The sequence below is a fragment of the Rhipicephalus microplus genome, chromosome 3 (genome assembly GCF_043290135.1).
Source record: "Rhipicephalus microplus isolate Deutch F79 chromosome 3, USDA_Rmic, whole genome shotgun sequence".
NCBI lineage: Eukaryota > Metazoa > Arthropoda > Arachnida > Ixodida > Ixodidae > Rhipicephalus > Rhipicephalus microplus.
In genome coordinates this window covers 156,920,055-156,992,143 of record NC_134702.1, presented here as the reverse complement: position 1 = coordinate 156,992,143, position 72,089 = coordinate 156,920,055, and the positions used below count along the sequence as shown (strand labels likewise).

General features: G+C 44.7%; 2 protein-coding genes across 4 annotated transcripts; one reads left to right on the top strand and one right to left on the bottom strand.

The window, feature by feature from the left end:
• Positions 1 to 33,166: 33,166 nt before the first annotated feature.
• On the top strand, positions 33,167 to 45,108 carry LOC142803977 (uncharacterized). Of its 3 annotated transcripts, none has more exons than XM_075890373.1 (4): positions 33,167 to 33,517; positions 38,748 to 38,802; positions 40,972 to 41,198; positions 44,759 to 45,108. In XM_075890373.1, exons 1-4 carry the CDS (start codon positions 33,371 to 33,373, stop codon positions 45,035 to 45,037), a joined length of 708 nt encoding a protein of 235 aa, XP_075746488.1. In that variant the 5' UTR covers positions 33,167 to 33,370; the 3' UTR covers positions 45,038 to 45,108. The 3 variants fall into 3 exon arrangements, 2 of the variants coding, with proteins under 2 accessions (XP_075746488.1, XP_075746489.1); XM_075890374.1 differs by having other exon boundaries at positions 38,740 to 38,802; XR_012894396.1 differs by lacking the exons at positions 33,167 to 33,517; positions 38,748 to 38,802 and having other exon boundaries at positions 39,489 to 44,661; positions 44,759 to 44,883.
• Positions 45,109 to 60,315: 15,207 nt separating this feature from the next.
• Positions 60,316 to 62,427, bottom strand: LOC119159909 (uncharacterized). The gene is made up of 2 exons (XM_037412715.2): positions 62,076 to 62,427; positions 60,316 to 60,654 (listed from the first exon to the last, which is right to left on the bottom strand). Exons 1-2 carry the CDS (start codon positions 62,399 to 62,401, stop codon positions 60,354 to 60,356), a joined length of 627 nt encoding a protein of 208 aa, XP_037268612.2. The 5' UTR covers positions 62,402 to 62,427; the 3' UTR covers positions 60,316 to 60,353.
• Positions 62,428 to 72,089: the final 9,662 nt, after the last annotated feature.

Here is a 72,089-nt window from a genome sequence, read left to right as displayed (position 1 = left end):
CGTTGATGTCCTCAAGTGCGTTCTGGACTGGGCATCGCCCCACCTCACTGCCGGGTTGGTCCGAAGCAATGTTCTTCACGGTCAGCCACTGTTCTTGTCTCGCAGCGAACGTACGACGCCGGCTTCGATGGTTGTCGGGGCTTTCGACCCCATGTGCTGGGCTTTCGCCCCAGTTGAGCGTGGCCTGGACGCCAGCAAGACGTCATGGTGCGGGGCATCGACGTAATCTTGAGTCAGCGAGCTACACGAGGTGTGTTCCCCCGTGCACGCTACCACGACGGACTCAACGTCACGTTGCCCGGTGCTACGGTCACTGTAACGACGGTGCGTGTGAGTGTGGTTTTCTAGACTTGGTGTTGTGGGAGTGAAGCATGCTGACCGTAACAACGTAGACTTTCTTCTCGCGCAAAAGAAACTTTATTGTAGACTTTCTGTTTGTCATTGTGAGATTTCCTCGTGTATGTTCTTGTCCTCGTCCGATATAAAGAACGTCTTCATGTTATCAGGTTGTCTTGAGTGCGTCCGATGAGCTGGGCCCATTGAGTAAACACCCTTACTCACCACACACGTGCACAACATCAGCACTAGGCGTTGCGTCTATCATTTTTATCACGCTCTTCAACTGCATGCTATTGTTGCCTTCAGCACAACCGAAAACGCACTAGACGAACTGAAATATATTGATCATCATGCAAGAGAAGCCGTAGTTAACGTGCGACTTGGTAGCAAAGCAAAATTGGTAAATTCGCAACTCAGATCTCCCATATATAGAGCAATCAAGAGGTTATTTCAGATGCGAAGCAGCTTATGGCGTACTTAACTCCGGTGGGGTGCAGCATGACCACCCTTGCTGCGGACGCGCTAGAGCTAGTCTAAGCACTATCAGAACGGGCTAGCGTATTCCGTCTTGTGCAAGGGACTAATTAAGACGCTGTGGCCTCTCCCCGTTACAATCTCTCGGCAATCACGTGATGGCTTAGGGAAACGGATGTTCTGCAGACGCTATGCACTACCGGGCTCCCGCGATGCCTACTCCAACAAGAGTTTGGGATGATTGACAGCAACAGAAAGTACGGTGAATTAACGGCGCGCTTCACTTGCAAGGACGCTTGAAGAATGCCCGCGATGATCGAACTTTAAGTCGACCAATGCACATCTTTCCATGCTACTTGTAGTTCTTTTTTGTACAGTATGGTGTAATTTTGCCAGGCTATGACGTGAGTAGTCTGCGCAAGTAGTGAACGGCGCAAAAAAGATGAAAAACGTCGAATGATTCACTCATACTTCCACTCATAAGAGGTTGTTTAAAGGGCCACTCACCAGGCCCCATAGCAAATTTCAGTTAGACAGTGGAGGCTGTTGGGTGTCCAATGAGGAACATTTTGTCACAAAAATGTTTTGAATCGGTTCATCATGAGCGGAGAAAAAAAGGTTTTCGAAGCGGCGTGAAACGATGATGAGAGGAGGTGAGCTCGAAACCCTTACCGCTCTTCCGCGCGGCCTTCGCAAGCCAAACCTCTTCCCCACCCTCTCCAGCATCCAACCATGATTTGACGTGCGCATGACGTGCCCAAACAAGTCCAACCCCCGAGCATGTGAGCAGCGTTGCTTTGTTGATTAGCGTTATTTTGTGGTTTTCTGCCTGTTTCTGCGGGATTGTTTGGAAACACTGGCTTAGACGCGGTAGAGTAGACGAGCACAATGAGTGCGCGAACGCGTAGGAGCGTTCCACCGGGGTCGTCTGCTCCATGCGCTGACCGCGGGGACACGAACACATGCAAAACGGCGACACATTAGCCCCGCATCTCGTTGTAATTCCCGGAAAAAAAAGGAAAAAACGCCCGCATTCCTTTATTGCGTCTCATTATTTATCTAGAGTTTTATTGATCTTTTCAAGCAAGAAGTTACACAAACTACGCATGCCGTGTTAAATAATTTTCGCCATATCACGTGCCACTCTGAAACGTCAGAGCAGAGTCGTCTACGTAGAGGACCAACGTCACTGCATTGCCGTCTACGTAGGTCCATTCATACACGCACATCATGCCCTCATTCTCTAGCCGTGTGCCGGCAGAGGGAAGAGGAGCAGCGTTCAACTTGAAATTTGACCCATTTCCATGGCCCGTACCATTGCAAATTTTGGCATACGTGATCATGAACGCCTCGTGTACGCATTGCGCTTAAGGTCAAAATTGTCAAACCTCATGAGTGTCTCTTTAAGGGCCAAAAGTATCACACGCAATCTGCCCTTCTATCAAAACAACTTCTGCAGCTTGCACTTTCCTCGATGTTTACTTCCTCCTAATCTTTATGGGTGACGCTCCTTAACGGCCAACTGCGGCGACTTTTCGACGTCAGTGGATCTCGATGAATTTCGCTGGGTACGTTCATTTGCACGTTTGCGCCACTTACGCCAAATTGCAGGCTTGACAGTTTCGCAGATTCTTGCCTCGAAACACTCACCTCACTTGCCAGAATTACTGGCAACATTGTGTGTGTGACATTGAGTTTGCCTGGCGGAAGTGACGAACTGATGTGCCACTGCAGCATCTGCTGTGTTTCTTTCTTTCTTTATTTTACCTTCAGGGCTTTACGGCATTGTAGAGGGGAGGGGCAAAAAAAATTGCCCGCAGCTTTCCTCGGGGGAACACTGAGGAGGATGCGGAGCATATAATTGGTTAACGGGGTGTTAAAGTGCGACTTACTTGGGTCGATGGCTAAATTGGTTAACGTGGTTGCGAAATGGGGTGTTAAATTGCGACTTACTTGGGTCGATTGCTAAATTGGTTAACGTGGTTGTAGGAGGGGGTGTTAAATGAGTGAACACGTACACACGTATGCGAAAGGACGGCGCTGGTCGAAGGGACGTCGATCATTGTGTTTTTGGATTCGTTGGAATTCATTTCACCGCGACCTTGGACGTCGACGCGCCGTACAAACCAATCGACGAGCGGCAACTGAGTGAGCGAGCGCCGACCTTGAGTATATATACAGCGCGACGGCGCATGCACTGTCAGCTGTTGAATTTACTCGAAGCGCGAAGGCGCATGCGCGTCCACTGGAGAATCAGGAGAATTGTAGATGTCGAACGCGGTGTGTAGAGGAGGAAGGGTGCACAGATGGTGGAGGAGTGAAGCGCGCGCGGTGTGTAGAGGAGGAAGGGATGCACAGATGGTGGAAGAAGGAGGAGGAAGCTTGCGGACGGCGCCGCACTACAAGCCTCGAGTATTAGATGCTCCGCATCTAAAAGCAAAACATACACGCAATAAGTCAGCCAACGCACAAAACTACAAAATATTCAATAATACGAGCAACAGCGAAATGGGCAAAAGCGAAACAGGCAAAAAGCAAAACATACACGTAATAAGCCAGGCAACGCAAAAAAGATGCAAAAGATTCAATAATAAGAAAACGAGAAGAATAAAAAGAGAATGCGGTGTGAAATACAAGTTACGAATACGATGAGGAATTATCGCGTGCGCAACATGAAATTCAATTTACATGTAAGATGTCAAGGCCTGACGGAACGCGTCAAGTTCAGTAATACTGGCGGTTGATGCTGACAGAAGATTCCAGTCGCGACATGCGTTAGGAAGGAAAGATTGGGAAAAGGTGACGGTGTTACTTCGAGGAATATGCACTTTGTGGGGGTGATCTATGTGGGATGATATGAAAGATGCAGGCTGTAATAAGCGCGATTTTAGAGCGTGATTGTGATAGTATATTTTTTGGAACGCGCAAAGGTGAGCGATTTTTCTACGCATGACAAGCGGAGGGAGATTAAGCCTGACCTTCATGGCAGTTACACTAGATGTTCGATTATAGCTGCAAAGAATGAAACGTGACGACCGGTTTTGGATTGCCTCTAGTTTGTTAACGAGTGTTATGTGGCCGGGATCCCATACACATGCGGCGTACTCCAGTAGAGGACGGATGTAGGTGATGTACAGCTGTTTCTTTAAAAAAGTCGGTGCAACAGGAAAGTTTCGTTTTAAGTAACCGAGCATGCGATTAGACTTGAATATGACGTGATTAATGTGGTCGGACCATGATAGCGAGTTAGTAATGTGAACACCAAGATACTTATAAGACCGGACATATTCAAGAGGGGTTGCGTTCAGGCTGTAGGAATAGTTATCGATAGATGTGTGGTTACGTGAAACTCTCATTGCTTTACATTTAGAAATGTTGAGTTCAATTTTCCAAAGGTTACACCAACGTAAAACGTTGTTTAGGTCTGCTTGTAAGGTTTCGTTGTCGTCATGATCAGTAATTGTACGGTAAATGACACAATCGTCAGCGAAGAGGCAAATAGGGGAGAATATGTTATTAGGGAAGTCATCAATATAAATTGAAAATAGTAGTGGGCCTAAAACAGAACCTTGAGGTATGCCTGAACGCATGGGCACTTCAGAGAAATTAAAATCGTTAGTGGAAACAAAGTGTGTGCGGTTAGAAAGAAATTCTTTTATCCAGTCAAGTAATAAAGGGTCTATGCGCAAGCAATGTAATTTTAGTAGGAGCACTTCTTGGTTAACCTTGTCAAAAGCTTTAGCGAAATCTAGGAAAATACAATTAATAGTCGCACCTGAGTCAAGTGCAGCGTGCAGATCATTAGTAAATAGTATTAGTTGTGTTTCGCAAGAGAAAAATTTACGGAAACCATGCTGAGAGTTATGAAAGAGGTTATTTGACTCCAAATGCTTAACGAGGTTTGAGTAAATTATGTGCTCTATTAGTTTGCAAAGGACCGATGTGAGACAATAGGACGATAATTACGGGGGTTATGTTTTTCACCAGACTTATGGAGGGGGATCACCTTAGCGGTTTTCCAGTCTTCAGGTAGACAGTTGTCTTGGAGCGATTTAGTGAAGAGGCAGCCCAAGATAATGGAACTGTATTCCTTAGTATTCTGAAGAAATTTAGAGTTAATTGAGTCAATGCCCCATGGCGATGGTCGCTTTAGCTTATCAATAAGTGTCGCAATGCCGGTTGTATTAAAGGTAATGGGATCCATAGAAAGAACGTCAAGATTCTGCATGCATGGACGATTGTTAATGATGGAGTCGGAGAAAGAAGAAGCGAACGTTTCATTCAGTAGGAAGCACAGTGATCTTTTGGGACAGGATTACCGAGTTAATCAACAAGACAAATAGTTGAGTCCTCTTTCGGCTTAAATGTGTTTCAAACTTTTTTGGATTAGCTTGTAGCATTGCTGGTAGTGTGAAATGAAAGAAATGGTGTTTGGCACTATTGAGAGTGTCATGATAGTACTTAGCTGCCGTTTTATAGACAGACCAGTGTTCGGCGCTTTGTAATCGTTTCGCGGCACGAACAGCCATGATTTTTTATTCGACAACCTTTTAAGGTGCCTAGAATACCAAGGTGCGTTAGAATTGCTGTATATAGTTCTTAGATGGACATGTTGGGCTTTTAGTTCTGCAACCTTTACTTTGAATGACTGCCACAGTATTTCAGTGGGTTTGTGAGAATAATCTAAAATAAATACATCAAGAAAAAAGCAGAGACTGGAGTTTATAGCTTCCAAGTCTGCTTTGCTATCGTCTCTTATCTGTTTCAACTGTCTACGTGGGTTTGGTGCAGGAAGGGTAATGGTAAAGTTAAGTAGGTCATGATCCCTTAAGCCAGGGGTGTGTGTTACAGGGGAAGCGATATCAGCAACTGATGTTAGAATCAGGTCAAGTAGTGACGCTGTGGTGGGTGTTACACGAGTTGGCCCAGTTACCAACTGAGACGGATTAAAGTCGAGGCATGCATGAATAAAAGTGATGGCTTCCGCGGATTATGAAATGGAGGACAGGTAAGGTTCTGGCCACTGAATATGTATAAAATTGAAATCACCAGCAAGAAAGATGGTCACAGCAGGAAACTTGACAGTGATTTCATTCACCGAGTCATGAAACGCCTCAGAAAAACCACTGGCACAACTTGGAGGACGATAACAGGCACCAAAAATTATTTTCTTGAAATGGATTGTTACACAGCACCAAATTATTTCCAAGCTACTCGCAGTTGAAATGAGGAAACTCTTTAATGTTTCATTTACAGCAATCAAAACACCACCACCAATCCTCTCGTCACGGTCACGTCGGTACACAACAAACTTTTTTGTTGCAATGAAACAGCTCATTGTTTTTTATTTCGTTTGACAACCAAGTTTCACTTAATATAACATCTGCATTCGTATCGTTGATTAGAGCACTGAGGCTCTCTTTTTTATTACTAAGGCTGCGAATATTGGTATACAGAACAGGTACAGAAAACAAGACGCCACCACCCCTCTCGCATCCTATTTTTTTGTAGCTTGCGTTCTACTAGAGCGCGTTAACCTAGGCGAGAGAGGGACATCCTGACAAGAGCGGGAAGTTGACGCAGGCTTACACATATTGTCTGAAGGTTCTTCGCGAACACGCTCATACACACTGTCTTCGCCTGGATCGTAAATATAGCACTTACCACCTGCGAGAAGTTTGATGTGGGTTAACTTAGTAGTTATGTTATGTGTTTTGCTGAACTCACTTAGTTTTTTCCGGGCAGTGCGCGTAGCGAGTGAATAGTCTTGCTTTATATTTAGTTTAGTTCCAGAAAGCAGAGAACGCTTTGATAAAACTAAATATTTACTTTTGTCTGCAGCAAACTTAGCAATAATGGGTCTGTTACTCTCTGCTTTGTATCGTCTCAACCTATGGGCACGTACAATACTATCTGACGAAAGCTGCAGCTGTAGTCTATCCGACGCAAGCGCGATGATTTTTGCTGATGATCGCTCCCAGTTTTCCAGAGAATCATCTTCAATGCCAAAGAAAAGCAGGTTGTCCCGCCTAGAACGATCTTCAGCATCTTCAATTCTAGCACGCAATGTGGTTAGTTCTTTTTGCATTGTAGTTACACATTCACGTGTGTGGCAGACGTCTCCCTGAAATCTCTCGAAACAAGCTCTTTGTTGTTCCACTGACTGCAAGCGCTCATTAATGCCCGATACAGTGGACACCAAAGAAATGTGGCCAGCTTTAAGGCAGTCTATTGCTTGCGCAATGTTGCTTTGGTTTGCCTCAATTCAAATGTATCAAGCATTTGTTTCTTTCACCATTTTAAGTATTTCATCATTAGGACCGGGATTTTGCTCGACGTCTCCGCACAACGCCAAAAACAAGGCACAGAAAGGTTCAAGCAGGACGCTGGGGCATGGAAGCACAACAACGAATCGGTTGTCTGATCGAAAAGACTTAAGAGGTAGTAATGAACTGCAACTAACCTGCGCAATGATGAACAAGAATTGTGAGTGCCACATTTTGGTTGTGCATCCGTGCCCACTGGCGATAAGATTCGTTAGATGGGCTTTTCAAGGGTCCGGTAGGCGTGTAATCGATGTTGCTGTGGCTGTGACACTCCGGGGAAAGGCGAACTGTGAGAAATTGTAAATGGCATCGCTGTCGGTCCTCAGCAAGAGTGGTTGTGCGCCATGAATACAACAGCCAGGGGCGTTGCATGAAGATCCCTTGCCGAAACCACCATCAGTCGAGTCCGTGGACGCGGCGCCGTCCATGCAGTCGGCAAATCCAACGAAACCAAGAAGCTGCGCAATGATGAACAAGAATTGTGAGTGCCACAATGTCTGCCACATTGTCTACTGTCGATTGTGTGAGTTCGGCCGGCACTTCCTTGGTTGAGCGTGCAATTTCCATTTCCTTGTAGCTGGGCGTGCGATAAGTGCTAAGTGATGTTGCGTTGTGAGGCATACACAATTCGCAATATATTCACCATTACAGCGTAAGCATTTTAGCCGATCGCCGCAGACGCTGTGGACAGGTAGTGCCATCTGGCTGGTATTATGTGCAATCAGACAGCTTTCGGAAGCATTTGGCAAATCTTTACGTCACACGTAGAAGTGCACTCAGTGCGTCCTTCCATCAGTGTGCCCAACTATCTATGCGTCTATATATTCACCCTGTCCATTCATCCGTCTGTGCTTCCGTTCGTGCTTTCGTCCACCCGTCGATGCGGGCCTCTACCCGTTCATCTGTCTGTCCGTCTGTGCTTCAGATCAACCATGCATCCACCCATGCATACTTTCGCCCATTGGTCCGTCCACCCGTGCGTCCATCCACCATTCTTCCATGTGTGCGTGTGTACGTGCTGCCGTCGATCCATTCATGCTTCTGTCCGTCCGTCGTCTGTCCGTCTACGCTTCCGTCATTCCCTCCATGCGTGCTTCCGTCCGTCCATCTGTCTGTCCATCCATGCTTCCGTTCATCCAAGCGTCCGCCCATTCGTGCTTTCGTCCGTGAGTCTGCCCATTTGTCCATCCATCCGTGCTTCTATCCGTTCGTTCGTGAGTCCGTGCTGCTCTCCGTGCATCTATGCTTCAGTCCGTCTGTACGTGCGTTCGTCTGTCCGATCGTTCTTGCTTCCGTCCATGCATCCGTCAGCACGTTCATCCCTGCCCCGGTCCCTCCATCCGTGCACCCATCCATCTGTCCATCCTTCCATGCTTGCGTTCATTTCTTTGTTCTTCGTTCTGTCCGTCCGTGCTTCCGTGTTCTGGGTGACGAACACACGGAAAGAGGCACGAACGGACAAAAGCAAGAACGAATGAAGAAACGGCACCATTGACGGACGGACAGAAGCACGCTTCACCCCACTTATCATCATTCACTCCATGAATACGCTTTGATTTTAAATGCGAAGCATTTTTTAGCGAACTTCAGCGACATTGAGCGTATCTATCTATCTATCTATCTATCTATCTATCTATCTTGCCACTTATGACTTTTAGCTCTCCTGGTTGTTTGGATAATGTTATCAATATCAAACTTGGTATGGCATACCATGACTGTATGACGAGCATATTTGACTAGTCATAACATGAAAATCATGATATATGTCATGAATTTTATGATTTATATTTCATGATCCTGCTGCACATGCAGCGGTTTTGCTCACATGACATGTTTCGAATAACGCGTTCGATGCTCTAACCACTGAGCTACCACAGCGGCCTCACATGACATGTTGCAAAACTGGTATGGTATGACATGATTGCATGGCGAAAACAAGCTACCGCTCATAACATGAAAATCATGACATGCGTGTCATTTAACAACATGACTACATGCCACGATCATGATGCGTTCACGGCCATTTTGCTAGCGTCATATATACCCAATTTGGCATTACGGTACATGAATGGGTGACGAAGGTATGTGACGTGTGCAAACAATATAATCACTGGATGCGTGTCTTATAAGAACATGACTACATGCCATGATCACTATGCGCTGGTGGCCGTTTCGCTAGCTTCAATTATACCAAATTTGGTATTACGGGACGTGAATGCATGACGAAGGTATGAGAGTGGTGCAAACGTGATAAAATATGACATGCGTGCCATGTAACAACATGACTACATGCAACACTCATGATGTGCTCGGGGCCGATTCGCTAGCTTCACATATGCCAAATTCGGTAATATGTAACGTCAAAGCATGACGAAGGTATGTGACGTGTGCAAACATGATAATCATGAGATGCATGTCATATGAGAACATAACTACATGCCACAATCAAAGCACCAATACATCTCGACGTGGCCCGGCACGCGTGAGCGCTGGCGTTGGTTTCGTCGCGTCACGTCGGCGTTGCCACGCCAAGCGCCGGTCCTACCAGACACTCGCAGGCGCGTGCCGCGCTGCGTTGCTTTGACGCATGCACGTTTCAGCGCGTCTAGCCTGCCTCCGTCACGAGAAAAAATTGACAGCATATCCAGGAAGTGAATGATGAAGAGTGGGGTGAAGAATTCGTCCGTCCATTTGTTCTTACTTCCGTCCGCTCATGTGTCCGTCCGTGTGACCACCCATGCGTCTATCCGCCCATCCACGCGTGCGTCTGTTCGTGCGTCCCTCCCTGCGTTCATCCATGCATCCGCCCCTGCGTCCGTTCATTCGTCCATCCATGCATGTCTATGTGTCCGTTCGTCCATCTATTAACACTTCAAGTACCACCATCTCGCATCTTTTCATCATATCTTCTTTATATAGAAGCACCGCCATCCAGCGGACATTCCATGGACTAAACGAGAGGTGGCACACGCACACTTTCTTACGGCTTGCGCTTCGTGTCTGCTTTCCACCTTTAACCACCTCGAGTTCATGGTATATACTACAGTGCAGTCCACTTATAACGATACCACATATAACGATATATCGGTTATAACGATGGGTCGACTTAACAGTCTCATTTTATGCATTGGGGCTATGGGGAAAAAAACCATATATAACGATATGTTATCCACCGCATATCGGATACAACGATGAAAAGTTTGCCGTGGATGGTATGTTTCATTAAGAATAATCGTAACATTTAGATTGATAAGTTCCTCTAAAACTAACTATGCCGAGACAAGACGAAAAGTTAGCGTAGGCGAGTACTACGTATCTGCCGCCACTGCAGCACAGCGCCGGCAGCGCGTCCCGACCGTTCAAAAAGCCGAGGAGAGCATCGCGAGTTGGCGCGACGCGCTACAGATGGCGCCAGCTGTGTCACGTTTTGCGCCTCGCCGCGTGGCGACCGCGGAGAGACTGAGAGAATTTAAAGAAAAAATGCGAAAAGCAAAGCGCCGCGCTCCGCGGCTCCCCGCCTTCTAACAACGGCAAGCCGGCAAGCTACTCGTAGCTTGCCGAACGAAAGCGGGAAAGAGAGAGAAAATAACAAAAAGCGAAAAGCAAAGCGGCGCGGCGGCATCGGGGCGGGTCCTCGTTGGCATTCCGGCTGTGTACCTCTGGCTGTGCTTTCTTCCTCCCACTGCTCCCACCCCGCCGTCGGTCAGTCTCTCTTCCTCAGCGAACCCGTGATGCGTTCTTCGGAGTAGGAAATAAAGTCTTGTTTTTGACATCCTACTATCTAGAATATTTATTAATTGGTGAAAATAGCGAAATGAAGCCTGGAGCTACAAAAGGTACGTCCGGCGACGATTTTTTGGCGGCAGTCCAGATATAACGATCACCGGTTATAACGATCATATTTTTAGGTTTTCTCGATATCGTTATAAGTGGACTGCACTGTAGTTTCCTGTATTCAAGGCACTGCGGCCCAACGCTCACTAAACCTTTCTAAAACCGAAAAGGCTACGCCCAGCGAGTATAACGTAGCAACCTTTTTCTGTCAGATAGTGCCTAATGTAAATGCCAATGGCTGCGAATGAGAAATGACAGACAGGAGAATTCGGCTTTTACTTTCTTACGGCTTGCGCTTCGTATCTACTTCCCACCTTTAACCACCTCGAGTTCATGGTTTATACTAGTTTTCTGTATTCATGGCACTGCAGCTCAACGCTCGCTAAAGCTTTTTAAAACTAAGGAGGTTACACCCAGCGAGTATAACGTAGCAATCGTTTCTTGTCAGATAGTGCTCAATGTACATGCTAATGGCTGCTAAAGGGGATCGCAGCGTGCGTGTTAACTGAAAGCCGAATGCTCCTGTCTCTCATTCCCCATTAGCAGCCATTGGCATGTACATTGAGCACTTTATTTATTTTTCAACAACGCACACAATAAATCTCTCACCAGCACCACCTTCGAGGTCAAAATGTTATACGTGTTACACACTACAACGGCTACAAGGGACGAACGGGTGCTGTTACAAGGAGCTTAACCCCTAAAAAGGCAGACGCAGTGCTGTTTCGGTAACACATCGGCTCGAACTGCACCATGTCACATTTTGCGCCGGTTGCCGTCGGGCTATGTTGGCAGACGCTGGTCGCTCCGGTGCATCTGGCATCCGTCGCTAGGCCTATAGTGCGCGCGCGTCAACGCTACATTGGAGTATCTTGGGCCCTTCATGATGCGCTCCCGGCCGTTTCGCTAGCTCCACATTTACCAAATCTGGTGTTACTTGACGTCGATGGACGACGAAAGTATATGACTGGTGCAAACATCATAATCCTGACATTTATGTCATGTCAGAACATGACAACATACCACGCTCATAGCGTGCTCGCAGCCGTTTCGTTCACTTCACATATACTAAACTTGGTATCACGTATCGTGAATTGATGACCAAGGTAAACGACACATCCAAACATGATAATCATGACATGAAAGTCATGCACGGCATATAATTTACCTCCACCTCGTACCGCTGTGTTGATTCTAAAGTGACATATTAACCTTCCTCTTTCGTGCTTCGCGTATCATCGATTCCCACTGTACGCGGAATCTACCAATTTTTCTGTACGCTTCTAGGGGCGAAGCGCCTTATAGCGGCAACCGTTCATCCCTCATAGCTGTTCTAGTATGTAGCAAATATAACATTTTAATTTCTAAGGTGGTGATGGCGAGAGATTTGGTCTGTGTGTTGTTGAACAATAAAAAATAGAGCTCAATGTACATGCCAATGGCTCCTAATGGGGAATGAGATACAGGAGCATACGGCTTTTAGTTAACGCACACGCTGCAATCCCCATTAGCAGCCATTAGCATGCACATTGAGCACTATCTGAATAGAAAGGGTTGCTACGTTAAACTCGCTGGGTGTAACCTTTTTAGTTTTAGAAAGGTTCAGTGAACCGCAGTGCCACGAATAGAATGATTTATTATATATATACCATGAATGAACTCGAGGTGGTTAGAGGTGGGAAATATACACGAAGCGCAAGCCGTAAGAATGTAAAAGCCGAATTCTCCTCTCTCATTTCCCATTAGCAGCTACTGGCATGTACATTGAGCATTGTCTGACAGAAAAATGTTGCTATGTTATACTCGCTGGGCGTAACCTCCTTGGTTTTAAAAAGGTTCAGCGAGTGTTGGGCCGCAGTGCCATGAGTACAGTGAACTAGTATATACCATGAACTCGAGATGGTTAAAGGCTGGAAGTAGACCAGAAGCACCAGCCGTGAGCAAGTGTGCGTGTGCCACCTCTCGTTTAGTCCTTGGAATTCCCGCTGGGTGGCGGTGCTTTTATATGGGAAATATATGATGAAGAGATGCGAGATGGTGGTACTTGGAGTGTTGAATAGATGGACGAACGGACACACAGACAAGTGCATGGATGGACGCATGAACGGACGCAGGGGTGGATGCACGGACGAACGCAACACGGACGCACGAACAGACGCACGCATGGACGGGCGGATGGACGCATGGACGGTCACACAGACGAACGCATGGATGGACGGAAGCAAGAACGAATAGACGGACGAATGCTTCGCCCCACTCTCCATCATTCACTCGGTGGATATGCTGCCAATTGTTTTATCAACATCCAGGAAAAGCTCAATGAATATTCCTAGATTTTCGGCAGCCTTTATTTACTTAAGTATTTGGCATGTGCTGTCATCATAGGCGAAATGTTTGCCTAAAGGACATGAAGCTACCGTATGGAGCTTGTTTTGTAGAACTTTATGTTAAGTTTTTTTTATGAGTGGTAACTAAAATGCTGAAAGAGTCAATGGTATACCCAGAACGAACGTAATGGCTTTTAGGGGCAACATAGCTTTTCGTTGCATTCCCGTCTTGGGATCACACCCAGAACATTTGTTTGTACCACCGGAGTATCGTTATACCCTTGTATCGTGATATCACATAGAATTTTTGTGTACATGTATGCCAACATAATCATGTATATTAGAGCAAATGTCTTCACTGTAACGTAGTGATGTTAGTCGTGAAATATAAATGTGCCGAAGTGTATGTGCCCGTTTACTGGAATCGTATGAAGCCTTTGTGTTCTGTACATGCTGTAAATAAACTTTTTCTAAACAGGGCTACACGCATAGCGCGTACGAGATGGCTTATGCTCTCCCATAGTAGACTACTTCGTAGTCTAAACCGTTAACCACCTTTTCTACACATAGGACGTGCAACCTTTATGCTCTCCCATAGTGAGGCTTTATGAGGCTCTCCCATAGTGAGGCCATAGTGAGGCTCCCATAGTGAGGCTTTATGCTCTCCCATAGTAAAGTACCTCGTACACTAAATTGTCAACATTTTTTTCTAAACACAAAAAGTACACAGTATACTTTAAATGCGTGACCTATATTTCAATATTTTATCTCAAATAAGAAGTACGCGATGATGCTTGATATGCGACTTCACACATTCGCAAAAACTATAACAGTTACACAATAAACATCTTTCTTTGTCACATTCTCTCGCCATCTTGTGTCTCTCACTCTTTCTTGCGTGCTCTTGTACGCTACAAATCAAGCGGTGTACACCGCTTACCGTGCGTTAGTACTTCTATGTGTGGCAGAGGCTCTACATATCGTGTACACCCAGCAAAAGAAACAAGAAAAATTGGCAGAACCCACGCACACTGGGAATCGATGATATGCGAAGCACAAAGCAGGAAGGCGGATAGGTCACTTCAATATCACCACAGCGTTATGACACGGAGGTAAGCTATGCTGTACATCACTTCCATCTCATGATTATCATGTTTGGACGTTTCATTTACCTTCGTGATCAGTTAACGTCATCTGATACCAAAGTTTAAAGTTGGGCATGTTGGTAAGACATAATTAATCGACGTAGCGCGTTAGAATCATAGGTCAAGAGAAGGGAGCGCTCTCTTCTGTCCCTACCCTTGTCCTATGATTCTAACGCGCTACGTCGAATAATTCTGATACCAACTTTGGTATATATGAAGCAAAACCGCCACGAGCGTGCTATGAGCGTTGCATTTAGTCATGTTTTACATAACATCCATATCATGATTATCATGTTTGAATGTGTCATTTCAATTCGTTCTTCATTCACGTCACGTAATACCAAGTTTGGTATATTTGGAACTAGTAAAACGGCTGCGAGAATGCTATCATTGATTGATTGACTGATTGATTGATTTATATATGGGGTTTACCGTCCAGAAACCACCATGTGATTACAAGAGACGCCGAAGTAGAAGGCTCCGGAAATTACGACCACCAGGGGTTCTTTAACGAGCACCCAAATCTGAGAACACGGGCCTACAACATTTCCGCCTCCATCGGAAATGCAGCCGCCGCAACCGGGATTTGATCCCGCGACTTGCGGGTCAGCAGCCGAGTGTCTTAGCCACTAGACCATCGCGGCGGCAAGAATGCTATGAGCGTAGCACGTAGTTATGTTTCACTTTAAACGCATATTATAATTATGAAGTTTGGACGAGTCATTTACCTTCGGTGTCTATCAACTTCCCGTGTTACTAAATTCGGTAGATGTGGAGCTAGCGAAATGGCGGTGGGCGCGTCATGATGGGCTCAATGTACTCCGATGCATCGTAGACGCGCGCGCAGGCTGGGCGCAGTGACGCCACGCTAGCCAAATGTGACCTGTGCGACCAGCGTCCGTCGGCGCAGCCCGGTGGCAACCGGCGTGATATGCGACGTGCTGCATTTCACGCCGACGACGTTACTTAGACAGCACCGCGTCTGCCTCTCTTCGTGACGGGGAAACGCCGTGTGCGCTCAGACACGTATGCGTCAAAGCAACGCAGCGAGTACCTCCGAGTATACGGAAGGCCGATCCACAATAGAGGTCAGTGGGCAGATCCACTGATCTCTACTAGGGGGATATCGGCACCTCGCGTGGCTTCGCCGGCGAGATGAAATGAAGCGAACACTGGCGCGCACCCGCACCGCGTCACGTCAAAGTTTATAGGCACCTTGAGTGTGGCATGAAGTCATGTTCTTACATGACACACATCCCCTGATTATCATGTTGGCACCAGTCATATACCTTCATCATCCATTCAGGTGACGTAATACCTTATTTGGCGTATGTTTAGCTAGCAAATCGGCCACGAACACTTCGTCAGTGTGGGACGCAGTATTGTTGTCACATGACGCGCATGTAATGATTATCATGTTCGGACGCGTCATTTAGCTATGTCGTCCGTTTCCGTCACGTAATGCCGAAGGTGGTACATGTGAAGCTAGCGAAACGGCTGCGAGCGCATCTTGAGCTCAGCATGTAGTCACGTTTTGACATGACATGCATCTTATGATTACCATGTTTGTACCAGTCACACACCTTTCTCATCGATTCACGTCCCGTAAGGCCGCGTTCACACTGAGCATTGCGGCCGCCGAAAGTGCTCCGAATCCGGTTCGGCGGCGGCAAAATTTGCCGAAAGGGTCCCCTCTGCGCCGATCGCTCTCGGACAGATTTTTGCAGCGTCTGCCGCCGAATCGGTCACCGCGGACCAATAGGAGCGCTAGTCAAGGAATTTTGAAAAATGGCGGCCAAGCCCTACTCACTTGTTATGCCGCAGTGCACGTAACTGAATGTTGAAACCAATGGGAGTTTAACCTACTCTGTGCCTACTTCACGTCCGTATTTCTTGGAATAGGTGACCGAGCTTGTTGTTGGCGTGACCGAGCTTGTTGCGGTGTTGCAGAGCAAAACGAACCCGCCAACGCCGCTGGCGTCGGTGGTTTTTCTGCTCTTCGTGCATTACAAGAAAGCCACTTGCCAGCAAAGTAAGCCGTACGGTCTTTTCTTGCTTCCTGCGTACGAGAATCATCGAAGTATACGCCACCGGATAGCGTAGTGACGTTTGCGAACCGCGACAACAACCGGGTGACAGTGCATCCATCCCGAGTTCGCCCCGTAGTAGATGGCATATTCGGTGGCGCGGGGCGCGTCCAGTGCGAACGAGGCTGCGTTTCGGCGGCAGGGGAACTTTGGTCGCTGTAGAAAGCGGATGTTTCAGTGTGAACTAGGCATAATACCGAATTTGGTACATGTGAAGCTAGCAAAATGGCCGCGAGCGCATCATGAGCGTGGCATGTAGTGATGTGGTTATATCCCACGTATTTCATGATTATGTTTGCACCAGTACTATACCTTCATCATCCATTCGCGTCCCGTCATACCAAATTTCGTATATGCAAAGCTAGCGAAACGGCCGCGAGCACGTCATGAGTATGGCATGTAGTCATGTTGTTACATGGCACGCATGTCATGATTTTCATGTTAGAGTTTGTCGCTCGTGTTCGCCATGCAGTCATGTCATACCATACCAGTTTTGCAACATGTCATCTAATTGAAACCACCGCAAGAGCAGCAGTATCATGAAATGTAAATCATGACACTCATGTCATAATTTTCATGCTATGACTAGTCAGTTTTGTTCGTCATACAGTCATGGTATGTCATACCAAGTTTGGTATTGATACCATTATACAAACGGCCTAGCGAGCTAAACGACGTAAGTGGACAGACAGACAGACAGACAGACAGACAGACATATAGATAGATAGATAGATAGATAGATAGATAGATAGATAGATAGATAGATAGATAGATAGATAGATAGATAGATAGATAGATAGATAGATAGATAGATAGATAGATAGATAGATAGATAGATAGATAGACAGACAGACAGACAGACAGACAGACAGACAGACAGACAGACAGACAGACAGACAGACAGACAGACAGACAGACAGACAGACAGACAGACAGACAGATAGATAGATAGATAGATAGATAGATAGATAGATAGATAGATAGATAGATAGATAGATAGATAGATAGATAGATAGATAGATAGATAGATAGATAGATAGATAGATAGATAGATAGATAGATAGATAGATAGATATGCTCAAAGTCACCGAAGTTCGCTAAAAACTGCTTCGCATTTAAAAATGCCGAGCTTTGTCGTCGAAGAAAGTTTTGTTCTTGCATGGAAATGCACATCATAGTTTTCGAAGACCGTCAATGATAAAAACTTGAGTTAATAAAACACCCTCCCAAACCTAGAGTTTCCTATTTATACAACAGAGGAAACTCTGGCGCTAGCGTCTATGGGAGCTGCAACGCACGTTGTTCCAGCGGGCGTGGGAATGATGGGTAGTACACACATTTTTGTAATCTTTGTATTTTACGTTCATTTTGGCTTCGCGTGGCTTTAAGCTGCTTTACCACGAAACAGAAATAGACAAATGTTCAGCAGTTGCGTTTCGCCACCTTAATCTTTTAGGCTTACCATTTCAAATCGGTTCAAGAAGTGCAAAAAGGTTTGTTGTTTCTTTCGAAACAAAGCCGAAACACAGCAATAAAAGAAGCCACAAGTGCGATTCGCCACCCGCCATTACGGAAGGCTACGAAAATCCATGTACTATCCAATATTCTCATGGTCGCTGAACAATCGCAGTGCCAGAGTCCTCTCTAGTCAAGTTTAGGAAACTCTGTGCTCCCTACAGCCCAGACCTAGCTCCATGCGGCTTTCGCCTGTTTTAGCCTGCAAGGCTACTCAAAGATTCGCATGGTCACCCTTTCGTGTCAGATTTAGACATGCGAAAAACGGTGCAAATGTGTCTTAACTACCAGCCCCGCCTTGGTGGTCTGGTGGATAAGGTACTCGGCTGCTGACCCGCAGGTCGCGGGTTCGAATTCCAGCTGCGGCGGCTGCATTTCCGATGGATGCGGAAATGCTGTAGGCCCGTCTGCTCAGATTTAGGTGCACGTTAAATAACCCCCGGTGGTCGAAACCTCCGAAGCCCTCCACTACGGCGTCTCTCATATTCATATGGCGGTTTTGGGACGTTAAACCCTACATATGAAATCAATCGATCTTCACTACCAACCGAAAATGTTTTCTTTGGTAAGAATACGTCATCTCGTTGACCGCTGGGCCAAGTGCATCGACTACACAGAAAAACGATAAGGAAGAAAAATGAAGAAAGAGAGGTTACGCAGAAAAATTATGTGCACAGTAATAACCCTTGTTTCACGTCAATAAACTGTGCAATATAAAGTGTAGATAGCTCCTGACGCCCTTGTATTCCGAGCATCCCCTATGAGCCTGGATGACGGCAAGCATTACTGATTTATGATAGTGATCCTAGCACTATACTTAGCACTAACACGTTGCAAAGTGTAACCTTCCCTTTTCTCCCAATTTAGAGTGTTGCTACCGTGGAAGCATTTGTATTTCAAGAACTGTCTTCGAAACATTATGTTTTCAGCACACTTAATTCTTCCTTAAATGCATATCTTGACGTTCGATGATAATGAGTTTTGCAGCGTCCTCAGGTGGTTTTGTTAACGGTGCTCTCATACTTAAAGATCAATCGCTTCTTCTCAGGCCGTCGCTCAAGCTCACAAGCATGGTTTGTCGGCTGCCAACTTTGCCGCGGGCTGCGTGTACGAAACCCAAGACAGAAACAAGCTCGTGGAAAACCAGTGCCGGTGAGTTTTAGTTGTGGTCGTCACACTGTGGCACAGTGTATACGCCGTTGCACAGTGTCGACCACCTTAATAACGACAACACACACTCAGTTTGAGCCAAATGTTATGCTATTTTTTTAGAAAAATAAAAAAGGAAGAGATAAAAGGTACGACTTTCGCACATTCATGCGCTTCCGATGAGGCCCCACCATGGTGGTCTAGTGGCTAAGGTACTCAGCTGCAGACCCGCGCGTCGCGGGATCAAATCCCGGCGGCGGTGGCTGCATTTCCGATGGAGGCAGAAATGTTGTAGGCCTGTGTACTCACATATGGGTGCACACTAAAGAACCCCAGGTGGTCGAAATTTCCGCAGCACTTCACTACGGCGTCTCTCATAATCAAACGGTGGTTTTGGGACGTTAAACTCCACAAGTTTATCAATCAATCACGCGCTTCTGGTGAGCACTTCTGTAAGTCATTTGTCGTCTCCTTGGGGCCGCGTTGCTGCCGCAAGCCAAGGCTAAAATACCATCTTCTTGAAGCCACGGGATGCCAAAAAAATGATCCAAAACTAAACAACACACACACACGCACGCACGCAGGCACACGTTTAGTCAACAATGAAGTGCCGAAATTCAGCTGTGAATATCTTGGTAAACATCTTCAATTCAGGTTGAACTAAAATTGAGCTGTGTAGCTCACCGGCCCCCACAACGTAGAAGACGTACGCACGTAGCATAAGAAATACATTGGTGTAAGGTTCCAAGCACACAACCTATATTAACGATATATAAAATAATTAATTTTATTGAGATATAGTTTATATGGTTTTGCATCATTCTCATTTGTTGCCACCACCGCCGTGAGGTTCTGTTTAAGGTATACGAGCGACATCTTCCCGCGCTGTTGTATGCATGATTGAAACTGTGCGATGGCAGTGGATGATCATGGCTTAAGCGGTGACAGCTGAGGCGCAGAGGAAAAGTGCTGTCAATCTCTGGTCCACCAGAGGCCCATTGAGGGTACAGGCGAGTTGCATGACTTAATCGAGAGCTTCGTAAATTGAGGTGCCTGGCTCCATCTCGAGCACCCTATTTTGACAGTAATCAGCACCCGATGACTTGAATAACTAGAGCTCAGTGCTTTATAGGGGGTAGGACGCTTTAAAACACAAATTATTTCCGCAATTCGCATTGTTTAGCGCCTATAGCTGCTATTTCGCACTTCTGGCCCACTTTACTACATATGTTAATGTGATTACCTACCGCACATCACGCCTGCATAAGACCTCTTCGCAAAGATTTGAGAACCAGCGTAGTTTTGTCGTAGAATACTCGGCAGCCATGCACAAAGCCTGGTTTGAAATACCACACAATCATGAATATTTTTTTCACTTTTCGCTTTTGCTCATCTTCCGTGATAACGGGTACAGACACTACCGATGGTTGCGAACAACTACGAAACTGCTGTTGTGTTCTCGTAGCAGCTTTCAGTGTAAAATGCATATCGCCTGCGTTATTATTCACGAGTAAACAGGTATGGGCAAAACATCTGTGGAATGCATACTTGACTTTAAATGTGCACAATTGCCTTTGAATATCAGTGCTTGTGAAAGAGAAGCTGGACAGCCAGTTTGTGTAGTAAACTGAAAATCACTCATGTAGCGGGCTAAACCTAAAACAATATCACGGAAATTAAGCCTGTGGAAACAATTTATTATATTTTCGTTTCACATACTTGCCATACTGAATCATTACATTGGAAATAAAATTTGAAGGGCCTGGGTTTTTTTTGTCAGCCACAACGTCCATTACATCTGGCAGACAAGAACGTCGGACGCGTTAATTGAAGGTCTCGGATTCGGACCCTGCTGGTGCTGACTTATTTTTTTGTTTACATTACTTTCTTCAAGTTTACATCACAACTATACTATAGACAGCATCCTCTATACCTTCTCTGGCTTTCGTAACGATTAATTCGAAATAACGACATCAAATGCTTAAGGAATGACTGAATGTTTAACAAATTAACGCAGCACACATGAAGGCATCCTTCCGTTTCGCTGTTTTCTTTGTAACATACCTCACGTGAGGATGCGTGGTAATCAGTCAGGAGTGAATGAATTAAACTATTGCTTAATTTTTTATGAATTGACATTTTCATAGATCACATTTCTTTGTGATCTATACAGAAAGGCGTTGTAAGGTCAAGAAAATGCTGGTAGGCTAAGACAGCTTCAAAGGAATGCTCGAATGCGTTAGCAGCGTATTCGCGTTCACGGGCATTTTTTGTCTACCACGATGTTGTTCATATGTAGGTTGTGGAACTTTCCTGACCAGCTGTGCAACGAATGGTGCATTGTTACATTGCCACTGAAGACAGGATTTTGCCAGGGATTTGGTTGGAATCTCTACAAGAGTGGCAAGGTCCGTAACTTAGGAGCTATGCTCTTTAGCAGATGAAGCAATCACTTGAAAGCACTGTCACAGTACTGATTCGAATCGCCCCTTAATTCTGAAAGTTTGGCGGTGTGATTACCAAGTGTTAAAAATGACAATCTATGGATGGGTGCATGTCTGGCCTGAAATCGAAGAAGTGGGTCAACAATTGTGCAAGACACATGTTTGATGCTATTCAATCCCGCGAATAGTCGGAACATGTCGTGAATTAGGTTACTGCTGGCATGTTCCTCCTTCTTACTTCCTGCTGGAGGTGTTGTGTCACCTAGTGTCATATCCGGGAAGTAAGCGCGCATCGTTGGAATAGGTACAGCCAACCAAGTTGTTGGTAAAGAGGTTCGTTGAATAGCAACACGTGCCCAAGTGGGGGAGGTGATTCTTAAATGAAAAGAAGATAAAATGGAGCCCCGTAGCTGTCTTTCAGGGAGAGGACACCTCAACAGTAGCTCACGAGGGATGGGGGTAAGGAGGGATTAAAAAAGATAGGAAGTAAAGGTACAGAAAGAGAGAGAGCGGAAAAGGGGGAGAGAGAGGCGTGGAGACAACCACATACAGAAGTAAGCAGAAGATAGGAAAGGTGGACACGGTTGAAGAAGTCCGAGGATGGGCAACCACTCAGCGAGAACTCAGGTCGGCGTCAGGAGATGGTGTAGGGTGAGCCCGTCGGCCAGAGCTGCGCTGTCATCGGAGAACGCGGGGGCACAACCGGTCGGCACTAATCTAGAGAGCAACGGCCGATGTTTTAAGCGAAAATGCAGATCCGGAAATGGCCCCGCCGCGTTGGCCTAGTGGGTAAGATACTCGGCTGTTGAAGCAGGTCGCGAGATGTAATCCCGGCTGCGGCGGTTGTATTTGCGATGGAGGCGAAAATATTGTAGGCCTGTGTGCTCAGATTTGTGTACACAATGAAGAACCCTAGGTGATCAACATTTCCGGAGCCCTCCCCTACGGCGTCTCTCATAATCATATCGTGGTTTTCAGACGTTGAACACAACACATCAATGATGAAATAAATCAGTTACAGAAGTGAAGCCTACAATTAAAGAACGTGAACCAGTGCTCAATGAGATCACTTTTTTGCGCCTCCCTGAGTCGGTCAATGAGGCAGCATCACGTCTGGTCTGCCTATTCTTTGCCTCAGCACAGTGGAGCCTCGTACACATTGTTCTTGGTACACAGAACAAAAAGAAAAAACGAGGCAGATTCCTTTATATAAGAATCAGCGTAACACAAAAGTAAAACGTCTTTACAGAGGTAGTTGAGCATTTGTTGGGCACTGTTTCAGCATCAATTACAAATTAGAAAATCACGTTACGAATGGCAAACAGCTTTAAACTTGCAGCGCGCACCTCAAGCAGAAAGGACGCACGATATTAGCGTATACAGGACGGGTGCGGACTAACAACTGTCACTGCTCGCATTTAAACGCACTGTTTAAAAAGTTCTCACAATCCTTACTTCGTCGTGCGTCAGCAGACCACTACTTTCGTAAACGTGGCCGCTTCAGCGTGGGAAGTGACCTTCGTCCTCCCCCAAATTGAAAGTATGTTAAGTGTTCGCGCAAGAGAGACTGCACTCCATGAAGGTGGCGCCTCGTAGAGGCGACGACCTCTAAAGCGCGCCCAACGCAAGCTCGTCGTTCCATCTCGCCACTGATGACGAAGATGTGCTGAAGTTTAGAAACTACGAGGACTGCCAAACGGTGTATATCGTGTATAAATGGCTTGCCGTTACCCAGGCAGCACAGAAGGTTGGCCCAATATTGGGGATAGATCGGCATTGCCTGGCCCATGAACGGCCCAGTTTTCACAACGTACCACCAAGATTGGCTGTGCCAGCCAAATAGAACGGCGACGTTGGACCAGCGTTCACAACGTACCCCCAATATTGGTTCTGCCAGCCGAATAGAACGGCTATGTTGGACCAGCATTAACAACATTCCGCCAATGATGGCTGTGCCAGTCTATTAGATTGGTTATATTGATTTGTGGGGTTTAACGTCCCAAAACCACCATATGATTATGAGAGACGCCGTAGTGGAGGGCTCCGGAAATTTTGACCACCTGGGGTTCTTTAACGTGCACCCAAATCTGAGTACACGGGAGATTGGTTATATTGGGCCAGCTTTCAGAGCTTTCCGCCCATATAGGCTGTGCCGGCTGATTAGAACGGACACATCGGACCAGGTTGTACAAGTAGCAGCCAATATGGGCGGAGCCATCCAATAAGACCGGCATTATTGGCCCGCCGTTTGGCCGTTATTGCCGGCGTCAGCTGAAAAGTCAACATCACGATGTCATAATATTAGAATATGAGCCAATTTCTGCGGCTGCTGCTTTTTGGCGCTGTTCTGGCCCCAATTCACGCACCGATTTTTCAAGTTAGAGAGAGAGTAATATATGTGCCGGGCACAATATTAGAACTATCTTTTCGTCATTAAACCATGCCCCGCCACGGCGGTCTAGTGGCTAAAGTACTCGGCTGCTGACCCGCAGGTCGCGGGTTCGAATCACGGCTGCGGCGGCTGCATTTCCGATGGAGGCGGAAATATTGTAGGCCCGTGTGCTCAGATTTGGGTGCACGTAAAAGAACCCCAGGTGGTCGAAATTTCCGGAGCCCTCCACTACGGCGTCTCTCATAATCATATGGTGGTATTGGGACGTTAAACCCCACATATCAATCAATCAATCAATAAACCATGCACAGTTGGTTGAAAGGCATAATCGTTGGTTGAAGTTGTGCAAGGTAGACTTTTTAAGTGAGAAAAAATTACCGATCAAGTTTCTCTGTCAGACGTGACGTACGATGCGGTGCTATCCGTACGTATGACGAAGCTGCTGCGGATACCGCTGTCTTACGCGTGCATGTAGACATCGAATATCTGACGCAAATCTTATCGTATCATGTGTCGGGCTAGCTATCTACGCGACCTATTCGAATCTGTTTTGCGTTCACAGCACAGTACGTGTTAACGGCACTTGCTGCTGCTTGACGTGTGGGAAGAGCGGGGGTCGTCAGTTGCGTTATGGTGACTGAATCATACAACATATGCAGTTGCCGTGATCTAACACACAGACGCGCGTGTGCACGCACGCACGCGCTATATTCATGCAACGACCACACGAATTCCCAACAACATCGCAGCGAACGGTTGGTAAGGTGTTGCGGAGTGTGTGGGCGTCGTAGCCAGCTCGTTGCGAACGTGAATTTCGGCGTGGAACGCTTCTTTTTTATGTACTTTTTTTACGTGTGCCCAAAACGGTAGGCTGCGCGATACGAGCAGTACGACACACAAAAAAAGAAGAAACGTGAATGCATAGGGCAAATCGTTAATAACAAAAAAAAAAAACACGCACGCTCACGCCACTGCAGTGGCGTGAGCGTGCGTGTTTTTTTTTTGTTATTCCATCCAAAATAGAATGCTCGAGAAAGGAGCATCAATCAGTATTACAGCAGCTAAAAGCCTGCTAACAGCTGAAGGTAGTCATGCTGCTCTTCCATTCAAGTATAGTGTACACTAAGAAAAGATACTGAAGATACACCATCAGCAAATGACAAAACCAATACAGACAGAGTTTTCTCTTATAATACAAAAAGTCTTTAGCTGAGGAGGCAAATAAGTCATTGGCACACAATAAGTGCACAAAAAAAAAAAGCTGTCGCACGAGGCTCTCAGTGCTTAGACAACACAGGCAAAAATACAGTAGACTGAAGAAGAGAAAGCCCATAGCAAAAGTTACCATACTCCTGAGTTCTTGCTTTGCGTGCAAATGAAGCTAGCGTGAAGATGAACACTAGATTAAAGCACCACAATCAATATCTGGAAGTCAATGCTTTAGGAATAATACAAAGTACTGAAGAAGCATGCAAAGAGCATTCCTGTGAAGGCAAATATAAAAAAAAGACTTAAAGCTCTGTGGCCCTGAACAAGACAACACCACAACCAATCGAAGAGCCGTTCGGACACACCAGCAGTTCTGGCCAACACTAAAAAGTCACGAAAACATACCTTTATTGCTTTTTTGCAAGAGAACTTCAAAAGAAATGTGCATACACCAATGCCAGAAGTATCGATAGAAGCTATTACTCGTATTCAGCTCTTCATTGAAACACTGACAGAAGATACTTGTACCTGAATGCTTAATTACTTTGGTACAACTCAAGAGCGCCGACGCCAAGTGGCAAAAAATTATGATGGAAGACTACAATGTGATCAAATGCACACGTCAACCACCAACCAAGGTCCTATGTTAGAGTGAATATCGCAAAAAATCTTGAACACCTAATGTCACTGGCTCATACTCAGCGTTCTCAATCAAAATCTTGACCTCCCACACAGCATATTATTTCAACAACCTGCCACCTCTCACCATGTCATGAAACAAGCTCGAGTATACACAAACCCTCCTCACCGTTATGTAGTTAGATAGCTCCACTAGTGCTTCACTCTCGGAACACCTAGACCAGGGCCGTAACTAGACGGGTAGTGAGGAGGTTCTGAGCCCCTGAAGTATTTTCGTGCTCTGACTTTTCATCAACAATAGCATAATCTGGGCAAGTTGGTTCATCGTGGTTGTGTTCTAGTAACAGTGAGAGAAGTTCAGGAAAAGACAAAAAGGACAGGAAAGAGCGCTGACTGCCAACTAAATTTTATTGAAGGTACTACGCCCACTTTTATACAGAGTACAAGAACAGTGCTCATGCACAACGACACATGTGAGACCATGATAATATAATCTTAACTGAGAAAAGAATACTCTCTCTCCGAATGGATGAGTGAAGGTATACTGATGCACTGAGTCATGGCCTTCCTGACAAGAAAAAGCTTTCACAGTCTCTCTTTCATTTCTTGTTCTTGCTTTTTTCAAAAACAGTGTTTTATGAAACATAGAACTGCACTTACATTCTTTACAGTGTATGGCCATGCGACTAGCATAGCCATTCTTAACATTTTAAGCATGCTGTCTTGCTCAAACATTGGGGCACTGCCCAGTTTGTCTTATGTTTACGTTTCCACATGTCAATAGTATCTCATACACAACATTATATTGGCATTCAGTATACCTATTCTCGTGACGAATGGTGAAATAATGGCTATTCCTGTTGCTTTTTAGTACACACACTTTTGAAAACTTGCAAGGGATGGCAAATAACAAGATAAAATCATATCGGCTCGCTATTTTCTTTATATTGTGAAACACCTTATGTACGTACGGTATAGCATGCAAAGATCTTTGGTCATTCTGTTTTTATTTTGGTCCTGTTTTGTTTAACTTGACTTTCTGCAGGAGGGTTTAGCACACGGGTGTGGTGGTGCTGTTGGGATATCCAGCATCCTTTAGTCTTTTAATCTGGTTTTTAAGGCTTACCTCATCCTTGTGCTCACATGACTTCTGAAGGGTGGCCTCAATGCACGTGGTAGCAATTCCTCTGTGTAAATTGTGTAAATGTGTAATTATGTGTTATGATGTACTAAAAAAGATGTCCCAAGAATCAGAATAAATGACAGTAGTCAAAGTTTTTGTCACTGCCTTTATACAAATACCAGTTTATTTGTTGCCTCCTGCAGTATTTTAGGGCCTCTTATATAGATAGGATGTTTTCTCACTTTTATTACATTTTTGTATTGATGATGCCATATGCTCAGGAGGTAGAATGTCGTTATGTTCTTTCTGATAACTTCTAGCTTCTGAGCAAAGATAATGTTTCAGAAAAATGAAAAAAGGCTAGCATAATATTAAGACATGGGAAGAAAGCAGAGTTTATCAAAAAATCAATGCATTAGTTGGGAATGAGAAAAAAAGATGGATGACAGGTCAGTAATGTCAATTAATTTATATTAGGACACATGAAATGTAGCAGAGGGTGGCAGGTGATTAGTTCAAATGAGATCGAGAAATTATCAGCCATAATATGAAATTGGCTCATACAGGACAGGGAACATTGATTGGGCTTCCTCCCTGCAGTGGACATAATATAGGCTTAACGCTAACAATGAGCAAAGCCTGTGAAATTAATGCTCCATGAAATGAGCAGTACTGCACAGATTGCTGTGCTAGACTTCCCATTTTGCATGTTTTTGCCAGCTTATCCTGCTCGCTGTGCAGACACAAAGCTTCACCAGAAAAACAATGTTATACTTGGTGAGGTAATGCCAGTGAATGCAGTGTTTTATCTACACCTTTCCTTGCTTAAGTCCTCCTCCAAACTATACGATTTTTCTTGGAAATGTTCTGCTTACAGCACACCAACCGATCAAGTGAAACAACTTTATTGGAGTCCTGCAGGACGCGCCCTAGTATGCAATCACCATTCCACTTCACGTTACAACATACTGCTGGTAAAAATATTCTCTGGCAGAGTACAGAAGTGCATGCACTGAGCTAGCTTGTGCAGCGCAGTCTATTCCAGAAAGCTGAACCTATGTTTGGTACAGAATTTTGTAACCACACGATGCTTGTACTGATTAAATGTGGCCACACATAGCAACTTCTGAGCTTTTTTTATGAAATGATCTCGCAGTATCTGAAAACATTTGTTTTTTTGTTTACTTCATAGTTCTCAGTGAAATATTTCTCTTGTTCCTCTCATTGAATAATGGCATTTGGTGCGGCTAAGGTGTTCCTAATGCCTCACTATGAGATCAGAAAAACGATTCTCATTGAAATTGCTTCACAAGCATTTTCTACGATATTGAATGACACTGCTTGCACATGTACAAACATTTGCTAGTTTTATTGAGGGTTGATGATAAAGGGAATCAGTTGGTGCATCCAAGCCGTACAGAGATTGACTGGCCCTGAAAAGGGCCGTTTAGTTATATATCTTGCAGCTTGTTCCAGGTGGACAGGGCTTCATTCTGTAGAAATGGTAACTCACCACACTGGTTCCCCAGCATGAAGAACATAACTTGATGCTAACACTGACTCAGATGTTCTGAAATGTCATAGAGGGTACATGAAGGCTGGGTACATGAAGGTTGCAGTTATACTAACTGTACAGTCAGCATGCTTGTGTGATATGTGCATAGCTGCATCAAAGTCACGTGTGAGAATTGCGTGAACAGCTGAAAATCTCAATGGCAACATAGCTTAAGAAGTCTGTCATCCCTTTTTTGCCAGTTTCCAATATCATCCTTCTCTTTTCATGCATCTTCTTTCAATATATCTGGGGTTTTAGTTCCCAAAACCACGATATATTAATGAGAAGCAAATTTTGAACATCTGGTGTTCTTTACCATCTTCACTTGTTTGCAGCGCAACACCAGAAACACGGGACAGGGAAGGAGCAAAAGAGAAAGAAAAGATGGCGCCGACTCCGAAAAAGACGGCACTGACATCCTGACACGCACATGTCGTGATGTAAGCTGCCCAAAGAGTGGCCTCCCATGAGAATAGTGAAGAATGGGGAATAGGATCTACCAGTAAGGGCTTTGTGTGCAATTCACAAACAGTGAAAAAGATCCACCAGGGGTGAACCACATGTACATGGTGCACTCCGGTTGAGAGAGAGCAGAGTAGAACAGATGTGCCAGACAGGAGATTATAAATGGTTTTGTCTGGAGCTGGTGCCAGACCGAGCTCTGATTAAGCGTAAGAGAGTATTGAGCGCCAGGCCAATCTGATCCCATTCCTGTGATGGGGTGCAATGTGATGACAGGTGCGAATTCCATTTTCTTTTTTTTCCATGGGTTTAGGGAAATAATTTTTCAGGGATCAGATGGAAATACCTCCGACATACATACTAACATGCTTATTCTTGGGCGTGTCATGCCTAGCCACCAGATGGGGAGAAAAAGGAATGTTTCCCAAAATGTGCGATAAAGTGTTTGGTGCTACGCCTTGACGGAAGTATTGATAGGTGCTTTGGAAATCGGTACGCCATTTCTGTAATCGTTAAATATGCAACTGCATGTGCCACTGCTAGGGATAGCGTGACACTCCCAGCCATATCGGGGTAAGCCGTTTTAATCTACATGAAGATGTTAATGAGCCCGTTCTCCATCACAGCAGTAGCTGTGGCCATTCCTTCAACTAGGCCTCCTGCAGTGCCAACTAAACGTCTGCATGAATTTAGCGCTAGTACCGTACATAATAATCAGCATGTGCCTTGGGTTCACTTCGATGGTGTTTTGAATTCATCTTGCGTGACAATGGTTTAAGTTGCACGCGTGCCTTAACCATTACTGCAATAGGAGACCATGATTTATCGTCACGCATGGTGTTGCTTAGCTCGGTCCTCAGTGTTCGAAGCAGGTTCCGCCTTGTGAGTGCCTGAGAGAGGCAGAAGAGTTGATTTCTGCTCTGTGTTTCTATAATTCCCTAGCCTGTATTATACAGGAAGCGGATAGTGCTGGTGTGCGTCAGCTGCCTCGGTGCGCTCTCAACCGCCTGCCTGGTAAGACTGATAGCTCATTCTATCAGCGCCTTGTCGTACTCCCTCCTCACACTGCGACATGTCCTCCACTTGGAGGACATGATGACGGAACAAGATGATACGAAGCCCAAAACCGCAATGTTTGCAAGCCACAACCCGAGCAAACAATTCAACGGTGAGGCCAGAAAATCTACCTGACTAGGCCTGGAGCAACAAGCCAGAGGCCAGAGAGCATATTCTTGGCTGGATAGATGGATGGATGTGGCTGTACCCTTTAGATCGGGCAGCGGCTAACGCCACCTAGCCGTAATGCTTAGTGAACTAACCACTAGATTTATTTTCCCCCTTTAAATAGTAAAGTTGGATGGGTACTTTGAAGTGAAGGGTTTAATTTTCAATCGTGTCTTTACTTTAGCCACCAATGAGATAACCTCCTTCTAGTTAAGTCTACCCGCTTAAAGTCTATTTTGCCCTCCCTGTCCCTAAACACCAGTGCTTTGAAAAACTCTGCGCCATCATCTTGAACTATAAGGTGAAGCCCTTTACAGAGCATTGTCAAGTGTTCGGCAGTTTTTTCTTTCTCTTCACACGCACTGCATACTGTGTCTACCCCTTCGTATTTGGCCCGATATGTCTTGGTTCGCAATACTCCCGTCCTGGCCTCAAACAGTAGAGAACTACCCTGAGTATTATCATAGATCCTTTCTTTGGAAATTTCCTGCTTAAAAGTTCGATAGATCTCTAGTGCAGACTTCTTAATCATGCCAATTCTCCCCATGTCAGTCTCCGTTTCCTGCAGTTCCTTTTTAACCGATAGTTCTTTCTGGTTTGGCCACCTGCTGTTTTCTAAGTATTTACCAGTCAATTTCCTGGTTCGCTTCCTCCATTTTGTTTTGACATTCTTCATGTACAAGCAGCTGAAAACCTTCATAGCCCAACGCTCCTCCCCCATTTCTCTCAATCGCTTTTCAAATTTTATCTTGCTGCTAGCTTCCCTGCCTTCAAATGATGTCCATCCCATATCACCTTGTACTCCCTGATTTGGTGTATTCTCGTGAGCTCCTAAAGCCAGCCTACCCATTCCACGTTGCTTAATTTCTAATCTTGCTTGAACTTCTGATCTCATGCACAAGACTGCATTGCCGAACGTCAGCCCAGGAACCATGACCCCTTTCCATATTCCTCTCACAACATCACACCTACTGTAATTTCACAGTACCCTATTTTTCATCACTGCTGCATTCCTGTTATCTTTAGTCGTCACGCATATTTCGTGTTCCCTCAGGTACTCGGTCCCATTGCATATCCATACGCCCAGTTATTTGCATTTATCTGTTATCTCTAGCGTGACTTCCTGTATTCTAAGCTCACTAACTTTGTTATCATTGAAAATCATGACTACTGATTTTTCCTAACTGAATCTAAAATCTAACCTATCTCCCTCATTACCGCAGATGTCCCTCAACCTCTGCAAATCTTCCTTGTTGTCGGCCATTAGCACTATATCATCTGCGTAGATTAATGCTGGTAGTGCCTGATCAATGAGTTTTCCTTGTTTGACTAAAGAGAGGTTGAAGCCAAGTTTACTTGCCTCTAATTTGGCCTCTAATCCTTGTAGGTACATCATGAACAAGAAGGGTGACAGTGGGCACGCCTGCCTAAGTCCACGTTTCACCACTGTGGGCTTGGATACCTGTTTTTCCCACTTTTTAAATACCTTGTTAGTTTTATAGATTTCCTTTAAACGATTAGTGACTCCATCTTTTACACCCAGTGTGTCTAGTATTCCCCACAAGTCCTCTTGAACCACGCTATCGTACGCTCCCTTGAATTTCTGCAGTCCGGTAGGAAACTTCACAGCGCAGCGCCTGATCTTGTGAAACGGCGCAGCCATGCAGGCAGGGCATTCAATTCCCTCCCTATTTTTTGTATACTACTGTCCTTCTGTACATCGTAGAACACATAACAGTAATAATAGCAAACAGATCATTGATTCGGGTAGGCTTGGTGTTTTTATTTAAAATGGAACAACGAGGAAGCTGCTGAAGCTCGTGCCTGTATACAGCTGCTTTATATGAAGATGAAACTTTAACGAAAAAAAAAAAACGTATTGATAAACAGTAGGCTCATAACAAACAACATTTCTCTGAGGGTGCATGGAATATATGTCCCATGCAAGGCTATGCATTGCAGTCCTTACTGCATTAATTATGTACACGTACTGCAGGGCATGCAAGTGTATGCAGACACACGCTTACGAAATGACATTTTTTGCTACATACAAACGTGCACCGCACCAAATAAGACGCACGTGTTTGTATAGTCAGGGAACACTCGTGAATATTGATGAAATCACACAGCTGGCTTACAGTATAAAACAAACACAATTGCGAACAATAAAATGCGACGCTGTTTAAAGAGGCGGACCCAGGTTACGAGAATTATCAGTATGGCATACACACCACGTGTCAAGCTTTTGCAACATCTAAAAAGACTAAACATGGAAAGTTGCCTTTGTAAGTTAACATGACAGTACCAAATGGAGAAGCCACACGAGAGAACAATTCATCGTGGGCTAAAGAATGTGTTTTAAATATTATACACAGCTTTGCAAGATAATATCGACGAGTTTTACTCGTCTAGGTGTGGGAGGTGTAGGCCTGATAAAATGCGATGTTGCTTCAGAGCCTTCCTTTCGTAATATTGCAATTTTATTCAACTCTTTCAAACGCGGCACCGTAAATTTCTACTGGGTGCTCGAACACAGCAAGCAGGTCGCGGGGCAAAATCTTTGTAACATTTTATTACCGAAACAGCGATACTAGCAATGCTTGAGCTGCACTAGCTGTTTTCTAAATTGTAACCTCCTCAATGTCATCACTGTGATCAGGAAACGGAGAGGGAAAGTACAGCAGTAGTACGTAGAGAAATATTCAATTTCAAGCCCTTTAGCAATATCATCTAAACAAATTGCCAGTTCACTGTTGAATTCTCTATGGAAACAAACAGCTGATCAGGGGCGCAAGCTTGGCTTGGCACTGGCTTGGCCGTTCATACAGAGCCAAAAGCCGCTGCAGGAAACTGGATTGCGGATCGTATTGAGACAAAATATTTTATACATTTTTGTTTTCTTTGTTTTATTTCTCTAATTGTTCTTGTAATGGCGTGGACCGCGCTTCGTGATCTCATGTACCGGCGCACTGTTTTTAAGTTTAGTATGGCGCACGATAATACATGATTGCGTGCTTTAATTTAAAAAGGTTCGCGAGTATGGCAGCAACACTGCAATGTCGGGAAGAGGATAGAACCAGTAGCAGTTGCATGCCCGGGTGGAGCGACTGATGCCCAGATGGAGGAATGTCAACCCGATGCCTTTTGTGTTGGCCGTTCTGGCAGTTCCGCCGACTTTATAGAAAGAGACGACCCCGTCACTTGTCCTCTTCTCTTTTCCTTCGGGCATCAGCGACAACATTGACGGACGACGTGTTCGACTTCACCGTGCACGTGAGTATAGGTTGGTTTTTCATTCGAGTGAATTCTTGTTCAGATTTTCAACTTGTCGACTTCATCCTGATCACCTGTCACCGGCAATAAGTCACATACGTGTGATATTTAGGTGAAATAAATGATAATGCACATTTTCTGCTCCATTTGCGTGACTTAGCTACACCAGGACATGAGGTAAAGCCTTTGTCGCCTAGCCACTAGCAGGCAAGATCGATCACTCGCATCCTTCAGTTCACGAATCAACGCGCCTGCCTTAAAATTAGTAAGCTGCTCGCAAAGAAATCTTACCGAGGCAATTTTGTTTTCTGTGAACAATGCACCGTAGATTTGTCTTGAATAACAAAAAAAAAACTCGAAAAATGAATGTCGCGACCTTTTAGAAAACGCCGTGTCTAAGAGCTAGACGCGGCATTTTGTAAAAGGCTCATTAAATTCAGTATTTTGTTCGTAGTTTCTGCTTGAAATTATTATTGTCTATGAATTTCATGGCCCAATCTTTCACTTTGGCTGAAAATCTCGGCGGCAAAAACTTTGTTCAGTGTCCATTTAAGGGCAGGTGTAGATGCCATCATTTCAGTCGCAAATCTTTTTGCTAGTCGGTCGGCTGGTTAACAATAAGGGTACTAACTAGAGTTCCAGATTTCATCAGCAACACATCATCATGGCTTCATCAGATGCTGCATTATATACATTCTATCCTTGTTTTTAAATAGGTGTACCGTATGGTCCACTGTTACAGGAAACAAGCGAGCTCATGGACAGTGAGCCATGTGGTGCTAACTGGCAGCGAGGCTTGTGAATGGGACGCATGCGCATAGACTCGGGGTGCGCCCAGTTTTGTCTGCCATTTCTCAGCCTGTACGCATGACAGCATTGGAAAGCGCATCGGTATTTTAGCTGCGCAATTTATCTAGCCCAGTGCCTCCTGCTTCAGGGATTTCCTGTGAGCACAAAAAATGCATGATTTTAATCGTTGCTGCAGTGTTTTGCAAGTTGTCACCGTAAAGCACATCATATTTTTCGCATAATGCTCGCTGCAACTAGCAAGTTTCGATGACTCAAAATGCTGTTCAGGTCTGATGTAGCAAACATTTTAAGCTCGTCCACGTGACCATGAAATATTGGTTTAATAAATAATGGAAGGCAGAGTTGGTATCAGTTGATTTACAGTGTGAAAATGAAAAGTGCGAAGGACCGTGCCTCGCAAGTAAGCTCCGAGAGCATGAGCAGAGAAGTAGCAGATGAGGATGCTCATGCGCTGCATTTCAAAATCTCACCAGCACTAATGCTTGACGGACTGCTGGCCACGCACTAGCGTGTTCTTTCTGAAACAGGACTTTGGCCCTGTAAGCAAGTTCTTGAAGGGCATAAGTAAAACGTCAAATGGGCCCCCTAAATGCACCCATCCTTGAACCATTGGGCTTATGAATTAGTGCCCTTTTCAAAATACAACTATTCTTTTCAAATACAACTATTCAAAATACATCTATTCTAAATACAACAGTGCACGAAGTTTAAAAATGGGAAAAAAGTCTTTAAATGTCCCCTTTGTACATAGTGTTCTTGTGATGTCACTTCTGCCGTTGTCTCCCTCTCTCGCCATGCCCAAGTAACTCCCTGGGTACCTACGGCAGTTCACGTGCTGCAGTGCGGTTTGTTGGGGGCTCGTCATCTGTTGCTGTGAACGATGTGGAAGCATTGTGGTTTTTTGTTGTCTTACTTTAACGAGCTCATTGGATTAGGAAGGCCTCGCTCGTTCAGTCGATACAAGACCAGATAATCATGATGTGCAACACATACACCAGCCACGGCGTACACCGGCTGCCCGCCACAACCTATGAGGGCCTATTATCTTGCTTTCACTACGAATTGCCTGGCCCAAAAACAAGTGAAAGCTCAAAATCTCTCGAGCTGCAATTTTAAGAGTGGATGTGCGAAGCGCAGCTGCTCCCATCGAAAACTAGTCGTGCAGAGCTAGGCAAGTTTACAAGAGATATAATATTATAAATATATTGTCACGGCCTACACCACCAAAGTAGCAATGCCCCCCCCCAAGTGTTTTAAACAATGCTGATGTTGAGCTTGAGCCTCTTTGATTGCAATTTGTGGAAATAGTCGAGGAAAATATTATACAAGGCAGATAGCGGCTTTGCGTGGTGTGTGCCGCGGTAATGCCAGTCATCACTTTATTTTTCGCGTAAGCTTTGACACACTTTTCACTTTGTATTTTGCTTTTGTTGTACGCTATTGTACAGTGGAGTCACTGAACATGATAGAGACCGTGTATAGAATTAATTGACTAATTAAAAAAAATCCTGACGCCCAACTTGAACCGATCGGCTATACTTCAAAGTGAACTAATATTGTTTCTCATTCTTTATAGTTTGTTTCAATGCAATAGCCCCGCCGCGGTGGTCTAGTGGCTAAGGCACTCGGCTGCTGACCCGCAGGGCGCGGGTTCGAATCCCGGCTGCGGCGGCTGCATTTCCGATGGAGGCGGAAATGTTGTAGGCCCGTGTGCTCAGATTTGGGTGCACGTTAAAGAACCCCAGGTGGTCTAAATTTCCGGAGCCCTCCACTACGGCGTCTCTCATAATCATAGAGTGGTTTTGGGACGTTAAACCCCACATATCAATCAATGTTTCAATGCAATACCAAATCTCCGCGATCGCCATCACGATTTTAACCGCCTTCCTCGCCATCATGGTTTTAACTGCAGACAAGTTTGTATGTACAGTATCTTGGTAAGCTATATCTGTTTGCAGGTAAATACTTGGCTATGGCACTTACCCGTAATGAAGTTGCACCTTAAGATGCAAATATTGCAAAGTTTCTTCAAGTAGCTTTTGTTAATCTGCACCAGCCAAATACGCTGGTACTTTTAGGAAAATCAGAATGTGCGTTCTCAATTTTAGGTTATAACTTTCAGCGAAGAAACACCCTAAGCTCTGCTCCCTCTGCGTGGACTACTAAATCAACTTGCCTCACTAGCAGCTCATAATTCCTCAAACTTGCATCGTGAGGCAAAACTAAACGGGTGCAAGCAAGAGGAGACAACATGGCAGTTGTAGGCGATAGATTCGGTTGGTGCCCGGGCATGGTGGTGGCGCATTTCGGAAGTGACGAAAAGGTGCTGCGAGATGCACGTGCACACTTTGTATAGTTGCTGTATTGGACAGCAAACTTTTTTCCTTATCTGGGCAGTTTTACCAAAGGAAGCTTCATCATATGGCGTGATAAATGAAGCGAATCCACAGGTTGAACCACATCATAGCCTCGCTGTGCTTTTGTACTGTTTTGCTCAAAATTTATTTGTACATATAAGTGACAACTTGCCAGTAATAAGGCAGCACTCGTTTCTTTACCATATGATCATCTCCGGTGTGCTGCTGCCTCAATATTTCAAATTCTAAGCATTTACACCATTGTATGTTAACTTTTGCTTTAATGTGAGACAAGCCACATGTGTATCGTAGATCAAGAAGCATGCCAGTTTTACGTACTTGCAAGGTAAACATCAGAAATGCACAGTTGATCAAAAATACTAGTTTAATGGTGCATCTACATAGCAGAGCACCTGTGGCGCCTCGGGAACAAGATAATGCCACATATGTTACAACAGATAATTAAAAAAAACAGGGGACGTGCCGTGAACAAGTAGAAACAAAAATAAAATGGCATGTGGCAGCGAGCGAAGGCGGCAAGGGGGGGGAGCCCGTGGGACTGCAGCGGATGAACGTAGGGTGTGTGTTTAATATGTGGAAGAAAAAAAAATTCAAAATTTTGGCGACTGAATTGAGGGTGACTTAGTGAGTGCGCTCATGACAAGAGTAAACACGGTTATTATTTTTTTTCAAATCTCTTTTGAAAGCCACGAAAAATCTGTATGTGGTGCAGCCTAACAGAAGGTCCGAGAAGGCAAATTATGAATTCGTCGTTGTACAAAGGCCTTTTTTTTTTTTTTCTCATGCGCACCATCCCCGCCGCGGTGGTCTAGTGGCTAAGGTACTCGGCTGCTGACCCACAGGGGGCGGGTTCGAATCCCGGCTGCGGCGGCTGCATTTCCAATGGAAGCGGAAATGTTGTAGGCCCGTGTGCTCAGATTTAGGTGCACGTTAAAGAACCCTAGGTGGTCTAAATTTCCGGAGCCCTCCATTACGGTGTCTCTCATAATCATATAGTGATTTTGGGACGTTAAACCCCACATATCAATCAATCATGCGCACCATAAATAGTGCTCAAAATTTAATTGCATATGTTGTTTTCATCCTCGCTGTATTCCGTGCTGTTTATGATGTAAAAAAAAAAAAGCACGCTGAAGTGGTGCTGCTTTTGGGCAACAGTTGAAAATGGCGGGGTGCATGAATGCGGAATACTGCCGCTTACACTCAAATCACTCTTGTGGTCACCTCCCACTGTTTGCAGCATGTGTTGTGTATACACAGCTGCATATTTCCTAGCTAGAAAAATTTGATTTTAGGTGTTTCACGCCATTTTTCATGTAACTATTCCACAATTACACACACTGATCAGCAGGCTTTCAATTGCACTGAAGGACACACGTGCCATAAAATTAATAGTAGATACTTTCAAGAAACCGTATGTAAAGGCCGAAGCTTCATGCGTACGTACATACACACACACCATATTGTTTTTTGTAGTTTATGAAAGCTGCGAAGGTCTCATGTGCCTCCAAGCGTAACCTGTCTTATTTATTCTCCATCACCGCAAAAGTTTTGTGAGTTTCAAATAAAAGTACTTTGCGCATGGCCACGTTTGGGTAATTTTTTGTGTAGGTGTTATTTGAGCAGCCTACAGTGTTTACTTTATAAGCCTGTATGTATATGTTGCATTATAAGGATGCAGAATGTGTGTGGCTGTACAATATAGATGAAGTGTAAAAATTCTGTCTATTGTATTGTTCTTGCAACCAATCTTACCCCCGTATTCTAGAACGTCCCTCCACTCAACGCTTCACCTTCACTTGAGATGGCTGGTGGGAGCGCCGTCTCTAAGCAGAGAAAGTCGCTGCATGTCAGCAATAATCTGCTGTGATTCTCAAGTAGCGCAGCGTCGCTTTCAAACGAGCAGCGGCACAGTGCTCAACTCTGTCAAGTGAAGGGTGAAAGTCGAGTCGGGGAGCGTTTATGAATATGGGGGTTAGTTTTGTTGTCTTGTTAACCTGACATTAACACTGGATTGATGCTACTTTGCTCTAGCTGTACAGTGCTCTCCAAGGCTCAAGGAGGCACCGCACGGGGAAGGCTCGGAGCAAACCATGCGTGAGTTTCCTTTCATTGTTACACTATGCACGTATTAAGTGATAGACTTTAATGTATGCTATTTGTATTGTGCAAGTTTTTGGGGACATACAACTTCCAACACTTATATGTTCTGACGAAAATCACGCAAGAATGAGAGAAGCTTGTGCAAAAATTATGCAAGACTGTAAGAAGCTTTTGCAGAAGTCATTGAAATGAAGTTTTGAAAATTTGTGGCAATGTGTCATTGTGCAGTGGTCAACAGTCTTGCTCAGCATGCTTGACTGCAGGGCTCCCGTCTGCACAGGCGCATCTACGGAGTGCCTGATGCATGATGGGCCAAATGTCAGCCTGCACACTGATGCCTCTTATCCTCGTTTGTCTGTTACATCAGTGTCTCTTGTAAAGGGGATCAACTGTGCTACCTTTTTTTTTTTTCGAATGTAATGAGTTCTTTTTCCAGATTATTGTTGTTTTAAGGTAGAGCCTCACATTTCTATCAAATACTGAAGATTCTATTTTTCCTTCTAGATGCTATGAAGTCACTCCTTGTGTTACAATAGAGTGAACACTGTTATGAGAAAAGCTACTTTATGGAGTTAACTCACTCCATATTGACTTAACACACAGAGTTGGTGAAAACTACACTCCATTCCAGCTGCATATGGAATAATATTCATTTGCATATTTCTGTTTCTTTTGTTTGTTTGTTGGCTGGAGGTTTGGAGTATAGGGTGGCCAGAGGGCACTGTGTAGTCTTTCTTCATCTTCCCAATTTCGTGAACATCAATTGATAGCCGTATGGGAAGCAGCCAGCATGCTGAAACAGCGGTGCAAGCATGCAAGATGTTCACCATTGCATGCAGTCAGTTGCTGTGAGCAACCCACTGCATACAATTAACTGCGAGTGGTGAACTAACGCTGCACTATGTGTGCCTCCTGGAAAGCTGCAATGGTAAAGTGCCACAATTGTATAGTAACATGGATAAAATCGCAATTTGTTTGTTGAATAATTTTGCAATAGAATCAATGGAGCTTTGGATAAATTTGTGTATCTGCCTGGTTCATCAAAGCTACAGAGTCAAATGCGGTATGTACTCGCGTATTATGTGTACTTTTTTTGTCGATCCGGTTATGTGCGAAGCTAGTAGGAATCGCTGGCCTAAAAGCCCAACTGGGAATGGGAATATATGTTGCAGGCGCTGTCACAGCTGTCTCAAAGCGGATTGTCATTTGTTTGCGAAGCCTGTTCAAATGCCCCCATTTTCTTGAAGTTCTTCCGAACATTGCTCACAAAAACCAGTTCCCACGACAAGGTTATACCAGAGAACATAAGTACTCTCCAATAATTGTCGGGAACCCAACGCAAAGTAAGATGCAGACAAGGAAGCGCGATGCCAACACAGTGCTCTGTGTGTCGCCCTTCATGGGTGTGTGTCCCCATTCCTTGTCCCAGTCTTCTATTGCGTTGTGTTCCCTCCGATATCTAACCAACACACCCAAGCTTCTATGCTAAGTCTTATTCAACGCACTCTTCTGCTGGCTCCCATACTGAATATTGCATGTCGAAGAACTCCACGCTGATGTGCTTAGCGGTAGCACGGTTTCAGTTTTCTTCGGTAAGCTTTATAACAGCAATCTGCCTCGTATATAATTATTGTAGCCTATTACAAGGAACGGTAAAAACGCAATGGCCAGATGGCGAAACCCAAAAAAAAAAAAAAAGAAAATGAGTGCGAAAACCTGCCTCATCTAGTTGATGTGACAGGTCCTTGCACGCGTTCAACATCTGTGCTGTGTCTCGGGAATACATTCTTGCCGTGGAAGAGGTGGGAAGATAGGAGGCAAACCTTTAAGCATTTCGGACTACACATAAACAGGTTACGGTTTTCAAGTTCGATATTCTAGGGAAAGCATAAAAGTTCATGGAAGAAGGAACCTTGCACTCAGCCCATTTTGTGTAAGACTGCACTCGCCTGCTCGACAAGAGATGTGCCTGACCAGAGCATCATGAAGTCAAATGTGTCTGTGTGTGTGCTGGCAAGGTGGCTCGGGCTGGTTGGGGAGGGCAAAGTATGCGAGCAAAAAGTTTCTTGTAGTAAAGCAGGCTGGCTAATTATACTGGTGAGCAAATTATGTGAGGATGCAAATTGTGCGAGTAAATATAGTATGTACTCTTGTATGTTTCAGCTCTGTTGCTACGGATCCTGCGGATCGAACTTGGCATCCGGCAGCAACAAAGAGAGGTTCTGCAGGAGGTGCGACAGCTGAAGCTCGAGGTACGGCTCTTGTCCGTGCCTCAGCACGCCCAGCCAGCACAGCCCCCTTCTGACCTTCCCCGGCTGCCTGCTGGTACAATTGGAGACGTGGAGGCAGCAGAGGCAGCTGTGCAGAGTGAAGCTGTGGCTGCGGCTTTGGTGTGTATTTCTTGATTTTTAATATGCCTATGTAACATGCAGAAATTTAGTACTGCTTTAAGATACTGTGTTTCATGAAACAAGCTAGCCAGGTAATCTCATGAGCCACTGTATTACAGTCGAATATGAATAATTCGTACTCAAAGAGGCCAGAAAATTTGTTCAAATTAAAAGAAGTTCAAAATAATGAAAGTTACCGTAATTACTTGAATCTAACACGCACCTTTTTTCCGGTTAAGAGAGTTCATGAATCGCATGCGCGTTAGAATCGAGTAGGAAAAAAAAAATTAATATGGTCATTCTATTGCCATCGCCACTTACAAAATGGCCGCCCCCTACGTGCGTTGGCATGGCGCGTCGGTCATTTCTGCCTATGTGTTTCCCATGTGCGGTACTTCATACGTGTGCTGAGGAGTTCGTAATCTTGTAGTACATTAGCATCGACGGCATGGTAGGGCCGACTCCAAAAATTCGACGAGTGCACCACAATGCCGCTTCTAAAAGAAAAGTCATCGCGTGTGCCGGAACGGACAGAAATCGGGCCGCATCGCGGTCATTCGAAGTTCCCGAAACGTGCGTGCGGGACTGGCGGAAACAAAAGCAAGATATTGTCGACAGCAAAGATTCACGCAAAGGCTTCAGTGGACCACAGCAGGGTCGGTTTCCACAAATTGAAGAGCTGCTCGGTGAGTATGTGATTAAGCAGTGAGCGGCACAGCGGCCCGTGACGACAGAACTGCTCCAAGTGCAGGCTATGCAGTTAGCCTTAGAAAAAGGGCTAATGCAGAGCCATTTTAAAGCGAGCAGGTGCTGGCTAACAAACTTTATGAAGAGAAAAGGCTTTTCCCTTCGAAGGCGAACGGGCATATGCCGGAAGTTGCCGGAGGAGTACGAAGAAAAGCTTCAGAGTCTTCAGCGGTTCCTCCTAAACTTGCGGCACAACAACGGCTACCTGCTTGGGCAAATCGGGAATGCCGATCACACGCCTCTTTACTTCAACATGCCTGGCACCACAACCGTCTAGGAGAAAGGGGCGAAGCAAGTTTGTGTACTGACATCGGGCGACGGTAAAACTAGAGTGACAGCAATGCTCCGTTGCACGTCAGATAGGCATAAGCTTACCCCGTACTTCATATTTAAACGGAAGACGCTCTCAAAAATTGTCGTTTTCCCGAGTGGTGTGATCAAGCGGGCCAACGTGAAAAAAGGGCGCGCGTTGCAACCGATGTCTTGTTTTTTTTTTTTTTTTGTCGTGGAAACCGGGCGCGCATTACAATCGAGGGCGCGGTAGAATAGAGTAAATACGGTAATTGAGCGGAGGGCTCACCATGCAGTGATGCATGTGCATGGAGAAGTTTTATTCACAAATTACAGGACATCCGTCATTAATTAAAGTAGTCAATACATGTCTGTACACGTTGGCCTTGCAACGAGTCAACAAGTTTTGCGTGCAGTTTGCAAAGCATTTGTACTTCGGCTTCAGTATTCTCCTGGCAATAGAAGTTGCGCGCGGCAATGTCCAGTGCTGACACTCTTTGAAGACAACTGTGTTTCCACTGTTACCATCTGCGCTGCAGCCGGAGCGTGGCCAGCACATGATGAGAAAGGAGGAGCGTCTTCACCTGGAGAAAAGCAGATAGGCATTCGAGAGAGAAACACTCCGCGGCAGCTTTTTTTTTTTTTTTTCTCTTCATGCGCGGTGTTGAAAGGAGAAGAGTCTCTACATAGCAGGAACGAAAAACAGGGAAGCGTGACACCGGCGCGTTGCAGATCGGCATGAGAGAGAGCCTACTCTCTGCGACAGCTTTTTTTCCCCTCTTTCTCTTCGTGCGCAGTGTTAAGAGGAGAAGGGTCTCTACGTGGCAGGGACGGAAAAAGCCGAAGCGTGGCACAGGAATGTCGCAGATTGGCATTTGGCAAACATTCCACCGCAGTCTTTTCTTTCCTTTTCTTCATTTTCTTCTTTAAGCACAGCGATGAGGTGTCTGAAGTGCCACCGCAGGATTGGGCGGGGTGCTGAGAGCATTTTCGGAGCGCGGTATAGCTTTGATAGGACCACAGCGTCAGTTCGAATTAAGTGTGTTGGAATTAATGAGATTCGACTCTATTTACTATAGTCTGTGAAGTCCGAGTGAACTGTCCTAAGCTAGCAGACGATGTAGGCGGCATCGTGTGTTTGATGGGCAGTGACTAGCAATAGCCTGCATAAAACAGACATTCAGTAATTTTGTTCATTTATCACCCTATTTCGTGTCCGCTGCGGCTCTCTCTACTTTGAGCTACAGTTCACCCTGCCTTGTGTTAGCCGATTTCTTACTTTTTTAAAAATCTAACATGCACCCCATTTCGCAGGGTGAAGAAAAATGCACCTTTGTTTATTGTGATGAGATTTCTAAAGCGACATGCCTCTTTGTTGGCTATCACAGAAAAATATAAACAGCAAATGGTGCGACCATCTAGTGTGACCTTTATTTTTCTATCAGTTTCATCTATGACCAAGATTTGGTCGCTCTAAGGTTGCCTCTTAGTACGCCTTGATCATGTTCATTTATCTTGTTGTGCTCTGCTTACAATGCATTGATTAAAAACATGTCCTAGCTTCTTTTTGAATTCCACATACTTTATCGTTTTTCACCTGTAGAAGCTACTCCTGGTCAACATTCAGGCAAAGACATTGTAACCTCAAAGAAACGTGTATTGGAATTTGAGCACTGTACAAAGTAATTATACTATTTCATAGCTAGAATCAATATTTATTAAGGGTTATAACAGTGTTGTATTTGATTTCATAACAGCAAAACTGCATTCAGAGAAGGACTCTGAAAGGTTCTCACACTGAGTGTGAGAGGGCTGATGTGGAAACCATTTTAGGTCAAGTGAGTTGAAGTTAGCGTAAAAAAACAATGAAATGTTGTGATGCCCGAAAATTCTAGTTGTTGTTTTCAGTGTCCTCTTCTTGCAGATTTTTTTTTTTTTATCATGAAAACATTTCCCCCGTCACGGTGGTCTAGTGGCTAAGGTACTCGGCTGCTGACCCGCAGGTCGCGGGTTCGAATCCCGGCTGCGGCGGCTGCATTTCCGATGGAGGCGGAAATGAAGGAGGCCCGTGTGCTCAGATTTTGGTGCACGTTAAAGAACCCCAGGTGGTCTAAATTTCCAGAGCCCTCCACTACGGCGTCTCTCATAATCATATGGTGGTTTTGGGACGTTAAACCCCACATATCAATCAAATCAATCAATCATGAAAACATTTCGATGTGCTGTTGCGTTTACCCCATCTATGCTTCTTGCATTTTTTTACAGCGCAAGCACCTCCTGCAGATTGGGGGACGTGGCCTCCGAGAAATTGGTGTGAATGCCATGAAGGCTGTATTGGCACATGACGTGCAAGTGCTGTACAGCCTTCATGGCAGAAAAGGGAAAAGGGCCTTTGTGAACCTGAGGCTCTGTAGATTAGTGACAGGTTTAACTTGTTCATTGTTTTATGTGTGTGTACCCATGTGTATTCTCTGTACTGCAGTGCTTCATGTGTACTATGGTATTTCTGTTTTTGTATGCAGATGTCATCTGCCAAAAAGCAGGGTGCGACCAGGCGGAGGCCCTCAACTTTATTAAGAGGTTGCTGCCAGGGTCTGGTGATCGCTGTGGGGGCAGGAAGCGGTGCTTCAGAGAAGCATTTGTTGTGGAGCAGCCCGATGATCCCCACTCTCAGAGTGCAGATTATCGGCTGCTCGCGGCAGCTGGCTTCCTGCCCAGCCACAGCAGCCAGGGCCTTGACAGCACCACTGCCACTGTGCCCCCAACGCAACCTGACCTGCAGTAGAGCGGGCCTTTTTTAGTTGTGTATATATATTTTTCAATGTATACATTTTTTGTTGTACCAAATAAATAAAAAAAAACAAAGAATAAATGGTCTGCAGACTGTCGGTGGTGCACTGTTCGGCTAGCTTATGCTGATTCGGAAGCACCATCACCATGTTTTAGTTACAAAAAAATGCTCTAAACTGTATGAATATTCTCGATTATCATGTGGGGGACATATGTGGGGATTGCAAGTGGGGGACATACGCTTTCAGCATTTACTTCCTAACGACTTTTTTCGATCTGCTGTACCAAATACCTGTACCAAATAAAGCACTCCCTATTGCAAAAAATAAATTGGTAAAAAAAATAAACTACACTTCTAGTGTTGGCAAAGGGAATGACGTATAAAAGATGAAATAGATCGAGTAACTGTTTTCAGTTCTCAGCATTCAATTTTCTGTTGCCCCAAGTATACAGGGCTGCAAAACTACAAGAGCGGGTCATCGAGGCATATTGTTTAAATCTTCCGGTAAGAAAACTTCTCTACTAATAATGGTTACATAATGGCAAGCTAATCAGTAGCCAATATTCGTCGTGCAGGAAACATCGGTGTAATAACGGCCTTTCATTGGCTGCAATGTGGCCCTGGATTGGTCCAATGTCGGCCGTACATCCGTAGCCAATATTCGTCGTGCAGCGAACATCGGCGTAAAAATGGCATGTGATTGGCTGAAATATGGCCCAATGTTGGCCGAACATTGGCAGCTTTGTCGGCAATACGATGGGCCTTCGTCGGCCCAATGTTGGTTGCATGCTGGCTAAAACATCGGCAAAACGTCGGCCCATCATTGGCTTGAACGTCGGCCCGACATTGGAAGAAGTTGCACTTCCGACGTCGGCCCGACGTCGGTGCCGATGTTAGCCGATGTTGGTCCAAGATTGGTCCAACGGCGGCGTGCTGCCTGGGTAGCATTCCCAGACAATGACCGTTTTGTGGCGTAGTGGTTAGCGCCACGTTCTCAGAATCGAGAGGTTGCTGGTTCGTTTTCGCGCGAAGTATGCTTGACTTTTGTTTTCATTTATCTTAGTATATATTCTTAAAAGCCACTTTCGTGACGGAAGTACGTCAGCGGAGCCATAGTGCACCCTGAAAAAAAAAAACACTTTCGTCTAAAAAAATCACAGCTCCCCCATGGAGTGAATGATGATGAGTGCGGCGAAGAGTGCATCTGTCTGTCTGTCTGTCTGTCTGTCTGGTGACGAGCATAAGCCACCGCGGCCCTACGCACCCGCCACGCCGCTTCGTCCATGCTCCACTAACGATCCGACCCGTACGGCGACAATCCAGGTGACTGAGAGAGGCATTTGTTCCTCGCGCACCCTGGCACAGCCCTCGCAGCAGCCAATCGGAAAGTAGCGGTACAGCGCCACCTAGAATATTCGCTTTCAACTGCAGTTCTTATGTTTTCTATGAGAAAGCGCCATCTATTATACTTTTCTGGAGGTACTGCCAGCTACGCTTGAAATGGGACAAGGTTAGACTAAGAGGAGCTTCGCTCCTAGAACGTTTACACGAGCTGTATTAAACATAAAAAAAGCGGGGCTGGTCAATCATGGAGGATAAACGTAGCCTTTTTAAGAATGCTATGCCTTTCTTTAGCGTATTCAGTAGAGTCCAACCACAGCTCGTCACAGACCATGCAAACATACCCAAACTCTAGTGCCAGACACCAACGCACACACTTGCAGCTATGGCACCGTCAGAAGTAGGATGGGCCTTTCGTCGTTCGTACTCGGCAAGCGCTACGCCAGGCAAACTCGGCATAGCGGCTGCGCAGACCGTCTGCGTCTGTGGGCGTGGCTTGGCGATAGTTAGGAAAAGGTCAGCCCTGGTTGTGCGCAGCTGTCTCTTGACTTCCTTAATACTTTCGCCTTAGCTCGCACAAGGCCATTTCAGAAGGGGATTTGGTATCAGGATTCGAACGTAATGATTTCGATTTTTGAAATGAATTAAATGTGAATGCAGATATTTAAACGACGAACTTTTGTTCCGCGGTTTTGTTTAAGTACAAGATGACCACGTAAGGCACCTCACGAAAAACGAAAAAAAAATGCCCGAGAGTTGTCCGGTCTTTGCAGCTTACCGGAACAAAGCATTATAATCGTAATAGGCGTCAAAATATTTGGAGTGACTTATACCAAAATCAAGAAGCACTATTCGCTATGGAACCGCGGGCCGCCACCGATAAGTTGAGGCCTCTGCCATAAAGACTCTTCGCACAAAAATAGCCAAGAGATTGCCGCGCGTGCTTCGGACACCTGAGGAACATTTGGCCTACGAAGAACGGTGCCGGAAGCATCAGGGAGAAGGAGCCACGCAGGTTGGGAAAAATATTTCAGCTCGACTCACGTGACACCTAGGGAGGCGCGAAGACAAGAGTTCGCTTAAACTTTAACCCGCATGCTGCGAATTTTTTTTATCTAGCTACGCGCAAGAGAAATCTCCACCGGCATTACACTGCAGGCCAAGAGCCAGCAGCCATATATAAAGGATGGTCGTTGAACGATTGTGTAACGCGTTGTCTATAGCAGGCAAGGGAGCTTTTCGATAGTCAACATGTGCCGTTTGCTCTCTCTCGCCACACGGCGAGCGCTGAGGCGATGGCAAGAGAGAGAGCGAACTATCCCCTCGGCGAGAGAAACCGGTCTGTCACGCTCAATGAAATCGACCGTCACGACAGCAGCAGACGACGACGATACACGCCGACATGCTGAGACCCTAAGGTGCTTCGTTCCTAAAACAAAACGCAGTAAACATCAAAGAACTGCCAGAGCATACCAAATCTTCTTTGAACATATCTAAATGGCTTGTTTAGGAACACTTTTTTATTTATTTTGGCTGGCTATCAATCGTCGTAACAGGCTGCCAAATTCTGATGTTTTGTCTCTTTGTATCACGTGGAGGGCTTCGGAAATTTCGACCACCTGGGGTTCTTTAACGTGCACCCAAATCTGAGCACACTGGCCTACAACATTTCCGCCTCCATCGGAAATGCCGCCACCAAAGGCGGGATTCGAACCCGCGACCTGCGGTTCAGCAGCTGAGTACCTTAGCCACTAGACCACCACGGCGGGGCAAAAAAAAAGGAACGACGTGGTGTTCTTAGACGGCGCTTTGTTTCAGGGTATTCATACCTTTTTCCCAGTTTGTAACATATTATTGATTTCTCTGTGGTAATTTCAAGTATACAAATTATTTATGCGTTATTTCATTGCACAGCGGTTTACTATTAGGTGTTAATTCATTCCTGCAATAACCCAACATACCTTACGGTATTAGTAATCAAAATGTTGTGAAGTCACAATGTTGACAATTACTTTATGTTGACGAGCGTCGTGCAGCTTGGCGCAGCCTTATGTATTTTGTTGACGTTAGTGTTGCTGACCTAGGTGGGAAGCATTAGCTAATCACATTGCATAGATTTGATATATTTCTGCTCAGTGGTCACCGTCGCATCATTCACCGCCCCATAAAGTTTTTATCGTATTCAAGCTGAAAGACAGGACAGTGTTTTTTATAAAAAATTACGTTAGAATACTTGCCAACTACAAGAGACATGAATTTCAGGAATTTGGTTGAGCTATTTCAGAGCAGCAAGTGCCATACATTAGCGGAAGGCGGAAGCTGGTTTCTATTCAGCCACGCTGAAGTTATATTTTATTGTGCAGCTGGAAATGAAACCTTCTGTTTCTTAATTCAACAATGGAAATTATTCATGATGGGAATCCTATCGGTTTGAAGGTTTTAGAAATAGGCATGGGTCGATTTGGATTGCGTAATAAGGACCGATTGATTTCACGTGCGTAACCAAAGGCAGATAATCAACAAGTGCAAGTTCTCCGCCCTTTAGTGACGATCGGGAGGAATGACTAGTTTTCTTTCAAGTTTTCAAGTTTCAAGTTTTACTATTTCCAAAAACAAGCTACAAAATCTAAGGTATACAGATCAATGTCCCAGAACCACAGACTTTAGCGGGACCCTCGGTTTGTCGATACAAATCGACGGTAAAATTTATACAGAGCAACAGAAAATTCTTACAATATACAGACATCAAAATGCACTTTTATATCACAAATCAAGCCAAAACACGCAACATGGTATAAAAAACGAAGAACAAACGAGTCAAACAGGTAAGCGATCACAAGTAGGGTTATTCGAGAAAATGATTTTTGACGGACTTTTTGAACAAAGAAATTGAAGTACAACGCTTAATGCTAGAAGGTAACGCATTCCAAAAGGATGTCGCACTGAAAGCGGAAGTTTTTTGGCCATAATTAGTATGAGCGGGAAGTAACAGGAAACTTTTATCAGCCGCAAATTTGGTCACATTAATATTCTGCAAAAGATCATATGTAATAAATGGGAATGCGAGTTGATTATACAGCAGTTTGTGGAATAAGGTCACAAGATTCAACCGGAACAAAAGATTTACTGGCAAGATATTGTAAGAGCGTAGTAATTTGTAGACGTTGGATTGCGAAGAACTAGAATTGACAATGCGGATTGACTGATTTTGAATGTGCTGTATTGATGATAAATGAGAAGCATAAGTGTTGCCCCATCAGACTACACCGTAACTAATATGACTATGAATGAACGCAAAATACAGTGCCAGTAGAGCTTCACGGAAAAAGAAAGGGCAACCTTTGATTAATGCGCGGATACCAAACGCTGTCTTCTACTTAAGATTGTTAAAATAACTGCGAAAGGTAAGGCATGGGTCAAAATGTATGCCAAGAAAGACGACATCAGAACAAGCAGAAATGGAATGAATACCAAGTTGTATTGAGGGAATAGCAGATAATGACCTCTGAGCACTTTTAAACACCATAAATTTAGTTTTTGTGGGGTTTATAACTAAGTGATTACTGCTGCACCAATTCATTAGGGCACTTAATGCGAGATTTAACTTTGAAACAAGAGCATCAATGTTTTTATCAGATGAAGATATTGTTGTGTCATCAGCGTATAGAACACAGTGACCACAGTCAAAAGAGCTAAGAACATCACGAAGATCATTCATATATAAAATAAATAGCAAAGGACCCAATACTGAGCCGTGCGGTACTCCTTGGTTAACATATTTTGTTGTAGAGAAAATATTTACGGCGTGTACTGTGTACTGTCGGTCAAGTAGGTAGTTTCTTAAGAATGTAAGCGCAGGGCCTGTTATTCCATAGGACTGAAGTTTATGCAATAAGACTTGATGATTTACAGTGTCAAAGGCTTTGGTGAGATCTAAAAAAATCGAACCCACTAAATTTCCCGAATTGATACTTTTCTTCATGTAATCAGTTAGAGACAGCACAGCTAGACTTGTTGAGCTACCTGGACGGAAACCGAATTGGCTGTCTTTAAGCAATTTAAATTTACCTAGATATCCATTCAGACGTTCAACAAACAATTTTTCGACTAGTCTGCTGAGGCAGGAAAGAATTGAAATGGGACGGTAGTTGGAAACTGTTTGTTTATCGCCTTTTTAAAAAACTGGAATTACCTCAGCTTTTTTAGAATGCAGGAAATAAACCCTGTTTAAACATAAGGTTGACAATATGACACAGCTTATCTTAAACTAAATGTGCGACTAGTTTTAAATGCCTTACAAAAATGTCATCTAACCCAGGCCCTGTATTTCGAAGATTAGCAATAGTGGAAAAGACGTCCTGTGGTGTTGTTGGGAAAAGAAAGAATGACTGCGTGGTACGTCCCAGAGAAGTTACGACTGCGACTGCGCATGGGGGCGGTGGTTAGTATAGACGGAAGAAAAGTATCCCGAAAAGGCATTGGCAATTTCTTTGGGCTCAAAGAAGGTGGATTCATTGTAGTCGATATTGGTTAGAGGGACATTAGCAGATGACTTGTTAAGGAATGAGTTGAGCAGCTGCCACCGCCTTTTGGGGTTAGTTTTATTCTTGTCAAATTCATTTTCATAGTACCCTTTTTTCGCTTGCTTGACAAAGGTATTTAATAGACTGCGATAAGACTTGTATCGTTTAGCAAGACGCATATTAAAAGGCCGCCGCTTGTTTTTTTATACATATTTTCTTTCTTCCTTAAGCTTTTTAGAAGACCATTTTTTATCCATGGGTTATGTGGATACTTGTATTTTTTTACATAGGACAGTACGCGTGTCGGTCGAAACGGCGAGTAAAAATGACGAGCAAAATGCTCGCAAGCCTGCATCTGGGTCTGACATAGACATAAGAGGCACCCAGTCAGTTGTACTGATAGCCTCAACAAAGAAATCGGAACTAAATACAGATGTAGTATAGCTAATATTGCGTGTGTGGGTTATGTTTTCGAGTGTGAGGAAGGTAGGAAAATGATCGGTGATATCGGTGTTGAGAACCCCCACGCAGGGTGGTGACGCCAAGTTGGATAACACGTGATCAATGAGTGTACCGGCATCATGAGATGCAACTCTAGTTGGACACTCAACAAGTGATTCAAAGCCAAATCCAGTGAATCAATCAGTGTAATTTGCATGAGTACTGTTAGTTTCAAGCAAGTTAATATTCACATCACCTGCAATTACTAAGTTTTTATTTTCAAAAGTTAGCTTAGATAAAACTTCACTGAGACTGCACAAATAATCGCAAAGGGACGACGATGGTGAGTGATAAATGCAACCCAGAATTAGATTTTTTTCAGTGTTAAAGAATGAGTGCTCAACCTCTACCCACACTGATTCGCAATGATTCACAGTTAATTTAAGGTCACATCTGCGCATGTAAGCGACATCTTGGGAAAGAAAAATCGCGGCACCCCCATGATTATCATTTTTGCGGTGTCAATATTCAGCTTGATTAGACGGGAAGCTGGTCATGCTGTTATCTGTGTCACAAAGCCAAGTCTCTGATATGCAGATAAATGTGAAGGCATGCCGAACAGAGGAAATGAAGTTAGTGATTGCATCTATATTCTTACGAAGGCTACGTGCATTGAAGTGAATGAGGGAGCGACTCATTTTGGAATGTTGACGCCGCACAGATTCCGGAGAGTGCAAGGCCATGAAAGGAGAGAGTGAACTCTACCTTCCTTAGGATATGAGCGAAAGGAAGCTTACAATACATCACGTGAAGATACGAAGATCGGACTCGGTGGAAATGCGATACACTCTGCCGTCGTCTGCTTTCCGGGCTTTTATCTGGCAGTTATCGGTCCACAAGTGCTTCCACTGGTGTTCCTTTTTCAGTGCCAGCGCCTTTGAGAACATTTTCTTGTTATCAAGAGTCAAATGGTCATTAACATAGATTGGCAAGTTAATGCCACCAGAGAAGCCGATTTTGTCAGTGCGTAGTCTGACTCTGCAAGCCTTCCTTATGAACACTTTTTTTTTAATCAAGCGAGCAGAAGCGAACAACAATGCTCTTTTTGGTGGTCTTAGAGCTAACACGGTGAACAGTATCGATATCAGCGGGTGAGACGGGGCACTCGACTGAATCGCCGATTCGCCTCACAATGACTCCGCAATCCTCACCCTGTGATAAAGGCACACCCTTGATCTCAACATTATTCATCCTCGAACACTGCTCGAGATCAGCAACTCTTTTTTCGAGTGCTTCATTTCGCGACAAGAGCACTTTGTTCGATGCCTGCAGCTCTTCCTGTCGCAGCTTCATTACGTCAAACTTTTTGCTCATAAAACGAACACTTTCACAAAGCGATGCATGCTAACCCAGACCAAGATCTTTCAACTTGATGTTAACTTTCAACACCAAATCATCAATCAGCGAGTCGAACTTCTCATTCAAAATTTCTTCAAGAGATTCAATTTTTTTGGCAAGTTGCGCTCGAGAAGGCATAGTGATACAAAAAAAACAAGGGTTTGGGCAGCAGTTGCGGACAGAACTGATTTCAAATAGGTGCACAAAGTAGCCAACCAACCTGTTTGCAGAAAAAGTGCGTCTTAGAACGGGGACATGCCACCGCAACTGCTAATATATATATATATATATATATATATATATATATATATATATATATATATATATATATATATATATATATATATATATATATATATATATATATATATATATTGCCTGTTGGCCAGCTGCTCCTCTTTGTCAAAAATGTTAACAACTAATACATAAAAATTATGACGGGTGTAATCGCGTTCAGTCGTTCATCAGTGATCGTATGCGTCCTCTGTAAGTGTTTCACTCCAGTCTCGGTCGCGCAGCTCAAGTTGCTCGTCAACGATCGTTTATGCAGGTAGAGTCTTGCATACCATGGCACAACTTTGCCAAGCAGCAGCTGTAGCCTCGTGACCAAGGCACGGCATTGTGTAGGGGGTGTGGCTCGGCTACCATCGACACGACCGTCGCGTACAATGGAGGCGGATGCTCGAGTCTGGAGTTCGATCCACAGAAGTTTGATTCAAAGAAGGTTGAAGTCGAGCCTTACTTCAGGTCAGTAGGATAGTAGAAGGGCTAGTCCGACAGGCGAACTTGGGCATGCGCATGTATACGAGCATGGGCATGCGCAAGCCAGCTTTCGTGGCTTTTTTTTTCGGCGTTGCGCGTCTCTATGGCTGTAAGTCGGCGCTTGTGGTGTAGCGACTTCCTTCTTTTGTGCATGTTAGCACATCCATTTTTGTAGTATGAATACTTATGAATCAGCTCACCTGTGTGTCAATTTGAAGATGCAGCTACTCCAGAACATCTGCCTAGATGTGGGATGAACGAGCAGGCCTTTGTGACGTAATCAAGCTTCTTGCTGCTGCCTTTTCACGGCCATCTCAGTGAATTATGGTTTAACAACGATTTTATGTTTCAAGTCTTCTTGGAGCTTAAGATGTTTCATAAGTTCTCCTACATAATTTCTTTGTGCACCCCTTCCTGTCTTTCTTTGTTCGTGTTCATGTGCTACAATAGTAGGCTGCATCTGATAGATGAAAAAGATGCTCACAGACACTAGCGAGAAGGCAGACAGACGATGTTTTATGCAGACACTAGTCCAATCAAAGTTTGACATTCTGTGTCATGTTTTGAATTTTCAACAGTGAACAAGCTATTACAAAACTAGGTACATGTACTACGTCCAGTATTAGCCTAGGACTGCTCTGCGCAAATGCTATCAACGTAAACTCTGTAAGCATGATAGCGCCTGACACCTCATACTGCATGTGTGTTATCAAAAGGTTTTCATGTATCACAGCTGGCGTAGACATAGCGTAATATTTGCGTAATATGAGGTAGGTATGCCCCCCTCCCCGCTCCTACTCGCGAAAAAGTTGCTACGCCACTGGTCATGCAAACCGTCCCTGTATGAAACGTCAATTCCTGTTAGTCTAAGTGGAAGGTCAGAAAATCGGCACCTGCATGTCATGTCGAAATTGGTTAGATGGTTTTCTTAAGGTCACAGTGAAACTTTTAGCGTGACTGTCATTTAAAAGCACTCAATGCAACTTATTTTACGTTGCATTGAATAGTTTTAAATGACAGTCATGTAGTCACAGTGTCACCGGCATAAGTCGGCGGCTTTGGCAGTAGTGAAGAACAGCACGTTAGGCTGTCACTGTCTTCATGCAGGCTCTTCGGCTTTGATCTGCGTCTGGGCGTTCTTCGTGTCACGTACGCTATGCAGCAGTACAGTACTGACCACATTGAGTGTGACCTCGCTATTGTACTAACGATGCGTTTCGCCGAGGATGAGATAGAGAAGATTCGACTCGGTCTTAACGTCACTGTGGCAGAGAAGCAACGGTACGTCGTGGCGCGAGACCACGCGTATAATTTCAGTCAGGCCTCATCTGGACTGGGCTGGGTCACCAGGTACGCAGGAGCTCGATTACTTACCTAAATTCACCACTCAAGGGAGGCCTTCCTAACAATAATGCAGGAATTCATCGTGGCATCAAGCCATAAATCGTGAAGTGAGATGTTCTCCAGAAAACAGCAGTGATATCTCTGACCAAATGCGTCAACTTATTTGGTGATGACATATCGCAGCGGACCACGAGCATATTTAAAAGCCTTGGTAATTATGTGGGGCACCAAGCAGAGCAGAGGCATGGTACACGTGCGTTCGAGCATTTCAACGCCATCTTCACGCTGTACAAAACGAGAAAAGAGTGCATAATGATTGTGTGTTGGCAGTATTAACATATTTTGTAAACTAAATTTTGTAAGAAGCAATGGGGTTGAAAAAATCCAGGGACCAAGCATTGTGACATAAGCAGAAAATTATCGGCGTGACGTTAGGTGACTTGAAGGCAGTACAGCGAGAGAATCAGATGAGTGTATTCGGTATTTCAGTTCACACAGAGGAAGAAAAAAGTAGGCCCGTCAGGCAGTCATCTGGTGTGAAAATAGATGACGTGATCGATGATGAAGCAAATCGAATTCATTCGATGAGAGTCGTGATTTATTTAGAGGGATGTAACCACGAAGATCGCACCAAGGTAATAAAAACTACTTGTATGAGAGAGTGAAAATTAGAGATGAAGAGACCTTTCTCCCACAGTGAACGTTGAGCAGATTGCGCATGATGATGATAGTCACTACTACACTGCAGTTTCAAGTTTCTATTTACAAGATTTTCTAGCGTTAGCAGGTTGGTTAGACCTGGTTAGACAACTTGGCACGAAGTCACGTGAGCACCGGTTTGTTTCGTCGATCTCTTGTGCGAAGCACTATTTCTTCTTTATTTTTGCTATACGTAGTTGCACGCCAAATGGTTCAAAAAAAGGTTGCGAACGCATTCAAGCACTCGTGTATGTTGCAAATATGGCTTCAGGTGACACCTGACGTAAGAGAACATAAAATAGTACGATGTGCTTTTCAGGAGGTACACCATATGGGACCTCGGCGGTGGCGCGAAGCTTGAAGAGATCGGCGCCACCCTGGAGTCCAGCGCTGCCAATTGTTGCCTGCTGGGAGAGATCGTGGTGGAGCGGCTGACAGACGCCACAGGCAGCGTCACAGAAGATGGTGATGATGGTCCCGAAATAGATAGCGAAGACGACGATTACTGGGAACCGAGGGTGAGGGTGATGCGCTTCTGAGTGAGTGCATTACCGAATCGTGTGGCAGTGCAGGCCACCGCGCCCTCGAAGCCCGTCTGACCCTGTCGCGTGGGAACTGCCTATATAAGTGACATTCTAGTCGCTCCAAGTGAATTGGTATAGGAGCCTAAGCCACTGAAATTAGCAAAATTAAAAAAAAGAGAAACATAGAATCACCATGATTGCTTTTGCAACCTCCTTTGTATATTTGATTTAGATATCAGTGAACACTGAAACACTGAAATTTCTAACCTCCTGATAAATAACAAAACATTCACATTTGTATGCCTATAGGGGTTCCCGAAAGTATCGTAATGGCGTAATGATTACGCGTAGAGCTCTATAGCCCAGAATTTCAAAAACAAGTATTGCACGGAAAGTAAGAAAAACAAATGCTGCCATATGCACTCCAAACAGTGACATATTCCTGTAACAAATTCCAACAATTGCCTCTGAAACTGGTCTCACAAACACAAATAATTAAGGAGTTATTTACTCCTGACATTTCCCTTTTTTTCGGTGCATTACGTGACGCGAGTGGTCCGTCCATGTAAAATTTCAAGGCCATATAAAATCATAGAGCCATGTAAACTTATGGTGCCAAGTAGAGTCATGGGGCCACGCAAATCTACGCAAACAGAATCGCAAGTGAAGCGACTAAGTAAATAGAGTACAAATGCTGTGAAAAAAAAATCTGTGCTTACTAGAGATCAACAAGATATCGGAGGCCGGAAAGATGGGAGATGCTTCTGTAAGTGTGCCATCAACTGAATTATCAAGGACCGAAAGTTACTTTCGTAGCGAAACGTGGGTAGTGTCATGGCGACGATAACATACCTTCACACATCATCTCTCACACTGACGTGCTATCTTAAATTCATTGTCAACAATCTGTAAATATACGTTTTTGCAAATGTACACGTGTTCACAAGAATATTTTGTTTTTATATTTTGTACCTTATAAATTTCCGTGCGTGCGCTCCATAAGGCCTTATTCGTTGGTGGGACACTTACTGACTAAATCATACGCTGGAAGTTAGCCCTGTATACGTGTCTTTCTACTGAACTCTCTTGTTTAGCAGTGCACCAAAATGGTGCAATAAAAACATTGTTCAAGGGCGAAACAATAAAAGTTTCTTGGTCACTTTAAATAAATTCAATGCATGAAGAATATATTTCCAGAACAGCTTAATGCAAAGTCGTTTGGTACTGAAATACTTCTCGAATCAAGGTAAGCATACAAACACAAACACAAGAGATTCGACTCGAACAAAACAATCACTGTCAACTGAGATACGCGTAATATTTGCTTTTTGATTGACAATGATTACAACTATGAAGACAGCCACTAGTTAAAAATGGCTGGGCATTCAGCAAGTGCGTATACGTTGGCCGGGTGGCTGAATCGTGTGACAGACAAACACGTCTGTCATGGGTCTCTGTCAGGCGATATTTCTGGCCTGAGATTTGTCGCACTTCGAACGCACCAGCTGTGATGAATTTTGGTTTACTCCTTGATGTTTCATGAAAAAAAAACTATGTGCAACATGTGCAAGTTATCAAAAAATTGGCACGACATAAATTATTAGTGCTACAACTATGTATTATAAACAACCGCACTTAAGTCAATATCTAAAATTAGCTAACAGGATTTTTTCGCTACTCATGCTAACGTCATTTCCGCTGCGGAAAAGTATTTCCCACTCGTCATAGAGTTCATTTGGTCTACCGTCGACTGTAAGAAGCCCGACGATAACGAAATCTTCAAAAGGAATCTGAATTTTCCTAAGAATAACCCCTGCAAAGTTAGTTTTGTAAAATAAACTATAGAGAGGACTCAGATTCGACTGGTATGTGGGGTTGAACGCCCAAAATCTATATGGAGGAGACTCTGGCACTGCAATTGCTCAGCGACAATGCAAATATGGGTAGTACATGGAATTTCCTAGTATTCGTGCTTAGGGCTGCGAATATTGATTTATTTATTGCAGTCTTTGTATTCGTTCCTAATAAACAAAATAAGCTATTTTTAACTTCACGACTTGATTAGAATGTGTGGGCCAAAAATATTGAAGTGGAGAAGCGTAGCTGATGAAATTTCGCCGCTTGTTTTGTGACAAAGCAGCCCCAAGCCATGCGAAGCCAAACGCAAGCGAAAGTACGAAGATTAGACCAACCCATGAATTACCCACCATTCCCATGCTCGCTGAACCGCCATACGTTGCAGCTCTCATAGACACTAGCGCCAGAGTTCTCTGTAGTGTGTCTATAGGAAACTTTGTGCCTGCATATAATTATAGTGTTTCACTACGCGCAGGGCTTAGAAAATTTTTGCATGTCATATTCACTTGCTGGTTTGCGCAACCAGCGTTCCAATCACGAAGAACTGTCCGGATTATTTTAAAACCTTTTGATAAGACTACGTGCACAAGGTGAACATTAAAGTTTTATCTAGTCCTTAAGCGGTCACCATTCATGAAGCTGGAGTCTCTGATGAGTATTGTGGAAATACTGACGCACTTTACCCTTATCCGATTACTTGATGACCGACGACTATTCACACTGATCAGTACACACTGCGAATTCCTTGTTTGCGTGTGGATGTTTACACCATTTAAATTTTATACTTGAATAGGCAGACTGCCGCAATCTTCAACATCATGACCTCGTGGCGGTATAGTCTTAGAATGAGAGAGGAAACTATTGGCAAAGTGGTAAAACTGGGGTGCATTTCCAACGCAGTGTACAAACTGACGACAGCAAAAGTTTCGTCATCTGTTAAGTAAGATGTCACAGTACAATATTACGCGACAAGCATATATGTAGTAATGAACGGGTTCCTCAGCCGCCTTGGCGCACCTGGCAAAGAAAGCTGAAGTTTTTTGCAGTGCTACGAAACCATGCCGAAGCATCAAACGTATGCGTAATGCTCGAATCATGCCTTCTTGTAAAAGACCGAACACCTGAAGTGCCTTATTTGGCTTGCACAACTTTTGTTGGATTTTGATGACAGATCACGAGTGCTCAGCGCTCCGTTCTATCGTTCTACTTCAAATATATTTATCAGTAGTTGTTATCGGGAGTAATCGTTCACGGCAAATCCAGGGACAAGGCGCCTGATAAAGGGATGCTGCATCCCAGCATTGTGTGCGTTTCATTTTCAGCAGACTTTGCAGCTACTCCGTCGTGACTGCCCGATGGAAACGTATCTGACGCAGGTGAAGCAGCAAATATGCAACCGACAGGCTTCACTAACCGTCGCAACAGATGATAGTGTATGCCTAACTAGAGCAAAATAATTTTAAAAAAACATATAAACAAAACAAATAAACACCACTGCATACTGACGCGTGTGTACTGGTGGACCAAAAGGACGATAAGGGAATTTGGCGGACACCAGATAGTGGAGCTCTGGCTGAACGAAGATAAAAAAGGCAATCTTGCTGTTCGGCTGTTGAGGGTCGCTGTGTCAACGTTTATCTGCCTTTGGTTCACGCTGTACCGCCACAATATATCTAAAAAAAACACCACTGCAGTTGTTTCGCAACTGCGGTACCGCATTGACAAAGTATTGCTGAAACGCGGCAAATAGTCACAACAGCCTCACACTCTGCGAGTTCAAACACTCGCTGCACCTAGAGCTTGTACCGACCAATTTAAAACCGTGGCTCTGCAAGATCAACACAAGCGCACGGTGGGAGGAGTTTCTTGTCGTGCACGTCTGCCCTCGAAGGTTGCCCTCGAAAAAAAATGTCGGTCTTCGACATTTTTCGAGGAAAAAAAGCTGGCGTACAAAGTAAGTCACGCGTGCTTCTGCAGAAATTGTTAAATTTCGACAGAGCAAAAATTCTCGCCCCACGGAGTAACCAGCAATGCGTGACTGTTCGCAATCAGCCACAAGAACACACAATTCACTCTAGGAACCTACTTTTGGAACGAGAATGCACCACATAGAGCAGGAAAATTTCATTGGAATTCAACAGTACGGCATTGACTTTGAGCAGAAAGGCGAAGAAGTGTTGACGTTAAAGGTATCTCATGTAGGACAAACCAAGGAAACAGTTGGTGGCACATGACCTAACAGCACTTAAAATAAATCTGTGATCTCGTAGTTCAAGTTACAGTCGTTCTAAAGTGGCCCAGCTAACGAGTATATGGTCTGTCGGTAAATGAGTGTCCCGTCGAGAAGCGATACAGACCGGGCCGGATGAAGAGACGTATATAGCCTGCGCCAACACTCAGACGGATGTATAAAAGCGTTTATTCTCGGCAGTCAAGGTTACATCATTCCGGCAGCGGTGAGAACGTTAGGTATGTCGGCGGTGCACTCTGGGAAGGCCTGCGCACAGCCGGCAAGGCCCCGCGATTGGCCAGTCTTGGCAGCGGTGATGAATACCGAGACCGCTCCAGTTCCGACGCCCACGTGAGTGTCAAAAAAATGCTTGGTCGCTTTACCCACTTTGCCAAGGCGTAAAGCGTCGGCGGCGCTCTCGCAAACCATGCGGGAAACGCATTCGTGGTCGTCGATGCCCTTCAAGAAGGCGAACATCAGGTCTGTCTCGTGCTTCTCCTCGTCCACGCTGCAAGTGTAGAGATGAAATTGGATACCTTGTCACTCAGTGTTCAACGTTTCATTGTAAGTGGCACAGCAACACGCTATAGACAACAGGTTAAGACGACAGACGATACGACAGACGTCCTGGAAGCAAGGGGGAGACTGAATAGTTTAAACCAAGGTGGTTCATGAAAGTCTAAACACACAGTTGTTTCAACATCTAACCGCCATGTAAATGTGGTCGCGATCACTGGCTAATCAACCCGCGTCCTCGGACTTAGCAGGCGCGAAGGTACCGTGGCGTATGTGTGGGAAATATAGAGCGTTTTTTGAAACGAGAATATTTCGCAGCGCTTAACTAAAAAATGTGGCGTTTAATTCAAATTGCTGACCGTTGAGCTAGCGTACAATGCCGCCAACTTGTCGTACTAAGTCACATATATGAGCAGCAAAAGCCACCAGTGGCTTGTGGGCCTAATCTGTTGGACATTCGTTGTGGCCTAGTAGCCCTTAATCACCCAATTAGTACGGATCGATTGGCGTACAGACGAGTGCAAAGGCGATGGCTGTTTGGAATGCAAAAAAAAACGCAAAAAAGTGGCATAGAGGTGACACTTGTTCACAGCAAGGCATCTATTTTTGGCGGGAAAGGGAGGTGGGAAAGCACAGAGATTGTATTCGGAACGGGCACAGTAGGTGCAGGCTTGCAGTGGAATATTTTTTTGTTACTATGCTGTGCGAACATTCGTCATCAAAGATAAAGAATGCATGTTATGGGCATCTGGTTTCTATGTGCTACTGTTGTAATGAACGGACACAGTCGCTCAATGCATTGAAAAACGTTGAAACCGAACCAAGTACTTGCGTGCAATTAGTTGTATATATTTAACGAGGTGGTCTGTCGAATATGAAGCGCATGATGCGAAATGTTGCTAAAGACCAAAAGGTTCCGCTTCACTTTGTTGTATCAGCACGCCCCCTTTATGTTGAACGTACCTTTTATCGGATATTTGTGTGCCCCAGTCAGGGGCACTGCTTTAAAAAAATTAAGTAAAAAGTCACAGAATTCTTACAGAAATTTGGTTTATCCCGAAACTACGGTGTGTGTGTGTTACTGGAGGCTGCCGACGCGGTAAGAGGACACCAGGGCGCAAAACTGAACCCAATTGCGAAAGAAAGCAGTGCTATTAGAAAAGTAAGCGTTTAGATTGAGGCGCAACGTCCAGGCAGAGGCATAATCGTCCGCACCACACACTGTTAAACGTTTATACTATAGTCAAGAACACTCGCTGAAACGAAGGCAATAAACATAACTGCTTCTAGCCAAGCAATAAAGATGTCGCCACAAGACTCCTATAGCCTTATTGTCTAAGAATTACTTTCCTTATACGCGTACATATTTAGGAGAGAAAGGCTGTTGATGTGCCTGGAAGGCTTGGCACTTACTTGAGGGCGTTTTGAAGTGACGAATTAGGGCCCTCAGTTTCTGTCTTCTCGGTCGTGGTGGTCGCGTCAATAATAAAATGACCGCTCCGTCCGGTGTGCTCGTCGGACGGGGAATCGTCGAAGTCCGTGCCAGCCCTAAGGTTGAATGTACCAGTGAATCCTTTGCTGAGCATGGACAGCAAGGAGGCAGCCATGGAGACCTTGAAGCCGAGGATGCCGTGCGCCGCGGACACGATGCCACCGAAGGGCAAAAAGAGGCTGCCAACGAACACGTTCTGCAGAAGAAGCGTGGCGATGAACAGGAGGCAGATAGCGGATGATCCCATGGCCGCACGACAAGAAGGACAGCTTGAAATGACGCAATGCTTGTGCTAGTGGTGGCCCTTATATAGCTTGTGATTAGGCGCATGACAACTGCATTCGAAAGCGGTTGCCTCGGTCCTGTTTTCGCCGAGGCATTCCTCACGCATGTCGACCATCGGGATAATCACCACGTGTTCATAGATTTGAAATCACATTGAAGCGAGGAAGAAAAAGTAGGTGTTTTACAGTGAAACCTGTTGTGAAATCACGACATGGCTAACGCGCGGCGCCGTAGGTGTCCGCCGTCGCCACCAGAGTCCGTAAGCACTATCGATCGGAATTAGTTGATTGATATGTGGATTTTAACGTCCCAAAACCACCATATGATTATGAGAAACGCCGTACTGGAGGGCTCGAGAAATTTCGACCACCTGGGGTTCTTTAACGTGCACCAAATCTGAGCACACGGGCTTACAACATTTCCGCCTCCATCGGATATCGATCGGAATTAGAAAAAAACTAAATAAAATGCACCAAGGACACACTGGGAAGTGGGTATGAAAACAAGGTCCACCGTATGCCAGCCCTGTATTCTACCGCTGAGCCCCGGTTTTTTCTTTTCATCGTATATATTAAAGTATTTGCGCAGTGAAGACAAAATCAAGCAAACAAAATTACACTCAAATGGCGACAATAAGCGCTCAAACGTTAGTCATAATTACTCAATGGCTAACACAGCGTTCTTCACATCGAGAGTCCTTCACATCGTGTTATGCAAACAAAAAAGGGGTGAGGTCAAACTAACAGCTCTCCAAGATGGAGTACCAGTCTGGTCTAAAGTCTAGCTCGTCCTAAATGTTTTTGAGATGACTAGCCATTCGAATGAATTGTGTGCTTGAAGAGGTGGTGGGCTCAATTCCACGAGATGGGCACACCCATTAGAAAAAAAACATTTTATGGCACTTGATCAAGCGCTACTGTTAGAAGATAACATATTGTGTAAGAATTAATGTCTAAACGTTTTTAGTGCTCGCTGAAGGACACCCCAAAACAGTATCACATCTTTGATGCCAACATAGCAAGGTTCAATCGTTTCTGGCACATCACATAGACGGCAGTTAACAGACGGAATGAAAATACCCCTTCTTTTTAACCATGCGTTTACCGTTAATGTTTCAGAGTGGAGTTTATACAAGAACGTTTTTGAATTCGGTGGAATACACATTTTACGCACTCGCTTCAACACATCGTGGCCAGGAAGATTGGAGTACAGTGAGCGGTACAACGAAAGTGGGAAGAGTAGATCCTTATACAGCGCCTTGCGCTATACTGTGTACAGGTATTCTACAGAAAAGCTAGCTTTAAGGAACGGAACTGTGAGGTAGATTTCCTGCATGAATCCCCACAAGCATGAGCGTCTGGAGAAGTTTGATGAAACAATTGAGTCTGCTAAGCAATCAACAAGTGTAACCTGCAAGAAGGAATGGATTACAGGATGAGAATCGTCCCGAAAAAAAGAAAAATCATGACACTATTTACCATAGAGAAAGGTGTCTTAATCCTAACCCACCCTCACTGACTGACATGAATATATTGTTACGACGCATAGGCTCAAAAGTCGAAGACCATATGAAAGCAGCGGAAATCTTATCAAAGCGTTTTATAGAAAATCTTGCGCAATAGATAAGTTGCAATACATAGTAAAGCTTTGTTGCTAAGAAAGCATTGGAAGCTTCCGCTCTCCCAAAGATTGAAAGTCGATAGGGAACAATTGTCTAGGCATGTAGTTCAAGCTTATGGACGCATTTCTTCCAGTAATGAGCGCTGAATCTATATGCATGTAATAGTACACCGAGGTATGTAGGAGGAGTTCTTGTCCAATTAATGCCTGCGAACTCGTTCGGTGAGCTATCTCACAAGCGAAACCACAGTCGTAAGCTCATAGAGGCATTTAAACGAGCTCCTGATACTACGCCAAACGTTTTAGTAGTATATACCACATTTTTGACACTTGGCTTATCTGTGCAAAAGAATGCGACATCGTCTGCATAAGCTAACACTTTAACTTCACTACCTAATATACTGAACCAACAAATTCAACTCCACTGTATTATGCTTAAGCACAGCGGCTCTAGATAAAGTGCAAATAGAAAGGGCGACATTGGGCATCCCTGTTTTAAAGAAGAGCAAATAGAAACAGGCTTGAAGAGTTGACCATTAACTATCAGACGAGTTGAGCATTCATTATAGCATAGTTTAACGCCTTTAAGAACAACTTTGCCAATATTGGCATGTTCGAGAAGAGAAAAAAGGAAGGAACGACAAACACGATCAAATGAGCCGCTCCGGTGCTTGGGACTCATGTGCAAACTTTTCTTAGGCAGGCTGGACGTCGGGAACATAATCGCGTAAGTATAAGTAATAAAGCGTTTTATAACAGCAAAAGAACAACCAGGGTTCACACAATGCGAACTGCGTAACGAGTTGGTCATCTAGTACCCCAACCCATTACAAAGGCTTGTTCTTTATCGCCTATGAACTGTGGCACATACTTCGTCGTTGTCAGGTCACTGCATGAAACAGAAAAAATCGCAAAAAGATTGTTGCAAGTGTTTAGCGGATGCCATGCTTCTCTGAATAATAACGAAGAATATCATAATGTATGTCGGCCTATACTAAACAAAACTTATGATTATTTAAGGTGTACTGGGTACCCAGAAGGTGTGCTTCCAGCATATAACCGTAGAGAGTTTAGAAAACTCTCTGTAAGGCTGCTCTTTCAGGTTACGCTGTGATGGTGCTGCGCGTTCCGCGCAGGCCTGGCAATATTTTTTTTTGTCTTTTGTGTCGGGAATTTCAACAAGAGACAGGAGGAAGTTAGCCGACGTGGCGACATGGTGAGCGTAACGCTGCTTTCATACTCTCCTTCGAACGTTTCACCGCAAAAGAGTTCTCCTTGGAGACCGTCCACTCAATGCTTTAATTACTATTCAAAGTGGACTCATCCAGCTTTTAGCCCGAACAACCGTTAAGTGGTTCCATACGTCATTCAGTTCTGCAGAAAGCTTCGCTTTGAGTTTTCCTGGTGGTGTTACAAAATGGCGCATCCCAAAGCTACGTCTGGTGCGTATTCAGTGAGAGTTTATTTTGATAAAAAAAAGAAAGGGCAACGCACACAAATAAAAAATGGAGGTGCCGGGGCTTGAACCCAGGACTTCTCACATGCGAAGCGAGCGCTCTACCACTGAGCTACACCCTTTTTTTAATGGTATTTATTAAAGTACTTGGGCAATCAAGACAATATCAAGCGAACAAAAGTACAATCAAATCGCCAAAGTAAGCGCTCAAGCGTTACTCAAAAGCACTAAATGACTAACACAGCGTGAGTTCCTCACATGAAGAGTTCTTCACATCGTGCCATACAAACAAAAAAGGGGTGAGGTCAAACAGTTCTCTAAGACGGAGTACCAGTCTGGTCTAAAGTCTAGCTCGTCGTAGATGTTTTTTATGTGGATAGCCATTTGAATGAAGTGTGCGTTTGAAGAGGTGGTGGGCTCTGCATTGCCTGAGCTACAACCCCATCTGTGCACTGGCGTGCATCTGGCAATTATAATCATAAACGTATGCAAGGAACGTGTAGTTTTCTTATCAAGTCTGTCGACATTGCGTTAACTATTTTGTTCATTTGCTTAACTTTGTGCCCGTGTGATGCATAGAATGTGCGGGATAGGAAATTTCTTCCCGCGTAGAATATACAGGCGGTTAATCCTTACGCTCAGTGACATTCCTGCATAAAATTGGTCTTTTAGGAAACCACGATCGTGGTATGACATTCCAGAGACTTAAAAAGATCGTCTGTTTGCGTGCTGATAATGTGGCTTAACGGAGAAATGCACTGAAGCACTGACACCGATAAATATGGGTGACGTTTATGCCTTAATTAGCGGACTTGTATTTAATAATGATGATGATGTGTGGTGCTTTGTGGCGCAAGGGCCAATTGATGGCCAAAGAGCGCCATTTCGATGAGTAGAGATGAGACAATGATATGTTGCGTGGCTGTATAGGGGCCTTAAAATTCCACGCGATAACGCGGGTGAAAACATAAGTATTAAGATCATGACAGTGGCGTGTATGCATATTAAAAGGGGTGACAAAGATTTTGATAATAAAAACATGTAAAAATATATGGGGACTAGCACACGTGTCTCATCAGCGCCCTTGTGTCCAAGGGCTGCGAGGCAAGTGCTTTTAAATGTAATCCCTGCAGCAGCAACCTCTCTTGAGAGGTCACGCTACGCAGGGCCTGGGTATATTACATAGTAAAAATTGACATCTCTTAAAAAAAGCTAACAATGATTTATGGGTGAAAAGTGGTTCCCTACCGACAAACATTGCGGGTGTAATGGTATATGTTGTCGGTAGGGTAATGGAAAGTGTTGTCTTCTTAGAGTGTCTAACTGTTTACATTAGACTAAAACGTGAAGAACTGTCAATGCCTCACTACAATTGTCACACAGTGGTGGATCACCACCGGACAAAAGATGTGTGTGTGTCGTGTATGTGTGTCCTATCCTGAGTCTTGTTAGTGTTACCTCTGTTAGACGAGATTTTGATACTGGTGGCCAATGGCCAAGGTGTGGCTTGATAACGTGTAGCTTGTTTTGTGTGTGTCTGTCCCACTTGCTCTGCTAGTAGTCCCTGAGCTTTCGTTTGAGGGACGGCTCAAGATCGAGGGCCGGAATTGATATGGGTGTAGTGGCGGTGCCCTCGTGGACGGATGCAGCAAGCTGATCTGCCATCACGTTGCCTTGGATCGCACGGTGCCCTGGCACCCAGCACACTACAACATGTTGGTTGAGTGTGTAGAGTGTGCAAAAAATGGAGTAAAGTGAGACAAGGACAGGGTTTTTCGTTTTTTAAAACTGTGCAGAGCCGTTACCACACTGAGGGAGTCTGTATAAATTACTGCTTTTTGTATTTGTAATTGTTTGATGTGTTTAGCTGCCACAAGTATCGCGTAAGCTTCCGCTGTGAAGATACTTGTGCCGGGATGTAGAGGGCCAGCATTCGAAAAGGAAGGGTCAACAGCATGATGATGATGTTTGATGTTTTATGGCGCAAGGGCCATTTCACGGCCAAAGAGCGCCAGTTCATCTTATTAAAAAATATGGACAATGATATTGCTAAACGGCTGTATAAGGGCCATAAAATTCCTCGCGGTAAGGCGGGTAAAAACATACAAGTAGTAAAATCATGACGATGCCGTGAAAGGTGTGTGTGGTGTGAGTAGATGACGAAAGTTGGTGATAATAAAAGACGATGGTGGATATAGATGGCATTAGCACAAGTGCCTCACTCGTTCATACCCTTGCGTCCAAGGGCCGTGAGGCAAGTGCTTTCTTGTGTAACCACCACAGCAAAAACCTCTCTGGAGAGGTCATGCTACGGGATGCCCGGGTAAATGATATGAAAACTGTGAATTTCTTTAAAAAACGCTAGCAATGATTTGTGACTAAAAAGCGGTTCCCTGCCGACGAACATTGCAGGGTGTAAAGGTATATGTTGTCGGTAGGGTAATGGAAAGTGTTGTTTTCTTACAGTGTCCAATTGTTTGCACTGAATTAAAATGTGAAGAGCTGTTAATGCTTCACCACATCTGTCACACAATGGCGGATCGCCACCAGACAAAAGGTGTGTGTGTGTCGTGTATGTGTGTCCTATCCTGAGTCTCGTTAGTATTACCTCTGTATGACGCGATTTCGATACGGGCAGCCAATGACCAAGGTGTGGCTTAATAACGTGTAGTTTGTTTTGTGTGTGTATATCCCACTTGCTCTGCCAGTATACTCAGAGGTTTCGTTTGAGAGACGGCTTAAGATCAAGGGCCGGGATTGATATGGGTGTAGGGGCAGTGCTTTTGTGGACAGATGCAGCGAGCTGATCCGCCCTCACGTTGCCTTGAATCTCACGGTGCCCTGGCACCAAGCACACTACATCATGTTGTTTGAGTGTGTAGAGTGTGCATAAAATGGAGTAAAGTGAGACAAGGACTGGGTTTCTGTGTTTTTAAGAGTGTGCAGAGCCGTTACTACACTGCGGGACTCTGTATAAATTACTGCTTATTGTATTTGTAATTGCTTGATGTGTTTAGCCGCCACAAGTATCGCATAGGCTTCCGCTGTGAAGATACTTGTGCCTGGATGTAGAGGGCCAGCATGCGAAAAGGATGGGCCGACAACAGCGAAGGACACAGAGGAGTTGGACTTGGAGGCATCTGTAAAGAACTCAGGACGTGTGTATTTGTGTTGAAGTTCCAGGAAGTATGTTCGGATATGGGCAATAGGCGCATGTTTTGTAACTTCTTGAAAAGACACATCGCAGTCTATAGTCTGCCATTGCCACGGTGGCGGGTATGCTACAGGAGCCATTAAACTGTGTTCTAGTGAGACTCCAGTTTCCTCAGCTAGACTCTTATGGCGAATTGAGAAGGGCTGCCTCATCGAAGGCCTGTTTTGAAACAAAATTGAGCTCGACAAATCATTATGAGTAGCGTATGAGGGGTGCTTCTTATCTGCTTTCACCTTAAGGAAATAAACAAAGGACATGTAAGTTCTCTGCAGATGAAGCGACCACTCATTTGACTCAACATAAAGGCTTTCAATGGGGATGGTGCGAAAAGCACCCGTAGAAAGGCGGATGCCCAAATGGTGCACGGGGTCCAGCATCTTCAAAGCACTTTGAGTTGCAGACTGATAGACAACAGCCCCATAATCTAAGCGGGTGCGAATGAGGCTTCGATACAAGTTCATCATTGCCTGTCACTACCCCATGTAGTACGTGACAACACTTTTAAAACATTCATGGCTTTTAAACATTTTGTTTTTAGATACTTGATGTGCGGTACGAAGGTCAACTTGGTGTCCAAGATTAATCCTAAGAATTTATGCTCCGCATTGGCAGACAGACGTTGACCGTTCAATTCAATGTCGGGTTCTGAGTGCATGCCTCTTTTTCGGGAGAACAAGACACACGTGCTGTTTTGTGGGTTCAGTCGGAATTCGTTTTTCTCTGCCGATTTGGAGACCTTGTTTAAACCTAACTGAACCTGCCGCTCACACATTACCAGATTGCACGATCTAAAGCCAAGCTGAACGTCATCGACATATGTACAATAAAACATATTGCGAGGGATGGACAAGTGCAAGGAATTCATTTTGATGAGAAAAAGTGTGCAGATAAGTACACCACCTTGTGGCACGCCTGTTTCCTGGACAAATGTTTGGTAAAGAACCGTGCCCACTCGGACACGGAATGTCCGGTTTGACAGGTAACTTTCGATTATGTGAAACATTCTTCCGCGCACGCCAAGGTGGGACAGGTCTCTTAGAATTCCGAAACGCCATGTTGTACCATAAGCCTTTTCGATATCAAGGAATACAGAGAGAAAATATTTTTTATGGACGAAGGCGTCCCTGAACTGTGCCTCGATACGAACAAGGTGGTCTGTGGTGGATCTACTTTCTCGAAACCCGCACTGAAATGGGTCGAGCAAATTGTTTGTTTCAAGGAAATGTACAAGTCTGCAGTTTATCATTTTTTCGAGGATTTTGCACAAGCAGCTCGTAAGTGCAATAGGCCTATACCTCGAAGGTAAAGAAGGGTCCTTGCCCTCTTTTAAAATGGGAATTATAATAGCCTCTTTTCAGGAGTTAGGGATAGTGCCAGAAAACCAGATAGCATTGTACAAAGTAAGGTTTTTCGGGTTTCGTTTGGTAGGTTTTTTAACATTTCATACATCACACGGTCAGAACCTGGGGTAGAAGTACTGCAAGAGTTTAGAGATGTTCGGAGCTCAGCTAGACTGAAAGCTTGGTTATATGCCTCGTATCTAGCGGATTTGTGTTCGAGTTTCTGCTTTTCTATTCTTGTTCTGTATTTTTGGAAAGTGTCAGTATAGTGGGACGAGCTGGATACCTGTTCGAAGTGTGCACCGAGGAAGTTTGCCTGATCTTTCAAGGTATCACCCTGAGTGTTTATGAGTGGAAGTGTGTGTACTTGTTTTTCTGCTATCCTACCGACCATGTTACAGACTTTAGCCTCCTGTGTGTATGAATTAACCCCTGATAAAAACTTCTGCCAGCTTTCTCTTCTGGCCTGCCAACGCATTATCCTGCCTCGAGACTTTATTTTCTTGAAGGTTTCAAGATTTTCGGCTGTCGGTGAGTTCCGAAGCAGCCTCCAAGCTCTGTTTTGTTGTTTGCGCGCGTTTCGGCATTCAGAGTTCCACCATGGCACACGCCGTTTTCCAGGGTGTCCATTTGTTTGTGGGATGCATTTTGTTGCAGCATCAATCAAAAACGCTGTGAAGAAGTTGACAGCAGCATCAATGTTCAGAGTACATATGTCATTCCAACCTAGACGAGTGATGGTATAAAAGTGTTCCCAGTCGGCTCTGTTTATGAGCCACTTGGGAACACGTGGTGGACACTCAGTTACTGTATTTGCGCTCAAAACTATGGGGAAGTGGTCACTTCCATACAGATTACTGACGACTTTCCACTGGAGTAGAGGCACCAGAGATGGAGATACTATGCTTAGGTCTATGGAGGAGTAGGTGTTATTGGCGAGATTATAATAGGTTGCTTCTTTTCGATTTAGGAGACACGCGCTCGAGAGGAGAAGGAACTGTTCAATCAGTAGACCTCGCACGTCATACCGAGAGTCACCCCATAGCCTGCTATGCGCATTAAAGTCTCCAAGGAGAACATAGGGCTCCGGAAGTTCATCAATAAAGAGTGTAAATCACGTTTTTGCAGCTGATAGCTAGCAGGAATGTAGATACTTCAGATTGTGATCAGTTTATCAAAAAGAACCGCTCGAACAGCCACTGCCTCAAGGGATGTTTGGAGTTGTAAGTGTGTGCATGCAATTCTTTGATTCACTATGATGGCAACACCTCCAGATGATGTCATGGCATCATCACGGTCCTTTCGAAAAATAACATATTTACGAAGAAAATTTGTGTGTTTTGAATCAAGGTGTGTTTCTTGTACACACAGCACTTTTGGTGAGTGTTCGTGTAAGAGTTCTTGGATGTCGTCAAGGTTTCTGAGAAGACCCCTGACGTTCCATTGTATAATTTGAGTGTTCATGGTGAATGTAAAATAGTGCTGTGTGTACGAAAAGCGGGTGGCTGTTTAGACAGGGAGTTTGAGTTCACTTAACAGGGCCGTCACCAGGCCCTGTTATCTGCTTTTTCGTTTTCTTGGCGCGCTCCAAGGAGCCACGCCGCTCTTTCGGCACCAAGGGTACCGACGTATCCATTGCCTCCTCGGAGGCACGGGATGCCCGCACGTGCGGTCTGCTAGTTTTAATTTTGGGCCTCGCCTGGTGAGGTGAGGTTTTGAGACCCGAGGACTCTGGAGTCTCCGGTCTCTGTTTGGGAGTAGGCGGTGTAGCCTTGGCTACAACCGCCTTGGGGGCAGGTGCCACAATCACCGGCTCGGTATGCGCGGGCCGAAGGAGTGGCAAGGGCTGGTGCGGCGGTGCCCCCTGACGCGCCGTATCAGCGTTTGTAGGTCCATAAAATGGAGCGACTCTTCGCCGTGCTTCCTTAAATGTAATGTTCTCCTTCACCTTCAACGTAATTATTTCTTTTTCTTTTTTCCAGTATGTGCAGGAGCGTGAATATGCGGCATGGTTTCCTTC

Excerpts from the sequence above, each read along its gene's own strand:
- LOC119159909 (XM_037412715.2), bottom strand. The coding sequence starts at position 62,401 with ATGGGATCATCCGCTATCTGCCTCCTGTTCATCGCCACGCTTCTTCTG. Across the intron at positions 60,655-62,075 it reads TCACTTCAAAACGCCCTCAA|CGTGGACGAGGAGAAGCACG; the intron begins GTAAGTGCCAAG and ends CTACACTTGCAG.
- LOC142803977 (XM_075890373.1), top strand. The coding sequence starts at position 33,371 with ATGTCAACCCGATGCCTTTTGTGTTGGCCGTTCTGGCAGTTCCGCCGA. Across the intron at positions 38,803-40,971 it reads AGGCTCGGAGCAAACCATGC|CTCTGTTGCTACGGATCCTG; the intron begins GTGAGTTTCCTT and ends TGTATGTTTCAG. Across the intron at positions 41,199-44,758 it reads AAGCTGTGGCTGCGGCTTTG|ATGTCATCTGCCAAAAAGCA; the intron begins GTGTGTATTTCT and ends TTTTGTATGCAG.